The sequence below is a fragment of the Chlorocebus sabaeus genome, chromosome 26 (genome assembly GCF_047675955.1).
Source record: "Chlorocebus sabaeus isolate Y175 chromosome 26, mChlSab1.0.hap1, whole genome shotgun sequence".
Lineage (NCBI taxonomy): Eukaryota > Metazoa > Chordata > Mammalia > Primates > Cercopithecidae > Chlorocebus > Chlorocebus sabaeus.
Genome location: NC_132929.1, coordinates 58,797,491 through 58,869,579, shown reverse-complemented (window position 1 = coordinate 58,869,579; position 72,089 = coordinate 58,797,491). Strand labels below are relative to the sequence as shown.

General features: G+C 38.3%; 2 pseudogenes; one reads left to right on the top strand and one right to left on the bottom strand.

The window, feature by feature from the left end:
- The first annotated feature begins 50,446 nt into the window (after positions 1 to 50,446).
- Positions 50,447 to 65,746, top strand: LOC140710411 (uncharacterized; annotated as a pseudogene).
- Positions 65,747 to 70,890: 5,144 nt separating this feature from the next.
- On the bottom strand, positions 70,891 to 71,750 carry LOC140710410 (uncharacterized; annotated as a pseudogene).
- Between the last annotated feature and the right edge of the window lie 339 nt (positions 71,751 to 72,089).

Here is a 72,089-nt window from a genome sequence, read left to right as displayed (position 1 = left end):
GATGTAACTCTGTGAGATGAATTAACAGAACACAAAGCAGTTTCTCAGAAAGCTTCTTTCCAGTTTTGAACGGAAGATATTTCCTTTATCACCATAGCCCTCTATGGGCTTCCAAATATCTCTTTGCAAATTATAGAAAAGCAGTCTTAACGAAAGGCTTCTTGAATAGAAAGCTGTAACTCTGTGAGATGAATTAGCAGAACAAGAAGAAGTTTCTCAGAAATCTTCTTTCCAGTTTTTAACGGAAGATAATTCGTTTTTCACCATAGCCCTCTATGGGCTTCCAAATATCACTCTGCAAATTCCACAGGAACAGTTTTAGCGCAAGGCTTCTTGAAGAGAAAGCTGTAACTCTATGAGATGAACTAAGAGAACACAAAGCAGTTTCTCAGAACGCTTCTTTTCAGTTTTTAACGGAAGATATTTCCTTTTTTACCATAGCCGACTATGGGCTTCCAAATATCATTTGGCATATTCCACAAGCACAGTCTTAGAGAAAGGCTTCTTGAGGGGAAAGCTGTAACTCTGTGAGATGAATTAACAGAACACAAAACAGTTTCTCAGAACGCTTCTTTCCAGTTTTTAAGTGAAGATATTTCCTTGTTCACCATAGCCCTCTATGGGCTTCCAAATATCACATTTCAAATTCCACAAGAAGAATCTTAGCGAAAGGTTTCTTGAGGGGAAAGCTGTTACTCTGTGAGATGAATTAACAGAACGAAAATCAGTTTCTCAGAAAGCTTCTTTCCAGTTTTTAACGGAAGATATTTCCTTTTTCACCATAGCCCTCTATGGGCTTCCAAATATCATTTTGCAAATTCCACAGGAAGAGTATTAGCGAAAGGCTTCTTCAAGAGAAAGCTGTAATTCGGTGAGAGGAATTAACAGAATACAAAGTAGTTTCTTCTAAAGCTTCTTTCTATTTTGTAATGGAAGATACTTCCTTTTTCACCATAGCCCTCTAAGGGCTTCCAAACATCACTTTGCTCATTCCACAAGAACAGTGTAACGAAAGGACTCTTGAGGGGAAAGCTGTAACTCTGTGAGATGAAATAACGGAACACAAAGCAGCTTCTCAGATAGCTTTTTTCCAGTTTTTAACGGAAGAGATTTTCTTGCTCACCATAGCCCTCTATGGGCTTCCAAATATCACTTTGCAAATTCCACAAGAACAGTCTTAGCGAAATGCTTCATGAGTGAAAAGCTGTAACACTGTGACATGAATTAACAGAACAGAAAGCAGTTTCTCAGAAAGCTTCTTTCCAGTTTTTCAAGGAAGATATTTCCTTTTCCACCTTAGCCCTCTATGGACTTCCAAATATCACCTTGCAAATTCCACAAGAACAGTCTTAGGGAAAGGCTTCTTGAAGAAAAAGCTGTGACTTTCTGAGATGAATTAAGAGAACACAAAGTAGTTTCTCAGAAAGCTTCTTTCCAGTTTTTAACTGAAGATATTTTCTTTTTCACGATAGCCCTCTATGGGCTTCGAAATATCACTTTGCAAATTCCACATGAACAGTATTAACGAAAGACTTCTTGAAGAGGAAGCTGTAACTCTGTGAGATGAATTAAGAGAACACAAAGCAGTTTCTCAGAAAGCTTCTCCCAAGTTTTTAACTGAAGATATTTCCTTCTTTCCCATAGCACTCTATCTGCTTCAAAATATCACGTTGCAAATTCCACAAGAACAGTCTTAGCGAACGGCTTCTTGAGGGAAAGCTGTAACTCTGGGAGATGAATTAACAGAACACAAAGCAGTTTCTCAGAAACCTTCTATCCATTTTTTAACTGAAGATATTTCCTTGTTCACCATAGACCTCTATGGGCTTCCAAATATCACTTTGCCAATTCCACAAGAACAGCCTTAGCGAAAGACTTCTTGAAGGGAAAGATATAACTCTGTGAGATGAATTAACAGAACACAAAGCAGTTTCTCAGAAAGCTTCTTTCCAGTTTTTAACTGAAGATATTTCCTTTTTCACCATAGCCCTCTCTTTGCTTCCAAATATCACTTTGCAAATTCCAGAAGAACAGTTTTAGCGAAAGGCTTCTTAAGGGGAAAGCTGTAACTCTGTGAGATGAATTAACAGAACACAAAGCAGTTTCTCAGAAAGCTTCTTTCCAGTTTGCAACTGAAGATATTTCCTTTTTCAACATAGCCCTCTAGGGGCTTCCAAATATCACTTTGCAAATTCCACAAGAACAGTCTTAGCGAAAGGCTTCTTGAAGAGAAAGCTGTAACTCTGTTAGATGAATTAACAGAACACAAAGCAGTTTCTCGGAAAGCTTCTTTCCAGTTTTTAACGGAAGATATTTTCTTGTTCACCATAGCCGTCTATGGGCTTCCAAATATCGCTTTGCAAATTCCACTAGAACAGTCTTAGCGAAAGGCTTCTTCAGGGGAAAGCTATAACTTGTGACATGAATTAACAGAGCACAAAGCAGTTTCTCAGAAAGCTTCTTTCCAGTTTTTAACGGGAGATATTTCCTTTTTTACCACAGCCCTCTATGGGCTTACAAATATCACTTTGCATATTCCACAAAAACAGTCTTAACGAAAGGCTTCTTGAAGAGAAAGCTCTAACTCTGTGAGTTGAATTATCAGAACACAAAGCAGTTTCTCAGAAAGCTTCTTTCCACTTTTAACGGAGATATATCCTGGTTCACCATAGCCCTCTATGGGCTTCCAAATATTACTTTGCAAATTCCACAAGAACTGTCTTAGCGAAAGGCTTCTTGAAGAGAAATCTGTAACTCTGTGAGATGAATTAACAGAACACAAAGCAGTTTCTCAGAAAGCTTCTTTCCAGTTTTTAACTGAAGATATTTCCTTTTTCACCATAGCCCTCTCTTTGCTTCCAAATATCACTTTGCAAATTCCAGAAGAACAGTTTTAGCGAAAGGCTTCTTAAGGGGAAAGCTGTAACTCTGTGAGATGAATTAACAGAACACAAAGCAGTTTCTCAGAAAGCTTCTTTCCAGTTTGCAACTGAAGATATTTCCTTTTTCAACATAGCCCTCTAGGGGCTTCCAAATATCACTTTGCAAATTCCACAAGAACAGTCTTAGCGAAAGGCTTCTTGAAGAGAAAGCTGTAACTCTGTTAGATGAATTAACAGAACACAAAGCAGTTTCTCGGAAAGCTTCTTTCCAGTTTTTAACGGAAGATATTTTCTTGTTCACCATAGCCGTCTATGGGCTTCCAAATATCGCTTTGCAAATTCCACTAGAACAGTCTTAGCGAAAGGCTTCTTCAGGGGAAAGCTATAACTTGTGACATGAATTAACAGAGCACAAAGCAGTTTCTCAGAAAGCTTCTTTCCAGTTTTTAACGGGAGATATTTCCTTTTTTACCACAGCCCTCTATGGGCTTACAAATATCACTTTGCATATTCCACAAAAACAGTCTTAATGAAAGGCTTCTTGAAGAGAAAGCTCTAACTCTGTGAGTTGAATTATCAGAACACAAAGCAGTTTCTCAGAAAGCTTCTTTCCACTTTTAACGGAGATATTTCCTGGTTCACCATAGCCCTCTATGGGCTTCCAAATATTACTTTGCAAATTCCACAAGAACTGTCTTAGCGAAAGGCTTCTTGAAGAGAAATCTGTAACTCTGTGAGATGAATTAACAGAACACAAAGCAGTTTCTCAGAAAGCTTCTTTCCAGTTTTTAACTGAAGATATTTCCTTTTTCACCATAGCCCTCTCTTTGCTTCCAAATATCACTTTGCAAATTCCAGAAGAACAGTTTTAGCGAAAGGCTTCTTAAGGGGAAAGCTGTAACTCTGTGAGATGAATTAACAGAACACAAAGCAGTTTCTCAGAAAGCTTCTTTCCAGTTTGCAACTGAAGATATTTCCTTTTTCAACATAGCCCTCTAGGGGCTTCCAAATATCACTTTGCAAATTCCACAAGAACAGTCTTAGCGAAAGGCTTCTTGAAGAGAAAGCTGTAACTCTGTTAGATGAATTAACAGAACACAAAGCAGTTTCTCGGAAAGCTTCTTTCCAGTTTTTAACGGAAGATATTTTCTTGTTCACCATAGCCGTCTATGGGCTTCCAAATATCGCTTTGCAAATTCCACTAGAACAGTCTTAGCGAAAGGCTTCTTCAGGGGAAAGCTATAACTTGTGACATGAATTAACAGAGCACAAAGCAGTTTCTCAGAAAGCTTCTTTGCAGTTTTTAATGGGAGATATTTCCTTTTTTACCACAGCCCTCTATGGGCTTACAAATATCACTTTGCATATTCCACAAAAACAGTCTTAACGAAAGGCTTCTTGAAGAGAAAGCTCTAACTCTGTGAGTTGAATTATCAGAACACAAAGCAGTTTCTCAGAAAGCTTCTTTCCACTTTTAACGGAGATATTTCCTGGTTCACCATAGCCCTCTATGGGCTTCCAAATATTACTTTGCAAATTCCACAAGAACTGTCTTAGCGAAAGGCTTCTTGAAGAGAAATCTGTAACTCTGTGAGATGAATTAACAGAACACAAAGCAGTTTCTCAGAAAGCTTCTCTCCAGTTTTTAACTTAAGATATTTCGTTTTTCACCATAGCCCTCCATGGGCTTCCAAATATCACTTTGCAAATTGCACAAGAACAGTCTTAGCGAAAGACTTCTTGAAGAGAAAGCTTTAACTCTGTGAGATGAATTAACAGAACACAAAGCAGTTTCTCAAAAAGCTTCTTTCTAGTTTTTAAAGGAAGATATTTACTTTTTCACCATAGCCCTCTATGGGCTTCCAAATATCACTTTGCATAATCCACAAGAACAGTCGTAGCGAAATACTTTTGTGGACAAAGCTCTAACTCTGAGAGATGAATTAACAGAACACAAAGCAGTTTCTCAGAAAGTTCCTTTCCAGTTTTTAACGGAAGATATTTCCTTTTTCACCATAGCCCTCTATGGGCTTCCAAATATCACTTAGCATATTACACAAGAACAGTCTTAGCGAAAGACTTCTTGAGAGGAAAGCTGTAACTCTGTGAGATAAATTAAGAGAACAACAAGCAGTTTCTCAGAAAGCTTCTTTCCAGTTTTTAAGAGAAGATATTTCCTTTTTCACCGTAGCCCTCTATTGGCTTCCAAATATCACTTTGCCAATTCCACAAGAACAGTGCTAGTGAAAGCTTCGTGAAAAAGAACGCTGTAACTCTGTGAGATGAATTAACAGAACACAATACAGTTTCTCAGAATGCTTCTTTACAGTTTCTAACGGAAGATATTTCCTTTTACACCATTGCCCTCTAGGGGTTTCCAAATATCACTTTGCAAATTCCACTAGAACAGTCTTAGCGAAAGGCTTCTTGAAGAGAAAGCTGTAAGTCTGTGAGATGAATTAACAGATCACCAAGCAGTTTCTCAGAAAGCTTCTTTCCAGTTTTTAACAGAAGATATTTCCTTGTTCACCATAGCCCTCTATGGGCTTCCAAATATCACTTTGCAAATTCCACAAGAACAGTCTTAGCGAAAGGCTTGTGGAGGGGAAAGCTGTAACTCTGTGAGATGAATTAACAGAACACAAAGCAGCTTCTCAGAAAGCTTTTTTCCAGTTTTTAACGGAAGATATTTTCTTGTTCACCATAGCCCTCTATTGGCGTCCAAATATCACTTTGCAAATTCCACAAGAACAGTCTTAGCGAAAGGCTTCATGAGGGGAAAGCTGTAACTCTGTGACATGAATTAACAGAACAGAAAGCAGTTTCTCAGAAAGCTTCTTTCCAGTTTCTCAAGGAAGATATTTCCTTTTCCACCTTAGCCCTCTATGGACTTACAAATATCACTTTGCAAATTCCACAAGAACAGTCTTAGGGAAAGGCTTCTTGAAGGGAAAGATGTAACTCTGTGAGATGAATTAACAGAGCACGAAGCAGTTTCTCAGAAAGCTTCTTTGCAGTTTTTAACGGAAGATATTTCCTTTTTCACCATAGCCCCCTATGGGCTTCCAAATATCACTTTGCAAATTCCAGAAGAACAGTCCTAGTGAAAGGCTTCTTGAGGGAAAAGCAGTAACTCTGTGAGATGAATTCACAGATCACAAAAAAGATTCTCGGAAAGCTTCTTTCTCACTTTTATCGGAGGATATTTACTTTGGAACAACATTCTTCAAAGGGATCCGAAATAACAGTTCTCAGATTCTACAGAAATAAGGCTAGCAAACACCTCTACAAAATACAGCTGTCACTCAGCGAGTGGAAGTCACATATCACAAAGCAGTTTCTCAGAATGCTTCTTTTCAGTTTTTATCTGAAGATATATCCTTTTTCACCATACCCCTCTAGGGGCTACCAAATATCACTTTGCAAATTCCACAAGAACAGTCTTAGCGAACGTCTTCTTGAGGGGAAAGTTTTAAGTCTGTGAGATGAATGAACAGAACACAAAACGTTTTCTTAGAAAGTTTCTTTACTCTTTTTATCTGAAGATATTTCCTTTTTCACCATAGCCCTGTATTTTCTTCCAAATATCACTCTGCACTATTGGGCTGCCAAATATCACTTTACAGTTTCCTCAAAAACAGGCTTAGTGAACGGCTTCTTGAGGGGAAAGCTGTAACTCTGTGAAATGAATTAACAGAACAGAAAGCAGTTTTTCAGAAAGCTTCTTTACAGTTTTCATCTTAGGATATTTCTTTTTTCGCCATAGCCCTCTAAGGGCTTCCAATTATCAGTTTCCGAATTCCACAAGAACAGTCTTAGCGAAAGGCTTCTTAAGGGGATCACTGTAACTCTGTGAGATGAACTAACAGAACACAAAGCAGTTTCTCAGAAAGCTTCTTTCCAGTTTTTATCTGAAGATCTTTCCTTTTTCACCATAGCCCTGTATTTTCTTCCAAATATCACTCTGCAAATTCCACAAGAACAGTCTTAGTGAACGGCTTCTTGAGGGGAAAGCTGTAACTCTGTGAGATGAATTAACAGAACGCAAAGCAGTTTCTTAGAAAGCTTCTTTCCCGTTTTTATCTGAGGATATTTTATTTTTCTCCATAGCCCTCTAGGAGCTTCCAAATATCACTTTGCATGTTCCACAAGAACAGTCTTCTTGAACGGCTACTTGAGGGGAAAGCTGTAACTCTGTGAGATGAATTCACAAATCTCAAAGATGTTTCTCAGAAAGCTTCTTTCTCACTGTTATCGGAGGATATTTCCTTTGGCCCGATAGTCTTCAAAGGTATCCGAAATAACAGTTCTCAGATTCCACAGAAATAAGGCTATCCAACAGATCTACGAAATACAGCTGTAACTCAGTGAGTGGAAGTCACATATCACAAAAGAGTTTCTGAGAAAGCTTCTTTCCACTTTTTATCTGAAGATATTTCCTTTTTCACTATAGTCCTCTAAGGGCTACCAAATATCACTTTGCAAATTCCACAAGAACAGTGTTAGTGAGCGGCTTCTTTGGAGAAAGCTCTAACTCTGAGAGATGAATTAACACAACACAAAGCAGTTTCTCAGAAAGTTTCTTTCCATTTTTATCTGAGCATATATTCTTTTCCACCTTAGCCCTCTATGGGCTTCCAAATATCACTTTTCAAATTCCACAAGAACAGTCTTAGTGAAAGGCTTCTTGAGGGGAAAGCTGTTACTCTGTGAAATGAATTCACAGATCTCCAAGAAGTTTCTAAGAAAGCTTCTTTCTCATTTTTATTGGAGGATATTTCCTTTGTCCCTGTAGTCTTCAAAGAGATCTGAAATATCAGGTTTCAGGTTCCACAAAAATAAGGTTCTCAAACCACCCCACTAAATACAGATGTAACTAATTGAGTGGAAGCCAAACATCACAAAGCAGTTTCTCCTAAATCATCTTTCCGTGTTTTATCTTAGGAAATTTGCTTTTTCACCATTGGCCTCTATGGGCTTAAAAATACCACTTTCCAAATTCAACAAGAACAGTCTTAGCAAAGAATTCTTGAGGGGAAAGGTATAACTCTATGATATGAATTAACAAAACACAAAGCAGTTTCTCGGAAAGCTTTTTGCAGTTTTTTTCTGAGCATAGATTCTTTTTCACCTTAGCCATCATGGGCTTCCAAATATCACTTTGCGTATTTCACAGGAACAGCCTTAGCGAAAGGCATCTTGAGGGGAAAGCTGTAACTCTGTGAGATGAATTAACAGAACAGAAATCAGTATCTCAGAAATATTATTTCCAATTTTTATCTGAGGATTTTTCCTTTTTCACCATAGCCCTCTATGGTTTTCCAAATATCACTTTGCAAATTCAACAAGAACAGTCTTAGCAAAAGCCTTCTTGATGGGAAAGCTTTACCTCTATTAGATGAATTCACAGATTACAAAGAAGTTTCTCAGAAAGCTTCTTTGTAATTTTTCGGGGGATATTTCCTTTGTCCCTATAGTCTTCAAAGGGTTCTGAAATATCATTTCCCAGATTCTACTGAAATAAGGGCAGCAAGCAGCTCCACGAAATACAGATGTAACTCATTGAGTGGAAGTCACACATCACAAAGCAGTTTCTCAGAAAACTTATTTCCAAGTTTTATCGGTGGATATATCCTTTCTCACCATAGCCCTCCATGAACTTCCTGATATCACTTTCCAAATTCCACAAGAACAGTCTTACTGAACGGCTTCTCGAGGGGAAGGCTGTATCTCTGTTAAGTGAATTAACAGAACACAATACAGTGTCTCAGAAACCTTCTTTCCAGTATTTATCTGAGGATGTTTCTTTTTTCACCCTAGCCCTCCATAGGCTTCCAAATATCACTTTGTTAATTCCACAAGAACAGTCTTAGCGAAAGGCTTCTTGAGGAGAAACCTGTAACTCTCTGAGATGAATTCACAGATCTCAAAAAAGTTTCTCAGAAAGCTTCTTTTTCATTTTTATCAGAGGATATTTCTTTGGCCCTATAGCCTTCAATGGGATCCAAAGTATCAGTTCTCAGATTCCACAGAAATAAGGCTAGCAAACAGCCCCACTATATACAGATGTAACTCAGTGAGTGGAAGTTACACATCACAAAGCAGTTTCTCAGAAAACTTCTTTCCATGTTTTATCTGAGGATATTTCCTTTTTCACCATAGCCTTCTATGGGCTACCAAATATCACTTTCCAAATTCAACAAGAACAGTCTTAGTGAAAGGATTCTTGAGGTGAAAGCTGTAACTCTGAGAGATGAATTAACGGAACACAAAGCAGTTTCTCAGAAAGCTTCTTTCCTGTTTTTATCTGAGAATATTTCCTTTTTCACCATAGGCCTCTATGGGCTTCCAAATATCTCTTTGCAAATTCCACAAGAATAGTCTTACCAAAAGGCTTTCTGAGTAGAAAGCTGTAACTCTGTGAAATGAATTCACAGATCACAAAGTAGTTTCTCCAGAATCCTCTTTCTCATTTTTATAGGAGGATATTTCCTTTGGCCCTATACTCTTCAAAGGGATCCAAATTAACAGTTCTCAGATACCAAAGAAATAAGGCTAGCAATCAGATCGACGAAATACAGATGTAACTCAGTAATTGGAAGTCACACATCACGAAGCAGTTTCACAGAAATCTCCTTTTCGGTTGTTATCGGAGGATATTTCCTTTCTCACCATAGCCCTCTATGGGTTTCCAAATATAACTTTGCAAATTCCACAAGAACAGTCTTTGTGAAAGACTTCTTGAGGGGGAAGCTGCATCTCTGTGAGATGAATTAACACAACACAAAGCAGTTTCTCAGAAATCTTCTTTCCAATTTTTATCTGAAGATATTTCCTTTTTCACCATAGCCCTCTATGGGCTTCCAAATATCACTTTCCAAATTCCACAAGAACAGTCTTAGGGAACGGTTTCTTAAGGGGAAAGCTGTAACTCTGTGAGATGAATTCGCAGATCACAAAGGAGTTTCTCAGAAAGCTTCTGTCTCATTTTTATAGGAAGATATTTCCTTTGGCCTTACAGTCTTCAAAGAGATCCGATATATCAGTTCTTGGATTCCACAGAAATAAGGCTAGCAAACAGCTCCAGGAAATTACAGCTGTAAGTCAGTGAGTGGAAGTCACACAACACAAAGCAGTTTCTCAGAAAGCTTCTTTCCATATTTTATCTTAGGATATTTCCTTTTTCACCATAGCCCTCTACGGGCTTCCAAATATCCCTTTGGAAATTCCAAAACAACAGTCTTAGCGAATACGTTTTGGAGGCAAAAGCTGTAACTCTGTGAGAGGAATTAAGAGGACACAAAGCATTTTCTCAGAAAGCTTCTTTCCAGTTTTTATCTGAGGATATTTTCTTTTTCACCATAGCCCTCCATGGGCTTCCAAATATCACATTGTAAATACCACAAGAACAGTCTTAGCGAAAGGCTTCTTGAAGGGAAAGCTGTAATACAGTGAAATGAACTAACAGATCACAAAGAAGTTTCTCAGAAAGCTTCTTTCTCATTTTTATTGGAGGATATTTCCTTTGTCTCTATAGTCTTCAAAGGGATCTGAATTAACAGTTCTCAGATTCCATAGAAAAAAGGCTAGCCAACAGCTCCACGACATACAGCTGTAACTCAGTGAGTGGAAGTCAAAGAGACAAAGCAGTATTTCAGAATTCTTCTTTCCATGTTTTATCTTAGAATATTTCCTTTTTCACTGTAAACCTCTATGGGCTTCAAAATATCACTTTGCAAATTCCACAATAACAGTCTTAGTGATCGATTTCTTGAAGGTTAAGCTGTAACTCTGTGAAATGAATTAACAGACCACAGAGCAGTTTCTCAGAAGCCTTCTCTCCAGTTTTTATCTGAGTATATTTTCTTTTTCAACATAGTCCTATATGGGCTTCCAAATATCACTTTGCAAATTCCACAAGAACAAACTTAGCGAAAGACTTCTTCAGCAGAAAGCTGTAACTCTGTGAGATGAATTAACAGATCACAAAGAACTTTTTCAGAGAGCTTCTTTGTCGTTTTTTTCGGATGGTATTTCCTTTGGCCCTATTGTCTTCAAAGGGACGCGAAATATCAGATGTCAGATTGCACAGAAATAAGGCTAACCAACAGTTCCAAGAAATACAGCTGTAACTCAGTGAGGGGAATTCACACATCACAAAGCAGGTTTTCAGAAATCTTCTTTCCATGTTTTATCTTAGATTATTTCCTTTTTCAACATAGCCCTCTATCGGCTTTCAAATATCACTTTGCAAATTCCACAGGAACTGTCTTAGCAAATGGTTTCTTGAGGGGAAAGCTGTAACTCTGTGAGATGAATCTATAGAATACAAAGCAGTTTCTCAGAAAAATTCTTTCCATGTTTTCTCTGAGGATATTTGCTTTTTCACCATAGCCCTCTAAGGGTTTCCAAATATTACTTTGAAAATTCCACAATAACAGTCTTAGCGAAAGGCTTCTTCAGGGGAAAGCTCTAACTCTGTGAGATGAATTAACAGAACACAAAGCAGTTTCTCAGAAAGCTTCTTTCCAGTTTTTATCTGACGATATTTTCTTTTTCACCATAGCCCTCTTTGGGCTTCCAAATATCACCTTGCAAATTCCACAAGAACAGTCTCAGCGAAAGCGTTCTTGAGGGGAAAGCTGTAACTCTGTGAGATGAATTTACAGATCACAAAGAAGTTTCTCAGAAACCTTTTTTCTCATTTTTATCGGAGGATATTTCCTTTGGCCCTGAAGTCTTCAATGGGATCAGAAATAAGAGTTCTCAGATTCCACAGAAATAAGGCCAGGAAACAGCAACATGAAATACAGCTGTAACTCAGTGAGTGGAGGTCATACATATCAAAGCAGTTCCTCAGAATGCTTCTTTCCAATATTTATCTGACGATATTTCCTTTTTCACTATAGCCCTCTATGGGCTTCCAAATATCACTTTCTAAATTCCATAAGAACAATCTTAGCAAATGCCTTCTTGAGACGACAGCTGAAACTCTGTGGGATAAATTAACAGAACACAAGGCAGTTTCTCAGAAAGCTTCTTTCCAGTTTTTATCTGAGGATAGTTTCTTTTTCCCGATAGCCCTCCATGGGCTTCTAAATATCACTTTGCAAATTACACAAGAACACTCTTAGCGAAAGGCTTCTTCAGGGGAAAGCTGTAATTCTATGAGATGAAATAACAGAACACAAAGCAGTTTCTCAGAAAGCTTCCTTCCAGTTTTTACCTGAGAATATTTTCTTTTTCAACATAGCCTTAATAGGCTTCCAAATATCACTTTGCAAATTCCACAAGAACAGTCTTAGTGAAAGGCTTCTGAGGGTAAAGCTGTAACTCTGTGAAGTGAATGAACAGATCACAGAGAAGTTTCTTAGAAGGCTTCTTTCTAATTTTTATCGGAGAATATTTCTTTTGTCCCTATAGTCTTCAAAGGGATCCGAAATATCATTTCTCAGATTCCACAGAAATAAGGATAGCAAACAGGTCCATGAAATACAGCTGTAACTCAGTTAGTGGAAGTCACACACCACAAGGCAGTTTCTCAGAAAGCTTCTTTCCAGGTTTTATCTGAGGATAATTCCTTATTCACCATAGCCCACTATGGGCTTCCAAATATCACTTTATGAATTCCACAAGAACAGTCTTTGCCAAAGGCTTCTTGAAGGTAAAGCTGTAAATCTGTGAATTGAATTAACAGAACACAAAGCAGTTTCTCAGGAAGCTTCTCTCAACTTCTTATCTGAGGATATTTTCTTTTTCACCATAGCCCTTCATGGGCTTCCAAATTCCACTTTGCAAGTTCCACAAGAACAGTCTTAGCGAAAGGATTCTTGAGGAGAAAGCTGTAACTCTGTGAAATGAATTCACAGATCACAGAGAAGATTCTCAGAAAGTTTCTTTCTCATTTTTATCGGAGGATATTTCCTTTGGACCTATAGTCTTAAAGGGATCCGAAATAAGAGTTCTAGGATGCCACAGAAATAAGGCTAGCAGACAGATCCTCGACATACTCCTGTAATTCAGTGTGTGGAATTCACACATCACAAAGCAGTTTCTGAGAAAGCTTGTTTCCGTGTTTTATCTTAGGATATTTACTTTTTTACCATAGCGCTGTATGGGCTTTCAAATATCACTTTGCAAATTCCACAAGAACAGTCTTAGCGATCAGCTCATTGAGGGAAACGCTGTAATTCCGTTAGTTGAATTAGCAGAACACAAATCAGTTTCTCAGAAACGTTCTTTCAACTTTTTATCTGAAGATATTTCCTGTTTCACCGTAGCCCTCTCTTGTCTTCCAAATATCACTTTTCAAATTCCACAAGAACAGTCTTAGCGAGAGGCTTCTTGAAAGGAAAGTTGTAACTTCGTTTGACGAATTAGCATATTACAAAGCAGTTTCTCCGAAAGCTTCTTTCCAGTTTTTATATGAGAATATTTCCTTTTTCACCACAGGACTCTATGGGATTACAAATATCACTTTGCAAATACCACAAGAACAGTCTAAGCGAAAGGGTCCTTGAAGAAAAAGCTGTACATATGTGAGATGAATTAGGAGAACACAAACCAATTTCTCAGAAAGCTTCTTTCCAATTTTTATCTGAAGATATTTCCTTTTTCACCATATCCCTGTATGGGCTTCCAAACATCACTTTGCTAATTCCACAAGAACACTCTTAGAGAAAGGCTTCATGAAGGGAAAGCTGTAACTCTGTGAGATGAATTAACAGATCATAAAGAAGTTTCTCAGAAAGCTTCTTTCCAGTTTTTATCTGAGCATATTTTCTTTTTCACAATAGCCCTCCAAGGGCTTCCAAATATCACTTTGTGAATTCCACAATAAAATTCTTAGCGAAAGGCTTCTTGAGGGGAAAGCTGTAACTCTGTGAGATGAATTCACCGATCACAAAGAAGTTTCTCAGAAAGCTTCTTTCTCATGTTTATTGGAGGATATTTCCTTTGGCCCTATAGTCTTCAAAGGGATGCGAAATATCTCTTCTCAGATTACACAGAAATAAGGCTAGGAAACAGATCCACAAAATACAGTTGTAACTCTGTGTGGGGAAGTCACACATCACAAAGCACTTTCTCAGAAAACTTATTTCAAGTATTTATCTGTGGACATTTTCTTTTTCACCATAGCCCTCCATGGGCTTCCAAATATAACTTTGAAAATTCCACAAGAACAGTCTTACAGAAAGGCTTCTTGAGGGTAAACTTGTAACTCTGTGAGATGAACTAACAGAACTCAAAGCAGTTTCTAAGAAACCTTCTTTCCAGTTTTTATCTGAAGATATTTCATTTTTCACCATAGCCCTCTGTGGACTTCCAAATATCACTTTGCAAATTCCACAAGAACAGTCTTAGCAAAAGGCTTCTTGAGGGGAAAGCTCTAACTCTGTGAGATGAATTCACAGATCACAAAGAAGTTTCTAAGAAAGCTTCTTTCTCATTTTTAACGGAGAATATTTCCTACAGCCCTATAGTCTTCAAAGGGATCCGAAATATCATTTCTCAGATTCTGCAGAAATAAGGCTAGCAAACAGATCCAAGAAATAGAGCTGTACATCAGTGAGTGAAAGTCACACATCACAAAGCAGTTTCTCAGAAAGCTTCTTTCCAATTTTTAATTGAAGACATTTCCTTTTTCTCCATAGCCTTCTATGGGCTTCCAAATATCAGTTTGAAAATTCCACGAGAGCAGTCTTAGGAACGGCTTCTTGAGGGGAAACTCTAACTCTGTGAGGTGAATTGAGAAATCACAAAGCAGATTCTCAGAAACCTAATTTCCAACTATTATCTGAAGATATTTCATTTTTCACCATGGCCCCCTATGGGATTCCAAATATCACTTTGAAAGGTCCACAAGATCAGTCTTAGCGAAAGGCTTCTTGAGGGGAAAGCTGTAACTCTGTGAGATGAATTAACAGAACACAAAGGAGTTTCTCAGAAAGCTTCTTTCCAGTTTTTATCGGAGGATATTTTCTTTTTCCCCATAGCCCTCCATGGGCTTCCAAATATCACTTTGCAAATTCCACAAGAACAGTCTTAGTGAAAGGCTTCCTGAGGGGAAAGCTGTAACTCTGTGAGATGAATTCACAGATCACAAAGAAGTTTCTCAGAAAGTTTTTTCTCATTTTTATCGGAGGATATTTCCTTTGACCTTATAGTCTTCAAAGGAATCCAAAATATCAGTTGTCAGATTCCACAGAATAAAGGCTAGCAAACAGCTACACGAAATACAGTTGTAACTCAGTGAGTGGAAGTTACTCATTACAAAGCAGTTTGTCAGAAAAGTTCTTTCCATGTTTTATCTGAGGATATTTCCTTTTCCACCGTAGCCCTCTATGGGCTTCCAAATATCATTTTCCAAATTCCACAAGAACAGTCTTAGGGAATGGCATCTGGAAGGGAAAGCGGTAACACTGTTAGGTGAATTAACAGAACACAAAGCAGATTCTCAGAAAGCTTCTTTACAGGTTTATCTGAAGTTATTTTCTTTTTCACCATGGTCCTCCATGGGCTTCCAAATATCACTTTGCAAATTCTACAAGAACAGTTTTAGCGAAAGGCTTCTTGCGAGAAAGCTGTAACTCTGGGAGATGAATTCACAGATCACAAAGAAGTTTCTCAGGAAACTTATTTCTCATTTTTATCGGAGGATATTTACATTGGCCCTATAGACTTCAAAGGGATGCGAAATATCAGTTTTCAGATTCCACAGAAATAAGGCTAGCAAACACCTCCAGGAGATACAGCTGTAACTCAATGAGTGGAAGTCACACATCACGAAGCATTTTTCACAATGCTTCTTTCCATGTTTTATCTTAGGATATTTCCTTTTTCACTATAGCCCTCTATGGGCTTCCAAATATCACTTTGCAAATTCCACTAAAACAGCCTTAGAGAACAGCTTCTTGAGGAGAAAGCTGTAACTCTATGAGATGAATTTACAGAACACAAAGCAGTTTCTCAGAAAGTTTCTTTCCAGTTTTTATCTGAGGATATTTCCTTTTACACCATAGCCCTCTGTGGTCTTCCAAATATCACTTTGCAAATTCCACAGAAACAGTCTTAGCGGAATGATTCTTGAGGGGAAAGCTGTAACTCTGTGAGACGAATTCAGAGAACACACAGCAGTTCCTCAGAAATCTTCTTTCCAGTTTTTATCTGAAGTCATTTCTTTTTCAAAATATCCTCCTAAGGGCTTCCAAATATCACTTTGCATATTCCACAAGAACAGACTTAGCGAAAGGCTTCTTGAGGGGAAAGCTGTAACACTGTAAGGTGAATTCACAGATCACAAAGAAGTTTCTCAGAAAGTTTTTTTCTCATTTTTATCAGAGGATATTTCCTTTGCCCCACAGTCCTCAAAGCGATCCTAAATAACAGTTCTTAGATTGCACAGAAATAAGGCCAGCAAACAGCTCGATGAAATGCTGATGTAACTCAGTAAGAGGAAGTCACACATCACAAAGCAGTTTCTCAAAAAGCTTCTTTCCACTTTTGATTTTAAACATTTCCTTTTTCACCATAGCCCTCTATGACCTTCCAAATATCACCTTGCAAATTCCACAAGAAGAGTCTTATGTAACGGCTTCTTGAGGGGAAAGCTGTAACTCTGTCAGATGAATTAACAGAACACAAAGCAGTTTCTCAGAAAGCTTCCTACCAGTTTTTATCTGAGTATATATTTTTTTTCACCATAGCCCTCTATGGGCTTCCAAATATCACCTTGCAATTTCGACAAGAACAGTCTTAGTGAATGCATTCTTGAGGAAAAAGCTGTAACTTTGTGAGATAAATTAGCAGAACACAAAGCAGTTTCTCAGAAAGCTTCTTTCCAGTTTTTAACGGAAGACATTTACTTGTTCACCATAGCCCTCAAAGGACTTCCAAATATCAATTTGCAAATTCCACAGGAACATTTTTAAGCGAAAGGCTTCTTGAGGGTAAAGCTGTAACACTGTGAGATGAATTCACAGATCACAAAGAAGTTTCTCAGAAAGCTTCTTTTCTCATTTATATCAGAGGATATTTTCTTTGGCCCTATAGTCTTCAAAGGGATCCGAAATAACAGTTCTCAGATTACACAGAAATAAGGCTAGCAAATAGCTCGATGAAATACAGATGTAACTCAGTGAGTGGAAGTCACACATCACAAAGCAGTTATTTTCAAACCTATTTTCCAGTTTTTATCTGAAGATATTTCCTTTTTCACCACAGCTCTCTATGGGCTACCGAATATCACTTTCCATATACCACAGGAACAGTCTTAGAGAACGGCTTCTTCAGGGGAAAACTGTAACTCTGTGAGGTGAATTAACAGAACACAAAGCAGTTTCTCAGAAAGCTTCTCTCCAGTTTTTATGTGAGGATATTTCCTTTTTCACCATAGCCCTCCATGGGCTTCCAAATATCACTTTGAAAATTCCACAACAACAGACTTAGCAAAAAGAGAAAGCTGAAACTGTGTGAGATGAATTAACAGAACACAAAGTAGTTACTCTGAAAGCTTCTTTCCAATTTTTATTTGGGCATATTTTTTTTTTCCTGATAGCCCCCCACGGGCTTCCAAATATCACTTTTCAAATTCCACAAGAACAGTCCTAGTGAAAGGCTTCTTGAGGGGAAAGCTGTAACTCTGTGAAATGAACTCACAGATATCAAAGAACTTTCTCAGAAAGCTTCTTTCTCATTTATTTTGGAGGATATTTCTTTTGGCCCTATAGTCTTTAAAGGGATCCGAAATATCAGTTCTCAGATTCCACAGAAATAAGTCTAGCAAACACCTCCACGAAATACAGATGTAACTCAGTGAGTGGAAGTCATATCACACAGCAGATTCTCAGAAAGGTTCCTTCCAGTTTTTAACTGAAGATATTCCCTTTTTCACCATAGCCCCCTATGGGCTTCCACATATCACTTTGCAAATTCCACAAGAACAGTCTTAGCGAAAGGCTTCTTGAGGAGAAAGCTGTATCTCTATGAGATGAATAAACGGAACACAAAGCATTTCTCAGAAAGCTTCTTTCCAGTTTATATCTGAGGATATTTCCTTTTTCACCATAGCCCTCTATGGGGTTCCAAATATCACGTTCCAAATTCCAGAAAAACAGTCTTAGGGAACGGCTTCTGGAGTGGAAAGCTGTAACTCTGTGAGATGAATTAACAGAACACAAAGCAGTTTCTCTGAAAGTCTCTTTCCAGGTTTTATGTGAGGATATTTCCTTTATCACCATAGCCCTCTAATGGACTTCCAAATATCAATTTCCAAATTACACACAAACAGTCTTAGGAAACGGCTTGCAGAGGGGAAAGCTGTAACGCTCTTAGGTGAATTAACAGAACACAAAGCAGTTTCTAGAAACCTTCTTATCAGTTTTTATCTGAGGATATTTCATTTTTGACCATAGCCCACTATGGGCTTCCAAATATCACTGTGCAAATTCCACAAGAATACTCTTAGTGAACGGCTTCATGAGGGTAAAGCTGTAACTCTATAGGATGAATTAACAGAAAACAAAGCAGTTTCTCAGAAAGCTTTTTTCCACTTTTTATCTGAGGATATTTCCTTTTTCACCATAGCCCTCTATGGGCTTCAAAATATCACTTTGGAAATTCCACAAGAACATTCTTAGCGAAAGGCTTCTTGAGAGGAAAGCTGTAATTCTGTGAGATGAATTCACAGAACACAAAGCAGTTTCTCAGAAAGATTTTTTCTCATTTTTTTCGGAAGATATTTTCTTAGGCATTATAGTCTTCAAATGGATCCGAAGTAACAGTTCTCAGAATCCACAGAAATAAGGATAGCAAACAGCTCGACGAAATACAGATGTAACTCAGTGAATGGAAGTCACAAATTACAAAGAAGTTCTCAGAAAACTTCTTTCCACGTTTAATATGAAGATATGTCCTTTTTCACCATAGCTCTCTATGGTCTTCCAAATATCACTTTCCAAATTCCACAAAAACAGTCTTAGGGAACGGCTTCTGAATGAGACAGCTGTAACACTGTTAGGTGAATTAACAGAAAACATAACAGCTTCTCAGAAACCTTCTTATCAGTTTTTATCTGAGGATATTATCTTTTTCACCATAGCCCTCTATGGGCTTACGAATATCACTTTTCAAATTCCACAAGAACAACCTTAGCGAAAGGCTTCTTGAGGGAAAAGCTGTAACTCTGTAAGATGAATTAACAGAACACAAAGCAGTTTCTCAAAAACTTCTTTCCTTTTTTTATCTGAAGATATTTCCTTTTTCACCACAGCCCTCTAAGGACTTCCAAATATCACTTTTCAAATTCCACAACTACCGTCTTAGTGAACGGCTTCTTGAATTGAAAGCTGTAACTCTGTGAGATGAATTAACAAAACACAAAACAGTTTCTCAGAAACCTTCTTTCCAGTTTTTATCTGAGGATATTTCCTTTTTCACCAAGCCCTCTATGGGCTTCCAAATATCACTTTGGAAATTACACAAGAACAGTCTTAGCGAAAGGCTTCTTCTGGGGAAAGCTGTAAATCTGTGAGTCGAATTCACAGATCACAAAGAAATTTCTCAGAAAGCTTTACAGTTTTTATCTGAAGATATTTCCTTTGGCCCTAGAGCCTACAAAGGGATCCGAAATATCCGTTCTCAGATTCCACAGAAAAAAGGCTAGCAATCTACTCCACCAAATACAGATGTAACTCAGTTAATGGAAGTCACACATCACAAAACAGTTTCTCAGAAAACTTCTTTCCATGTTTTATCTCAGGATATTTCCTTTTTCAACATAGACCACTATGGGCTTCCAAATATCACTTTTCATATTCCACAAAAACAGCCTTAGGGAATGGCTTCAGAAGGGAAAATCTGTAACTCTGTGAGGTAAATTAACAGAACACAAGGCAGTTTCTCAGAAACCTTCTTTTCAGTTTTTATCTGAGCATATTTCCTTTTTCACCATAGCCATCTATAGGCGTCCAAATATCACTTTGCAAATTCCACAAGAAGAGTCTTAGCAAAAGGCTTCTTGAGGAGAAAGCTGTAACTTTGTGATATGAATTAACTGAACCCAAAGCAGTTTCTCAGGAAGCTTCTTTTCAGTTTTTATCTGAGGATATTTTATTTTTCACCATAGCCCTCCATGGGCTTCCAAATATCACACTGCAAATTCCAAAAGAGCAGTCTTAGTGAAAGGCTTCTTGAAGGGAAGTTTGTAACTCTGTGAGATGAATTAAAAGAACATAAAGCAGTTTTTCAGAGAGCTTCTTTCTAGTTTTTATCTGAGGATATTTCCTTTTTCACCATAGCATTCTGAGGGCTTCCAAATATCACTTTGGAAATTCGACAAGAACCGTCTTAGTTAACGGGTCTTTGAGGGGAAAGCTGTAACTCTGTGAGATGAATTCACCGATCACAAAGAAGTTTCTCCGAAAGCTTTTTTGTCACTTTCATCGGAGGATATTTCCTTTGGCCTTATTGTCTTCAAAGGGAACCGATATAACAGTTCTCAGATGCCACAGAAATAAGGCTAGCACACAGATACCCGAAATACTGCTGTAACTCAGTGAGTGGAAGTCACATATGACAAAGAAATATCTCAGAAATCTTCTTTTCAGTTTTTATCTGAAGATATATCCTTTTACACCATATCCTACTATGGGCTTCCAAATATCAATTTGCAAATTCCAAAAGAACAGTCTTAGTGAATGGCTTCTTGAGGGTAAAGCTGTAACTCTGTGAGATGAATTAACAGAATACAAATCAGTTTCTCAGAAAGCGTCTTTCCAGTTTTTATCTGAGCATATTTTCTTTTTTACCAAAGCCCTCCATGGGCTTCCAAATATCACTTTGCAAATTCCACAACAACAGTCGTAGCGAAAGGCTTCTTGAGGGGAAAACTGTAACGTTGTGTGATGAATTCACGGATCACAAAGAAGTTTCTCAGAAAGCTTCTTTCACATTTTTATTGGAGGATATTTCCTTGGGCCCTTTAGACTTCAAAGGGATCCGAAATATCAGTACTCAGGTTTCACAGAAATAACGCTATCAAACAGCTCTATGAAATAAAGCTGCAACTCAGTGAGTGGAAGTCACATATCACAAAGCAGTTTCTCAGAAAGTTTCTTTTCCGTTTTTATCAGAAGATATATCCTTTTTCACCATAGACCCCTATGGGCTTCCAAATATCACTTTGCAAATTACACAAGAAAAGTCTCAGTGAACGGTTTCTTGAGGGGAAATCTGTAACTCTGTGAGATGAATTAACAGAACACAAAGCAGTCAGAAAGCTTCTTTTCAGTTTTTATCTTAGGATATTTCCTTTTTCACCTTAGCCCCCTATGGTCTTTCAAATATCACTTTGCAAATTCCACAAGAACAGTCTTAGTGAAAGTCTTCTTCAGGGGAAAGCTGTACCTCTGTCAGATGAATTCACAGATCACAAACAAGATTCTCCGAAAGCTTCTTTCTCATTTTTATCGGAGGATATTTCCTTTTTCCCTATAGACTTCAAAGGGATCCGAAATATCAGCTCTCAGATTCCACAGAAATAAGGCTAGCAAACAATTCTACGAAATACAGCTGTAACTCAGTGAGTGGGGGTCACATATCACAAAGTAGTTTTTCAGAAAGCGTCTTTCTGACTTTTATCGGAGGATATTTCCTTTGGCCCTATATTCTCCAAAGGGGTCCGAAATAACAGTTCTCAGATTCCACAGAAATAAGGCTAGCAAACAGCTCAACGGAATATAGCTGTAACTCAGTGAGTGGAAGTCACATATCACAAAGCAGTTTCTCAGAAATCTTCTTGCAGTTTTTATCTGAAGATCTATCCATTTACACCATAGTCCTCTATGGGCTTCCAAATATCGGTTCGAAAATTCCACAAGAATAGTCTTAGTGAGTGGCTTCTTGAGGGAAAACCTGTAACACTGTGAGATGAATTAACAGAATACAAAGTAGTTTCTCAGAAAGCATCTTTCCAGTTTTTATCTTAGGATATTTCCTTTTTCACCATTGCCCTGTATGGGCTTCCAAATATCACATTGCAAATTCCACAAGAACAGTCTTACTGAACGGCTTCTAGAGGGGAACGCTGTAACTCTGTGAGACCAGTTAACAGAACACAAACGAGTTAGTCAGAAAGCTTCCTTTCAGTTTTTATCTGAGGACTTTTCCTTTTTCACCTTAGCCCTCTATCGGCTTCCAAATATCACTTTGCAAATTCCAAAAGAACAGTCTTACCGAAAGGCTTCTTGAGGGGAAAGCTGTAACTCTGTGAGATGAATTAGCAGAACACAAAGCAGTTTCAAAGAAAGCTTCTTTCCAATTTTTTTCTGAAGATATTTACTTTTTCACTATAGCCCTCTATGGGCTTCCAAATATCACTTTTCAAATTCCACAAGAACAGTCTTAGTGAATGGCTTCTTAAGGTGAAAGCTGTAACTCTGTGAGATGAATTAACAGATCACAAAGCAATTTCTCAGAAAGCTTCTTTCCAGTTTTTATCTTAGGATATTTCCTTTTTCACCATAGCCTTCTATGGGCGTCCAAATATCACTTTGCAAATTCCACAAGAACAGACTTAGCGAAAAGTTTCCTGAGGGGAAAGCTGTAACTCTGTGAGATGAATGAACAGAACACAAAACAGTTTCTCAGAAGGCTTCTTTTCAGCTTTTATTTGAGCATATTTTCTTTTTCACCAGACTCCTCCATGGGCTTCCAAATATCACTTTTCAAATTCCACAAGAACAGTCTTAGCGAAATGCTTATGAGGGGAAAGCTGTAACTATGTGAGATAAATTCACAGATCACAAAGAAGTTTCTCAGAAAGCTTCTTTCTCATTTTTATTAGAGGATATTCCCTTTTGCCCTATAGACTTCAAAGGATCCGAAATATCAGTTCTCAGATTCCACAGAATTAAAGCTTGCAAATAGCTCTACGAAATACAGCTGCAACTCAGTGGGTGGAAGTCACATATCACAATGCAGTTTCTCAGAAAACTTCCTTCCTGTTTTTATCTGGAGATAAATTTTTTTCACCATAGACCTCTATGGGCTTCCAAATATCACTTTGGAAATTCCACAAGAACAATCTTAGTAAACGGCTTCTTGAGGGGAAAGCTGTAACTCTGTGAGATGAATTAACAGAACACAAAAGAGTTTCTCAGAAAGCTTCTTTCCATATTTTATCTGAAGATATTTCCTTTATCTCCAGAGCCCTCTATGGGCTTCCAAATATTACTTTGTAAATTCCACAAGAGCAGTCTTAGTGAACGGCTTCTTGAGGGGAAAGCTGTAACTCTGAGAGATGAATTAGCAGAACACAAATCAGTTTTTCAGAAAGCTCCTTTTCAGTTTTTATCTGAGCATATTTTCTTTTTCACCATAGCCCTACAAGAGATTTCAAATATCACTTTGCAAATTCCACAAGAACAGTCTAAGAGAAGGCTTCTTCAGAGGAAAGCTGCAACTCTGTGAGATGAATTCACAGATCATAAAGAAGTTTCTCAGAAAGCTTCTTTCTCATTTTTATGGGAGGATATTTCCTGTGGCCCTATAGACTTCAAAGGGATCCAAAATATCAGTTCTCAGACCCAACAGAAATAAGTGTAGTGAACAGCTCTAAGAAATACCGCTGTAATTCAGTGAGTGACAGTCACATATCACAAAGCCGTTTCTCAGAAAGCTTCTTTTCATTTTTTATCTGAGGATATATCCTTTTTCACCCTAGCCCTCTATGGGCTTAAAAATATCACTTTGCAAATTACACAAGAACAGTCTCAATGAACAACTTCTTGAGGGGAAATCTGTAACTCTGTGAGATGAATTAACAGAACACAAAGCAGTTTCTCAGAAAGCTGATTTCCAGTTTTTATCTGAAGGTATTTCCTTTTTCACTATAGCCCTCTATGGACTTCAAAATATCACTTGCTAATTTCACAAGAACAGCCTTAGTGAACGGGTTCCTGACGGGAAGGCTGTAACACTTTGAGATGAATTAACAGAACACAAAGCAGTTTCTCAACAAGCTTCTTTCTCGTTTTTATAAAAGGACATTTCCTTTTTCACCATAGCCCTCTATGGGCTTCCAAATATCACTCTGTAAATTCCACAAGAACAGTGTTAGTGAGCGGGTTCTTAAGTGGAAAGCTATAACTCTGTTAGGTGAATTAACAGAACATAAAGCCGTTTGTCAGAAAGCTTCTTTCCATTTTTTATCTTAGGATATTTCCTTTTTCACCGTAACCCTCTATGGGCTTCCAAATATCACTTTGCAAATTCCATAAGTACAGACATAGCAAAAGACTTCTTGAGGGGAAAGCTGTAACTATGTGAGATGTATTCACATATCACAAAGAAGTTTATCAGAAAGCTTCTTTCTCATATTTATCAGAGGATACTTCCTTTGGTCATATAGATTTCAAAGGGATCCGAAATATCAGTTATCAGATTCCAAAGAAGTAAGACTAGCAAACATCTCTACAAAATACAGCTGCAACCCAGTGAGTGGAAGTCACATATCACAAAGCAGTTTCTCAGAAGGATTCTTTTCAGTTATTGTCTTAAGATATATCCTTTTTCACCATAGACCTCTATGGGCTTCCAAATATCACTTTGTAAATTTCACAAGAACAGTCTTTTTGAACGGCTTCTTGAGGGGAAAGCTGTAACTCTGTGAGATGAATTAACAGAACACAAAGAAGTTTCTAAGAAAGCTTCTTTACAGTTTTTATCTGAAGATATTTCCTTTTTAACCATAGCACTCTATGGGATTCCAAATATAACATTGCAAATTCCGCAAGAACAGTCTCAGCAAAAGGCTTCTTGAGGGGAAAGCTGTAGTTTTTTGACAATAATTAACAGAACACAAAACACTTTCTCAGAAAGCTTCTTTCCGGTTTTTATCTCCAGATATTTCCTTTTTCACTATAGCCCTCTATGGGCTTCCAAATATCACTCTGTAAATTCCACAAGAAAAGTCTTAGTGAACGGCTTCTTGAAAAGAAAGCTGTAACTCTGTGAGATGAATTGACGGAACAGAGAGCAGTTTCTCACAAAGCTTCTTTCCAGTTTTTATCTGAGGACTTTTCCTTTTTCCCCATAGCCTTCTATGAGTTTCCAAATATCACTGTGCAAATTCCACAAGAACAGAGTTAGTGAACGGTTCCTTGAGGGGAAAGATGAAACTCTGTGAGATGAATTCACACATCACAAAGAAGTTTCTCAGAAAGCTTCTTTCTCACTTTTATCGGAGGTTTTTTCCTTTGGCCGTTAGTCTTCATAGGGATCCGAAACAACAGTTCTCAGATTCCACAGAAATAAGGCTAGCAAACAGCTCTACGAAATACAGATGTAACTCAGTGAGTGGAAGTCACATATCAAAAAGCAGTTTCTCAGAAAGCTTCTTTTCGGTTTTTATGTGAAGATATATCCTTTTTCACCTTAGCCCTTTAAGGGCTTCTAAATATCACTTTGCAAATTCCACAACAACACACTTAATGAACGGCTTCTTGAAGGGAATGCTGTAACTCTGTGAGATGAATTAACGGAACACAAAGCAGTTTCACAGAAATTTTCCAGTTTTTATCTGAACAAACTTCCTTTTTCACCATAGCCCTCTATGGGCTTCCAAATATCACTTTGCAAATTCCACAAGAACAGTCTTAGCGAAAGTCTTCTTCAGGTGAAATCTGTAACTCTGTGAGATGTATTAACAGAACAGAAAACAGTTTCTCAGAAAGTTTCCTTTCAGTTTTTATGTGAGCATATTTTCTTTTTCACCACAGACTTACATGGGCTTCCAAATATCACTTTGCCAATTCCACAAGAACAGTCTTACGAAAGGCTTCTTAAGGGGAAAGCTGTAACTCTGTGAGATGAATTCACAGATCACAAAGAAGTTTCTCAGAAAAGTTTTTCTCATTTTTCTCGGAGGATATTTCTTTGGCCCTATAGATTTCAAAGGGATACGGAATATCAGTTCCAAATTCCACAGAAATAAGGATAGCAAACAGCTCTACGAAATACAGCTGCAACTCAGTGTGTGGAGGTCACATATCACATAGCAGTTTCTGATAAAGCTTCTTTTCACTTTTTATCTGAAGATATTTCCTTTTTCACCACAGCCCTCTCTGGGCTTCCAAATATCACTTTGAAAATTCCACAAGAACAGTTTTAGTGTACGGCTTCTTGAGGGGAAAGCGGTAATTCTGTGAGATGAATTAACAGAACAGAAAGCAGTTTCTCAGAAAGCTTCTTCTCAGTTTTTATCTGAGAACATTTCCTTTTTTCCCATAGCCCTATATGGGCTTCCAAATATCAGTTTGCAAATTCCACAAGAACAGTCTTAGCAAAAGGCTTCTTGACGAGAATGCTGTAACCCTGGGAGGTGAATTAACTGAACACAAAGCAGTTTCTCAGAAAGTTTCTTTCCAATTTTCATCTGAAGATATTTCCTTTTTCACCATAGCCCTCTAGGGGCTTTCAAATATTAATTTGGAAATTCCACAAGAATAGTCTTAGTGAACGGTTTCTTGAAGAGGAAGCTGCAACTCTCTGTGATTAATTAACAAAACACAAAGCAGTTTCTCAGAAAGCTTCTTTCCAATTTTTATCTGAGGACATTTTCTATTTCACCATAGCCCTGTACGGGCTTCCAAATATCACTTTGCAAATTCCACAAGAACAGTCTTAAGGAACGGCTTCTTGAGGGGAAAGCTGTAACTCTCTGAGATGAATTAACAGAACACAAAGCAGTTTCTCAGAAAGCTTCTTTTCAGTTTTTATCTTAGCATATTTCCTTTTTCACTGTAGCCCTCTATGGGCTTCCAAATATCACTTTGCAACTTCCACAAGAACAGTCTTAGTGAACGGCTTCTTGAGGGGAAAGCTGTAAATCCGTGAGGTGAATTCACAGATCACCAAGAAGTTTCTCAGAAAGCTTCTTTCTCATTTTTATCGGAGGATATTTTCCTTGGCCCTACAGCCTTCAAAGGGATCCAAACTATCAGTTCTCAGATTCCACAGAAATAAGACTAGCAAACAGCTCCACGAAATACAGTTGTAACTCAGTGAGTGGAAGTCAAATATCACAAAGCAGTTTCTCAGAAAGCTTCTTTTCAGTTTTTATCTGAAAATATATCCTTTTTCACCACCACCCTCTATGGGCTGCCAAATATCACTTTGCAAGTTCAACAAGAACAGTCTTAGTGAACGGCTTCTTCAGGGGAAAGCTGTAACTCTGTGAGATGAATTAACAGAACACAAAGCAGTTTTACCAAAAAGTTCTTTTCAGTTTTTATCTTAGGATATTTCCATTTTCACTATAGCCCACTATGGGCTTCCAAATATCACTTTGCAAATTTCACAAGAAAAGTCTTATTGAATGGCTTCTTGAGGGGAAAGCTGTAACTCTGTGTCATGAATTAACGGAACAGAAAGCAGTTTCTCAGAAAGCTACTATGCAGTTCTTAGGGGGAGGACATTTCCTTTTTCATCATCGCCCTCTTTGGGCTTCCAAATATCACTTTGCCAATTCCATAAGAACTGTCTTAGTGAATGGCTCCTTGAGGTTAATTCTTTAGCTCTGTGAGATGAATTCACAGATCACAAATAAGTTTCTCAGAAAGCTTCTATCTCACTTTTATCGGAGGATATTTCCTTTGGCCCTATAGTCTTTGAAAGGATCCGAAATAACAGTTCTCAGACTCCACTGAAATACGGCTAGCAAACAACTCCATGAAATACAGCTGTAACTCAGTGAGTGGACATCACACATCACAAAGCAGTTCTTCAGAAAGCTTCATTTCAGTTTTTATCCGAAGATATATCCTTTTTCACCATAGCCCTCTATGGGCTTCCAAATATAACGTTAAAATTCCACAAAAGCAGTCTTGGTGAATGGCTTCTTGAGGGCAAAGTTGTAACTCTGTGAGATGAATTAACAGAACACAAAGCAGTCAGAAAGCTTCTTTTCATGTTTTATCTTTGGATATTTCCTTTTTCCCCGAAGTGCTCTGTGGGCTTTCAAATATCACTTTGAAAATTCCACAAGAACAGTCTTAGTGAAAGGCTTCTTAAGGGGAGAGCTGTAACTCCGTGAGATGAATTCACAGATCACAAAGAAGTTTCTCAGAAAGCTTCTTTCTCATTTTTATTGAAGGATATTTCTTCTGGACCTATAGACTTCAAAGGCATCCGAAATATCAGTTCTCAGATTCCACAAAACTAAGGCTAGCAAACAGCTCTACGATTTACAGCTGTAAATCAGTGGGTAGAAGTCACATGTCACAAAGCAGTTTTTCAGAAAGCTTCTTTCTCACTTTTATCGGAGGATATTTCCTTTGGCCCTATAATCTTCAAAGGGATACAAAATAACAGTTCTCAGATTCCACAGAAATAAGGCTAGCAAACAGATCTACGAAATACAGCTGTAACTCAGTGAGTGGAAGTCATATATCACAAATCAGTTTCTAAGAAAACTTCTTTTCAGAAGTTATCTGAAGATATATCCTTTTTCACCATAACACTCTATGGGCTTCCAAATATTACATTGCAAATTTCACAAGAACGGTCTTAGTCAACGGCTTCTTGAGGGGAAAGCAGTAACTCTGTGAGATGAATTGACAGAACACAAAGCAGTTTCTGAGAAAGCTTCTTTCCAGTTTTTATCTGAGGATATTTCCTTTTTCACCATAGCCCTCTATGTCCTTCCAAATATCACTTTGCAAATTCCACAAGAACAGTCTTAGTGAACGGATTCGTGAGGGGAAAGCTGTAACTCTGTAAGATGAATTAACAGAACAGAAAACAGTTTCTCAGAAAGCTTCTTTCCATGTTTTATCTGAGGGCATTTCCTTTTTCACCATAGCCCTCTATGGGCTTCCAAATATCACTTTTCAAATTCCACAAGAACAGTCTTAGTGAGAGGGTCCTAGAGGGTAAAGTTGTAACTCTGTGAGATGAATAAAAAGAACACAAATCAGTTTCTCAGAAAGCTTCTTTTCAGATTTTATCTTAGGATATTTCCTTTTTCCCTGTAGCCATCTATGGGCATCCAAATATCATTTTGCAAATTCCACAAGAACAGTCTTAGCGGAAAGCTTTTTGAGGGGAAAGCTGTAACTCTGTGAGATGAATTAATAGAACAGAAAGCAGTTTCTCAGAAAGTTTCTTTCCAGTTTTTATCTGTGGAAATTTCCTTTTTCACCTTAGCCCTCTACGGGCTTTGAAATATCACTTTGCAAATTCCACAAGAACAGTCTTTGTGAATGGCTCCTTGAGGGGAAATCTGTAACTCTGTGAGATGAATTCCCAGATCACAAAGAAGTTTCTCAGGAAGCTTCTTTCTCACTTTTATCGGAGGATATTTCCTTTGGCGCTAGGGTCTTCAAAAGAATCCAAAATAACAGTTCTCAGATTCCACCAAAATAAGGCTAGCAAACAGCTCCACGAAATACAGCTGGAACTCAGTGAGTAGAAGTCACACATCACAAAGCATTTTCTCAGAAAGCTTCATTTCAGTTTTTATCTGAAGATATATCCTTTTTCACCATAGTCCTCTATGGGCTTCCAAATATCACTTTAAAATTCCACAAGAGCAGTCTTAGTGAACGGCTTCTTGAGGGCAAAGTTATAACTCGGTGAGATGAATTAACAGATCACAAAGCAGTCAGAAAGCTTCTTTTCATGTTTTATCTTAGGATATTTCCTTTTTCACCGTAGTCCTCTATGGGCTTCCAAATATCACTTTGCAAATTCCACAAGAACAGTCTTAGAGAAAGGCTTCTTGACAGGAGAGCTGTAACTCCATGAGATGAATTCCCAGATCACAAAGAAGTTTCTCAGAAAGCTTCTTTCTCATTTTTATTGGAGGATATTTCTTTTCGACCTATAGACTTCAAAGGGATCCGAAATATCAGTTCTCAGATTCCACAGAACTAAGGCTAGCAAACAGATATACGATTTACAGCCGTAACTCAGTGAGTGGAAGTCACATGTCACAAAGCAGTTTTTCAGAAAGCTTCTTTCTCAATTTTATCAGAGGATATTTCCTAGGGCCCTATAACCTTCAAAGGGATATAAAATAACAGTTCTCAGATTCCACAGAAATAAGGCTAGCAAACAGATCTACGAAATACAGCTGTAACTCAGTGAGCGAAAGTCATATATCACAAATCAGTTTCTCAGAAAGCTTCTTTTCAGGTGTCATCTGAAGATATATCCTTTTTCACCATGGCCCTCTATGGGCTTCCAAATATCACTTTGCAAATTCCACAAGAACGGTCTTAGTGAACGGCTTCTTGAGGGGAAAGCTGTAATTCTGTGAGATGAATTAACAGAACATAAAGTAGTTTCTCAGAAAGCTTCTTTCCAGTTTTTATCTGAGGATATTTCCTTTTTCACCATAGCCCTCTATGTCCTTCCAAATATCACTTTGCAAATTCCACAAGAACAGTCTTAGTGAACGGATTCGTGAAGGGAAAGCTCTAACTCTGTGAGATGAATTAACAGAACAGAAAACAGTTTCTCAGAAAGCTTCTTTCCAGTTTTTATCTGAGGGCATTTCCTTTTTCAAAATAGCCCTCTATGGGCTTCCAAATATCACTTTAAAATTCCACAAGAGTAGTCTTAGTGAACGGCTTCTTCAACGGAAAGCTGTAACTCTGTGAGATGAATTAACAGAACACAAAGCAGTTTCTCAGAAAGCTTCTTTCCAGTTTTTAACGGAAGATATTTCCTTTTTCACCATAGCCCTCTATGGGCTTCCAAATATCACTTTGCCAATTCCACAAGAACAGCCTTAGCGAAAAGTTTCTTGAAGGGAAAGCTGTATCTCTGTGAGATGTATTAACAGAACACAAAACTGTTTCTCACAAAGCTTCTTTCCAGTTTTTATCTGAAGATATTTCCTTTTTCACCATAACCCTCTAAGGGCTTTCTAATATCACTTTGCAAATTCCACAAGAACAGTCTTTGTGAACGGCTCCTTGAGGGGAAATCGGTAACTCTGTGAGATGAATTCCCAGTTCACAAAGAAATTTCTCAGAAAGCTTCTTTCTCACTTTTATCGGAGGATATTTCCTTTGGCGCTATGGTCTTCAAAGGGATCCAAAATAACAGTTCTTAGATTCCACCAAAATAAGGCTAGCAAACAGCTCCACGAAATACAGCTGGAAATCAGTGAGTAGAAATCTCACATCACAAAGCAGTTTCTCAGAAAGCTTCATTTCAGTTTTTATCCGAAGATATATCCTATTTCACCATAACCCTCTATGGGCTTCCAAATATCACTTTAAAATTCCACAAGAGCAGTCTTAGTGAACGGGTTCTTGAGGGCAAAGTTGTAACTCTGTGAGATGAATTAACAGAACACAAAGCAGTCAGAAAGCTTCTTTTCATGTTTTATCTTAGGATATTTCCTTTTTCACCGTAGTCCTCTATGGGCTTCCAAATATCACTTTGCAAATTCCACAAGAACAGTCTTAGAGAAAGGCTTCTTGACGGGAGAGCTGTAACTCCGTAAGATGAATTCCCAGATCACAAAGAAGTTTCTCAGAAAGCTTCTTTCTCATTTTTATCGGAGGATATTTCTTTTTGACCTGTAGACTTCAAAGGGATCCGAAATATCAGTTCTCAGTTTCCACAGAACTAAGGCTAGCAAACAGCTCTACGATTTAGAGCTGTAACTCAGTCATTGGAAGTCACATGTCACAAAGCAGTTTTTCAGAAAGCTTCTTTCCGAATATTATCAGAGGATATTTCCTATGGCCCTATAACCTTCAAAAGGATACAAAATAACAGTTCTCACATTCCACAGAAATAAGGCTAGCAAACAGATCTACAAAACACAGCTGTAAATCAGTGAGTGGAAGTCATATATCACAAATCAGCTTCTCAGAAAGCTTCTTTTCAGGTGTTATCTGAAGATATATCCTTTTTCACAATAGCCCCTATGGGCTTCCAAATATCACTTTGCAAATTCCACAAGAACGGTCTTAGTGAACGGCTTCTTGAGGGGAAAGCAGTAACTCTGTGAGATGAATTAAGAGAACACAAAGCAGTTTCTGAGAAAGCTTCTTTACAGTTTTTATCTGAGGGCATTTTCTTTTTCACCATAGCCCATCATGGGCTTCCAAATATCACTTTTCAAATTCCACAAGAACAGTCTTAGTGAGAGGGTCCTAGAGGGTAATGTTGTAACTCTGTGAGATGAATTAAAAGAACACAAATCAGTTACTCAGAAAGCTTCTTTTCAGTTTTTATCTTAGGATAATTCCTTTTTCACCGTAGCCCTCTATGGGCTTCCAAATATCACTTTGCATATTCCACAAGAACAGTCTTAGCGAAAAGCTTCTTGACGGGAGAGCTGTAACTCCGTGAGATTAATTCCCAGATCACAAAGAAGTTTCTCAGAAAGCTTCTTTCTCATTTTTATCAGAGGATATGTCTTTTGGACCTATAGACTTCAAAGGGATCCGAAATATCAGTTCTCAGATTCCACAGAACTAAGGCTAGCAAACAGCTCTACAATTTACAGCTGTAACTCAGTGAGTGGAAGTCACATGTCACAAAGCAGTTTTTCAGAAAGCTTCTTTCTCACTTTTATCAGAAGATATTTCCTATGGCCCTATAATCTTCAAAGGGATACAAAATAACAGTTCTCAGATTCCACAGATATAAGGTTAGGAAACAGATTTAGGAAATACAGCTGTAACTCAGTGAGTGGAAGGCATACATCACAAATCAGTTTCTCAGAAAGCTTTTTTTTCAGGTGTTATCTGAATATATATCCTTTTTCACCACAGACTTCTATGGACTTCCAAATATCACTTTGCAAATTCCACAAGAACGGTCTTAGTGAACGGCTTCTTGAGGGGAAGGCAGTAACTCTGTGAGATGAATTAACAGAACACAAAGCAGTTTCTCAGACAGCTTCTTTCCAGTTTTTATCAGAGGATATTTTCTTTTTTACCAATCCCTCCAATGGATTCCAAATATCACTTTGCAAATTCCACAAGAACAGTCTTAGTGAACGGCTTCTTGAGGGGAGAGCTGTAATTCTGTGAGATGAATTAACAGAACACAAAACAATTTCTGAGAAAGCGTCTTTCCAGTTTTTATCTGAGGACATTTCCTTTTTCACCATAGCTCTCTATGGGCTTCCTAATATCACTTTGCAAATTCCACAAGAACAGTCTTAGCGAAAAGCTTCTTGAGGGGAAAGCTGTAACACTGTGAGATGAATTCACAGATCACAAAGAAGTTTCTCGGAAAGCTTCTTTCCAGTTTTTATCTGAGGTTATTTCCTTTTTCACCATTGCCCTCTATGGGCTTCCAAATATCACTTGGCAAATTCCGCAAGAACAGTCTTAGTGAACGACTTTTTGAGCGGAAAGTTGTAACTCTGTGAGATGAATTATCAGAACACAAAGCAGTTTCTAAGAAAGCTTCTTTCCAGTTTTTATCTGAGGACATTTCCTTTTTCAACATAGCCCCCTTGAACTTCAAAATATCACTTTGCAAATTCCACAGAACAGTCTTAGTGAACGGCTTCTTGAGGAGAAAGCTGTAACTCTGTGAGATGAATTCACAGATCGCAAAGAAGTTTCTCAGAAAGATTCTTTCTCATTTTTTTTTAAATTTATTTATTATTATTATACTTTAAGTTGTAGGGTACATGTGCATAACGTGCAAGTTTGTTACATATGTATACTTGTGCCATGTTGGTGTGCTGCACCCATCAACTCGTCATTTACATCAGGTATAACTCCCAATGCAATCCCTCCCCCCTCCCCCCTCCCCATGATAGGCCCCGGTGTGTGATGTTCCCCTTCCCGAGTCCAAGTGATCTCATTGTTCAGTTCCCACCTATGAGTGAGAACATGCAGTGTTTGGTTTTCTGTTCTTGTGATAGTTTGCTAAGAATGATTGTTTCCAGCTGCATCCATGTCCCTACAAAGGACACGAACTCATCCTTTTTTATGGCTGCATAGTATTCCATGGTGTATATGTGCCACATTTTCTTAATCCAATCTGTCACTGATGGACATTTGGGTTGATTCCAAGTCTTTGCTACTGTGAATAGTGCTGCGATAAACATACGTGTGCATGTGTCTTTATAGCAGCATAATTTATAATCCTTTGGGTATATACCTAGTAATGGGATGGCTGGGTCATATGGTACATCTAGTTCTATGTCCTTGAGGAATCGCCATACTGTTTTCCATAATGGTTGAACTAGTTTACAATCCCACCAACAGTGTAAAAGTGTTCCTATTTCTCCACATCCTCTCCAGCACCTGTTGTTTCCTGACTTTTTAATGATCACCATTCTAACTGGTGTGAGATGGTATCTCATTGTGGTTTTGATTTGCATTTCTCTGATGGCCAGTGATGATGAGCATTTTTTCATGTGTCTGTTGGCTGTATGAATGTCTTCTTTTGAGAAATGTCTGTTCATATCCTTTGCCCACTTTTTGATGGGGTTGTTTGTTTTTTTCTTGTAAATTTGTTTGAGTTCTTTGTAGGTTCTGGATATTAGCCCTTTGTCAGATGAGTAGATTGCAAAAATTTTCTCCCATTCTGTAGGTTGCCTGTTCACTCTGATGGTAGTTTCTTTTGCTGTGCAGAAGCTCTTTAGTTTAATGAGATCCCATTTGTCAATTTTGGCTTTTGCTGCCGTTGCTTTTGGTGTTTTAGACATGAAGTCTTTGCCCATGCCTAGGTCCTGAATGGTACTACCTAGGTTTTCCTCTAGGATTTTTATGGTATTAGGTCTAACATTTAAGTCTCTAATCCACCTTGAATTAATTTTCGTATAAGGAGTAAGGAAAGGATCCAGTTTCAGCTTTCTACTTATGGCTAGCCAATTATCTCAGCACCATTTATTAAATAGGGAATCCTTTCCCCATTTCTTGTTTTTCTGAGGTTTGTCAAAGATCAGATGGCTGTAGATGTGTGGTATTATTTATTTCTGAGGAGTCTGTTCTGTTCCACTGGTCTATATCTCTGTTTTGGTATCAGTACCATGCTGTTTTGGTTACTGTAGCCTTGTAGTATAGTTTGAAGTCAGGGAGCGTGATGCCTCCAGCTTTGTTCTTTTGACTTAGGATTGTCTAGGGGATGCGGGCTCTTTTTTGGTTCCATATGAACTTTAAGCAGGTTTTTCCAATTCTGTGAAGAAACTCATTGGTAGCTTGATGGGGATGGCATTGAATCTATAAATAACCTTGGGCAGTATGGCCATTTTCACGATATTGATTCTTCCTATCCATGAGCATGGTATGTTCTTCCATTTGTTTGTGTCCTCTTTGATTTCACTGAGCAGTGGTTTGTAGTTCTCCTTGAAGAGGTCCTTTACATTTCTTGTAAGTTGGATTCCTAGGTATTTTATTCTCTTTGAAGCAATTGTGAATGGAAGTTCATTCCTGATTTGGCTCTCTGTTTGTCTGTTACTGGTGTATAAGAATGCTTGTGATTTTTGCACATTAATTTTGTATCCTGAGACTTTGCTGAAGTTGCTTATCAGCTTAAGGAGATTTTCGGCTGAGACATTGGGGTTTTCTAAATAAACAATCATGTCATCTGCAAACAGGGACAATTTGACTTCTTCTTTTCCTAACTGAATACCCTTGATTTCTTTCTCTTGCCTGATTGCCCTAGCCAGAACTTCCAACACTATGTTGAATAGGAGTGGTGAGAGAGGGCATCCCTGTCTTCTGCCAGTTTTCAAAGGGAATTTTTCCAGTTTTTGCCCATTCAGTATGATATTGGCTGTGAGTTTGTCATAACTAGCTCTTATTATTTTGAGGTACGTTCCATCAATACCGAATTTATTGAGCGTTTTTAGCATGAAGGGCTGTTGAATTTTGTCAAAAGCCTTTTCTGCATCTATTGAGATAATCATGTGGTTCTTGTCTTTGGTCCTGTTTATATGCTGGATTATGTTTATTGATTTGTGAATGTTGAACCAGCCTTGCATCCCAGGGATGAAGCCCACTTGATCATGGTGGATAAGCTTTTTGATGTGTTGCTGAATCCGGTTTGCCAGTATTTTATTGAGGATTTTTGCATCGATGTTCATCAGGGATATTGGTCTAAAATTCTCTTTTTTTGTTGTGTCTCTGCCAGGCTTTGGTATCATGATGATATTGGCCTCATAAAATGAGTTAGGGAGGATTCCCTCTTTTTCTATTGATTGGAATAGTTTCAGAAGGAATGGTACCAACTCCTCCTTGTACCTCTGGTAGAATTCAGCTGTGATTCCATCTGGTCCTGGACTTTTTTTGATTGGTAGGCTATTAATTATTGCCTCAATTTCAGAGCCTGCTTTTGGTCTATTCAGGGATTCAACTTATTCCTGGTTTAGTCTTGGAAGAGTTTAAGTGTCCAGGAAATTATCCATTTCTTCTAGATTTTCCAGTTTATTTGCGTAGAGGTGTTTATAGTATTCTCTGATGGTAGTTTGTATTTCTGTGGGGTCGGTGGTGATATCCCCTTTATCATTTTTAATTGCGTCGATTTGATTCTTCTCTCTTTTCTTCTTTATTAGTCTTGCTAGAGGTCTGTCAATTTTGTTGATCTTTTCAAAAAACCAACTCCTGGATTCATTGATTTTTTGGAGGGTTTTTTGTGTCTCTATCTCCTTCAGTTCTGCTCTGATCTTAGTTATTTCTTGCCTTCTGCTAGCTTTCGAATGTGTTTGCTCTTGCTTCTCTAGTTCTTTTAAGTGTGATGTTAGAGTGTCAATTTTAGATCTTTCCTGCTTTCTCTTGTGGGCATTTAGTGCTATAAATTTCCCTCTACACACTGCTTTAAATGTGTCCCAGAGATTCTCGTATATTGTATCTTTGTTCTCATTGGTTTCAAAGAACGTCTTTACTTCTGCCTTGATTTCGTTATGTACCCAGTAGTCATTCAGGAGCAGGTTGTTCAGTTTCCATGTAGTTGAACGGTTTTGATTGAGTTTCTTAGTCCTGAGTTCTAGTTTTATTGCACTGTGGTCTGAGAGACAGTTTGTTATAATTTCTGTTCTTGTACATTTGCTGAGGAGTGCTTTACTTCCAATTACGTGGTCAATTTTGGAGTAAGTACGATGTGGTGCTGAGAAGAATGTATATTCTGTTGATTTGGGGTGGAGAGTTCTATAGATGTCTATTAGGTCTGCTTGCTGCAGAGATGAGTTCAATTCCTAGATATCCTTGTTAACTTTCTGTCTCGTTGATCTGTTTAATGTTGACAGTGGGGTGTTGAAGTCTCCCATTATTATTGTATGGGAATCTAAGTCTCTTTGTAAGTCTCTAAGGACTTGCTTTGTGAATCTGGGTGCTCCTGTATTGGGTGCATATATATTTAGGATAGTTAGCTCTTCCTGTTGAATTGATCCCTTTACCATTATGTAATGGCCTTCTTTGTCTCTTTTGATCTTTGATTGTTTAAAGTCTGTTTTATCAGAGACTAGTATTGCAACCCCCGCTCTTTTTGTTCTCCATTTACTTGGTAAATCTTCCTCCATCCCTTTATTTTGAGCCTATGTATGTCTCTGCGTGTGAGATGGGTCTCCTGAATACAGCAAACTGATGGGTCTTGACTCTTTATCCAGTTTGCCAGTCTGTGTCTTTTAATTGGAGCATTTAGTCCCTTTACATTTAAGGTTAAGATTGTTATGTGTGAACTTGATCCTGCCATTATGATATTAGCTGGTTATTTTGCTCGTTAGTTGATGCAGTTTCTTCCTAGCCTTGATGGTCTTTACATTTTGGCATGTTTTTGCAATGGCTGGTACCGGTTGTTCCTTTCCATGTTTCGTGCTTCCTTCAGGGTCTCTTGTAAGGCAGGCCTGGTGGTGACAAAATCTCTAAGCATTTGCTTATCTGTAAAGGATTTTATTTCTCCTTCACTTATGAAACTTAGTTTGGCTGGATATAAAATTCTGGGTTTAAAATTCTTTTCTTTAAGAATGTTGAATATCGGCCCCCATTCTCTTCTGGCTTGAAGAGTTTCTGCCGAGAGATCTGCTGTTAGTCTGATGGGCTTCCCTTTGTGGGTAACCCGACCTTTCTCTCTGGCTGCCCTTAAGAGTTTTTCCTTCATTTCAACTTTGGTGAATCTGGCAATTATGTGTCTTGGAGTTGCTCTTCTCGAGGAGTATCTTTGTGGCGTTCTCTGTATTTCCTGGATTTGAATGTTGGCCTGCCCTACTAGGTTGGGGAAGTTCTCGTGGATGATATCCTGAAGAGTGTTTTCCAACTTGGTTCCATTTTCCCCCTCACTTTCAGGCACCCCAATCAGACGTAGATTTGGTCTTTTTACATAATCCCATACTTCTTGCAGGCTTTGTTCATTTCTTTTTCTTCTTTTTTCTTTTGGTTTCTCTTCTCACTTCATTTCATTCATTTGATCCTCAATCGCTGACATTCTTTCTTCCAGTTGATCGAGTCGCTTACTGAAGCTTGTGCATTTGTCACGTATTTCTCGTGTCATGGTTTTCATCTCTTTCATTTCGTTTATGACCTTCTCTGCATTAATTACTCTAGCCATCAATTCTTCCACTTTTTTTTCAAGATTTTTAGTTTCTTTGCGCTGGGTACGTAATTCCTCCTTTAGCTCTGAGAAATTTGATGGACTGAAGCCTTCTTCTCTCATCTCGTCAAAGTCATTCTCCGTCCACCTTTGATCTGTTGCTGGCGATGAGCTGCGCTCCTTTGCCAGGGGAGATGCGCTCTTATTTTTTGAATTTCCAGCTTTTCTGCCCTGCTTTTCCCCCATCTTTGTGGTTTTATCTGCCTCTGGTCTTTGATGATGGTGATGTACTGATGGGGTTTTGGTGTAGGTGTCCTTCCTGTTTGATAGTTTTCCTTCTAACAGTCAGGACCCTCAGCTGTAGGTCTGTTGGAGATTGCTTGAGGTCCACTCCAGACCCTGTTTGCCTGGGTATCAGCAGCAGAGGCTGCAGAAGATAGAATATTTCTGAACAGTGAGTGTACCTGTCTGATTCTTGCTTTGGAAGCTTCCTCTCAGGGGTGTACTCCACCCTGTGAGGTGTGGGGTGTCAGAGTGCCCCTAGTGGGGGATGTCTCCCAGTTAGGCTACTCCAGGGTCAGGGACCCACTTGAGCAGGGAGTCTGTACCTTCTCAGATCTCAACCTCCGTGTTGGGAGATCCACTGCTCTCTTCAAAGCTGTCAGACAGAGTCGTTTGCGTCTGCAGAGCTGTATGCTCCGTTTGTTATTGTTTACTGTGCCCTGTCCCCAGTTGTGGAGTCTACAGAGACAGGCAGGTTTCCTTGAGATGCTGTGAGCTCCACCCAGTTCGAGCTTCCCAGCAGCTTTGTTTACCTACTTAAGCCTCAGCATGGCGGGCGACTCTACCCCCGCTTCGCTGCTGCCTTGCCGGTAGATCACAGACTGCTGTGCTAGCAATGAGGGAGGCTCCGTGGGTGTGGGACCCTCCCGGCCAGGTGTGGGATATGATCTCCTGTTGTGCGTGTTTGCTTAAAGCGCAGTATTGGGATGGGAGTTACCCGATTTTCCAGGTGTTGTGTGACTCAGTTCCCCTGGCTAGGAAAAGGGATTCCCTTCCCCCTTGCACTTCCCAGGTGAGGCAATGCCTCGCCCTGCTTCAGCTCTCGCTGGTCGGGCTGCAGCAGCTGACCAGCACCGATCGTCCGGCACTCCCCAGTGAGATGACCCCAGTACCTCAGTTGAAAATGCAGAAATCACCCGTCTTCTGTGTCGCTCGCGCTGGGAGTTGGAGACTGGAGCTGTTCCTATTCGGCCATCTTGCTCCGCCCCCGATTCTTTCTCATTTTTATCGGAGGATATTTCCTATGGCCCTATGGACTTCAAAGGGATCCGAAATGTCAGTTCTCAGATTCCACAGAAATATCGCTAGCAAACAGCTCTACGAAATAAAGCTGCAACTCAGTGCGTGGAAGTCACATATCGCAAAGCAGTTTCTCAGAAAGATTCTTTTCATTTTTTATCTTAAGATATATCCTGTTTCACCATAATCCTCTATGGGCTTCCAAATACCACTTTGCAAATTCCACAAGAATAGTCTTAGTGAACGGCTTCTTGAAGGGAAAGCTGTAATTCTGTGAGATGAATTAACATAACCCAAAGCAGTTTCTCAGAAAGCTTCTTTCCAGTTTTTATATGAGGACATTTCCTTTTTCGCCACAGCCCTCTATGGGCTTCCAAATATCCCTTTGCCAATTCCACAAGAACAGCCTTAGCGAAAGGCTTCTTGAAGGGAAAGATGTAACTCTGTGAGATGAATTAACAGAACACAGAGCAGTTTCTCAGAAAGCTTCTTTCCAGTTTTGAACGGAAGATATTTCCTTTTTCACCATAGCCCTCTATGGGCTTCCAAATATCCCTTTGCCAATTCCACAAGAACAGCCTTAGCGAAAGGCTTCTTGAAGGGAAAGATGTAACTCTGTGAGATGAATTAACAGAACACAGAGCAGTTTCTCAGAAAGCTTCTTTCCAGTTTTGAACGGAAGATATTTCCTTTTTCACCATAGCCCTCTATGGGCTTCCAAATATCCCTTTGCCAATTCCACAAGAACAGCCTTAGCGAAAGGCTTCTTGAAGGGAAAGCTGTAATTCTGTGAGATGAATTAACATAACCCAAAGCAGTTTCTCAGAAAGCTTCTTTCCAGTTTTTATATGAGGACATTTCCTTTTTCGCCACAGCCCTCTATGGGCTTCCAAATATCACTTTGCAAAATCCACCAGAAGAGTGTTAGCGAAAGGCTTCTGTAACTCTGTGAGATGAATACACAGAATATAAAGTAGTTTCTCAGAAAGCTTCTTTCCAGGTTGTATCTGAGGACACTTCCTTTTTCACCATAGGCCTCTATGGGCTTCCTAATATCACTTTGCAAATTCCACAAGAACAGTCATAGTGAACGGCTCTTAAGGGGAAATCTTTAACTCTGTGAGATGAATTCACAGATCACAAAGAAGTTTCTCAGAGAGCTTCTTTCTCACTTTTATCGGAGGATATTTTCTTTGGCCTTATACTCTTCAAAAGTTCACAAATATCAGTTGTCAGATTCCACAGAAATAAGGCTAGCAAACAGCTCTGAGAAATACCACTGTAACTCAGTGAGTGGAAGTCACATATCACAAAGCCTGTTCTCAGAAAGCTTCTTTTCAGTTTTTAACTGAGATATATCCCTTTTCACCATACTCCTCTGAGGGATTCCAGATATCACTTTGCAAATTCCACAAGAACGGTCTTAGCAAAAGGCTTCTTGAAGGGAAAGCTGTAACACTGTGAGATGAATTAACAGAAAGCAAACGGTTTCTAAGAAAGGTTCCTTCCAGTTTTTATCTGAGCATATCTTCTTCTTCACCATAGCCCTCTATGGGCTTCCAAATATCACTTTGCAAATTCCACAAGAACAGTCTTAGCGAAAGGCTTCTAGAGGGGAAAGTTTAACTCTGTGAGTTGAATTAACAGAACACAAAGCAATTTCTGAGTAAGTTTCTTTCCCGTTTTTATCTGAAGATATTTCCTTTTTCACCATAGCTCTCTATGTTCCTCCAAATATCACTTAGCAAATTCCACAAGAACAGTCTTAGTGAATGGCTTCTTCAGGGGAAAGCTGTAACTCTGTGAGATGAATTGCCAGAACAGAAAGCAGTTTCTCAGCAAGCTTCTTTCCAGTTTTTATCTGAGGATATTTTCTTTTTCACCACAGCCCTCCATGGGCTTCCAAATATCACTTTGCAAATTCCACATAAACAGTCTTAGAGAACGGCTTCTAGAGGGGAAAGCTGTAACTCTGTGAGTTGAATTCACAGAACACAAGCAGTTTATCAGAAAGCCTCTTTCCATTTTTTATGTGATGATATTTTCTTTTTCACCGCAGCCTTCCATGGGCTTCCAAATATCACATTGCAAATTCCACAAGAGCAGTCTTAGCATAAGGCTTCTTGGGTGGAAAGCTCTAACTCTGTGAGATGAATTCACAGATCCAAAGAAGATGCTCAGAAAGCTTCTTTCTATTTTTCATCGGAGTATATTTACTTTGGCCATATAATCTTCAAAGCGATCCGAAGTATCAGTTCTCAGATTCCACAGAAATAAGGCTATCAAACAGCTCCACGTAATAGGATATTTTCCTTTTCAACATAGCCTTCTATGGGTTTCCAAATATCACTGTGCAAATTACAGAAGAACAGGCTTAGTGAATGGAGTATTGAGGGCAGAACTGTAACTCTGTGAGATGAACTAACAGAACACCAAGCAGTTTCTCAGAGAGCTTCTTTCCAGTTTTTATCTCAGGATATTTTCTTTTTCACCATAGTCCTCTATGGTCTTCCAAATATCACTGTCAAATTCCACAAGAAGAGTTTTAGCAAACGGCTTCTTGAGGGAAAAGATGTAACTCAGTGAGATGAATTCACAGATCACAAAGAAGTTTCTCAAAAAGCTTCTTTCTCATTTTTATCGGAGGATATTTCCTTTGGCCCTATAGTCTTCAAAGAGATCTGTAATATCAGGTCTCAGGTTCCACAGAAATTAGTCTAGCAAACAGTGCACGAAATACAGCTGTATCTCAATGAGTGGAAGTCACACATCATAAAGCAGTATCTCAGAAAGCTTCTTTCCAGTTTTTACCTGAGGATTTTTTTTTTTTCACCATAGTCCTCTAAGGGCTTGCAAATATCCCCTTCCAAATTCCACAAATACAGGCTTAGTGAGTGGCTTCTTGAGGGGAAAGAAGTAACTCTGTGAGTTGAATTAACAGAACACAAAGCAGTTTCTCAGAATGATTCTTTCAAGTTTTTGTGTCGATATTTTCTTTTTCATCATAGCCCTCCATAGGCTTTCAAATATCACTTTGCAAATTCCACAAGAAAAGGCAGAGCGAACGGCTTATTGAGGGGAGAGCTGTAACTCTGTGAGATGAATTAACAGAACACAAAGCACTTTCTCAGAAAGCCTCTTTCCCGTTTTTATCTGAGGATATTTTCTTTTTCAGCGTAGCCTTCCATGGGCTTCCAAATATTACTTTGCAAATTCCACAAGAACACTCTTAGAGAAAGGCTTCAGGAGGGGAAAGCTGTATCTCTGTGAGGTGAGTACACAGGTCACAAAGAAGTTTCTCAGAAAGGTTCTTTCGCATTTTTATCGAAGGATATTTGATTTGGCCCTATAGACTTTAAAGGAATCTGAAATATCAGTTCTCAGATTCCACAGAAATAAGTCTAACAAACAGCTGCACATAATACCCCTGTAACTCAGTGAGTGGAAGTCAGACATCATAAAGCAGTTTCTCAGAAAGCATCTTTCTAGTTTTTATCTTAGGATATTTTCTTTTCCAACGTAGCCCTCTATGGGCTTCCAAAAGTCACTTTGCAAATTCCTCAAGAACACTCTTAGACAAAGGCTTCTTGATTTGAAAGCTGTAACTCTGTGAGGTGAATTCACAGATCACAAAGCAGTTTCTAAGAAAGCTTCTTTCTAATTTTTATCGGAGGATATTACATTTTTCCATATAGTCTTCAAAGGGATCCGAAATATCAGTTCTCAGATTCCACAGAAATAAGTCTAGTAAACAGCTGCATGTAATAGAGCTGTATCTCAGTGAGTGGAAGTCACACATCACAAAGCATTTTCTCAGAAAGCTTATTTCCAGTTTTTATCTGAGGATATTTTCTTTTTCAATGTAGCCCTCTATGGGCTTCCAAATAACACATTGCAAATTCCCGAAGAACAGGCTTTGCGAACGGATTATTGGGGGAAAAGCTGTAACTCAGTGATGAATTAACAGAACACAAAGCAGTTTCTCAGAAAGCTTCTTCCCAGTTTCTATCTGAAGATTTTTATTTTTCTCCATAGCCCTCCATGAGATTTCAAATCTCACCTTCCAAGTTCTACAAGAACAGGCTTAGCGAAAGGCTTCTTGAGGTGAAAGCCCTAACTCTGTGAGGTGAATTCACAGATCACAAAGAAGTTTCTCAGAAAGCTTCTTTCTCATTTTTCTCCGAGAATATTTCCTTTGGCCCTATAGTCTTCAAAGGGATCCGAAATATCAGTTCTCAGATTCCACAGAAATAAAGCAAGCAAACAGCTCCATGAACTACAGCAATAACTAGTGAGTGGAATTCACACATCACAAAGCAGTTTCTCAGAAAGCTTCTTTCCAGTTTTTATCTGAGGATACTTTCTTATTCAACATAGACCTCAATAGGCTTCAAAATATCACTTTGCAAATTCCAGAAGACAAGGCTTAGCGTACGGCTTAATGAGAGGAACGCTGTACCACTTTGAGATTAATTAACAGAACACAACGCAGTTTCTCAGAAAGCTTCTTTCCTGTTTTTTACCTGAGGATATTTTCTTTTTCACCATAGCCCTCTATGGACTTCCAAATTTCCTTTTCCAAATTCCACAAGAACAGGTTTAGCGAATGGCTTCTTGAAGGGAAAGCTGTAAATCTGTGAGACGAATTCAAAAAACAAAAAGCTGTTTCTCAGAAAATTTCTTTCCAGTTTTTATTTGAGGATATTTTCTTTTTCAACATAGCCCTCCACGGGCTTCCAAATATCATTTTGAAAATTCCTCAAGAAGAGTCTTAGCGAAAGTCTTCTTGAGGGGAAAACTGTAACTTTATGAGATGAAATCACAGATCACAAAGAAGTTTCTCAGAAAGCTTCTTTCTCGTTTTTATCAGCGGATATTTCCTTTGGCCCTATAGTCTTCAAAGGGATACAAAATATCAGTTCTCATAATCCACAGAAGTAAGTCTAGCAAACACCTACATGAAATAAAGCTCTAACATAGTGAGTGGAAGTCTACATCACAAACCAGTTTCTCAGAAAGCTTCTTTCCTGTTTTTATCTGAAGATATTTTCTTTTTCTCCATAACCCTCTATGGGCTTCCAAATATTATCTTCCATATTCCACAAGACCAGGCTTAGCGAACGGCTTCTTGAGGGGAAACGTGTAACTCTGTGAGATGAATTAACAGAACACAAAGCAGTTTCTCATGAATCTTCATTCCAGTATTTATCTGAGGATAGTTCCTTTTTCACCATAGCCAACTATGGGCTTCCAAATATCACTTTGCAAATTCCAAAAGAACAGTCTTAGCGAAAGTCTTCTTGAGGGGAAAGTTGTAACTCTGTGAGATGAATTAACAGAACTCAAAGCACTTTCTAGGAAAGCTACTTTTCAGTTTTTATCTGAGGATATTTCCTTTATCACCATAGCACTCTATGGGCTTCCAAATATCACCTTGCAAATACCACAAGAACAGTATTAGCGAACGGCTATTTGAGGGGAAAGATGTAACTCTGTGAGATGAATTAACAGAACACAAAGCAGCTTCTCATAAAGTTTCTTTCTCATTTTTAACGAAGGATATTTCCTTTGGCCCTATAGTCTTCAAAGGGATCCGAAATACCACTTATCAGATTCCACAGAAATAAGGCTAGCAAACAGCTCCACGAAATACAGCAGTAAATCAGTGAGTGGAAGACACACATCACAAAGTAGTTCTCAGTTTTTCTCTGAGGATATTTTCTTATCCACCATAGACCTCCATGGGCTTCCAAATATCACTCTGCAAATTCCAAAAGAACAGTTTTAGCGAAAGGCTTCTTTAGGGAAAGCTGTAACTCTGTGAGATGAACTCACAGATCACAAAGAAGTTGCTCAGAAAGATTCTTTCTCATTTTTATCGAAGAATATTTCTTTAGGCCTTTTGGTCTTCCAAGGGATCCGAAATATCAGTTCTCAGATTCCACAGAAATAAGGCTAGCAAAGACCTCCACAAAATACAGCTGTAACTCAATGAGTGGAAGTCTCAATGAACAAAGAAGCTTCTCAGAAAACTTCTTTCCAGGTTTTACCTGAGGATATTTGCTTTTTCACCATTGGCCTCCTTGGGATTCCAAATATCACTTTTAAATTCCACAAGAAGAGTCTTAGCAAAAGGTTTCTTGAGGGGAAGGCTGTAACTCTGTGAGATGAATTAACAAAACACAAAGCAGTTTCTCAGAAACCTTCTTTCCAGTTTTAATCTGAGGATATTTCCTTCTTCACCATAGCCCTCTATGGGCTTACAAATATCACTTTGCAAATTCCACAAGAACAGTCTTAGCGAAAGGCTTCTAGAATGGAAAGCTGTAACTCTGTGAGATGAATTAACAGAACACAAAGCAGTTTCTCAGAAAGATTCTTTCAAGTTTTTATCTGAGGATATTTTCTTGTTCACCATAGCCCTCCATGGGCTTCCAAATATCACTTTGCAAATTCCACAAGAAATGTCTTAGCAAAAGGCTTCTTGAGGGGAACGTTGTTACTCTGTGAGATGAATTCAGAGATCACAAAGAAGTTTCTCAGAAACATTCTTTCTCATTTTTATCAGATGATATTTCCCTTCACCCTATAGCCTTCAAAGGGATCAGGTATATCAGTCCTCAGATTCCACAGAAATAAGGCTAGGAAACAGCTCCACGGAATACAGTTGTAACTCATTGAATGGAGGTCACACATCACAAAACAGTTTCTCAGAAAGCTTCTTTCCAGTTTTTATCTGAGTATATTTTCTTTTTCACCACAGCCCTCCATGGGCTTCCAAACATAACTTTGTAAATTCCACAAGAACAATCTTAGCGAAAGCCTTCTTGAGGGGAAAGCTGTAACTCTCGAAAATGAATTCACAGCAATAAGACTAGCAAAAAGCTCCAAGAAATACAGCTGTAACCCAGTGAAAGGAAGTGACACATCACAAAGCAATTTCTCATAAAGCTTCTTTCCAGTTTTTATCTGAGGATATTTTCTTTTTCACCACAACCCTCTATGGACTTCCAAATATCACTTTGCAACATCCACAAGAACTGTCTTACCAAAAGGCTTCTTGAGGGGAAAGTTGTAACTCTGTGAGTTGAATTCACAGAACACAAAGCAGTTTCTCAGAAAGCTTCTTTCCAGGTTTTATCTGAGTATATTGCCTTTTTCACCATAGCCGTCCAAGGGCTTCCAAATATCACGTTGCATATTCCACAAGAACAGTCTTAACGAAAGGCTTCTTGAGGGGAAAGCTGTAACACTGTTAAATGAATTCACAGATCACAAAGAAGTTTCTCAGAAAGCTTCTTTCTCATTTTTATAGGAGGATATTTCCTTTGGCCTTATAGTCTTCAAAGGGATCCAAAATAACAGTTTTCAGATTTCACAGAAATAAAGCTTGCAAACAGCTCCATGAAATACAACTGAAACTCATCGAGTGAGAGTTACACATGACAAAGCAGTTTCACAGAAAGTTTCTTTCCAGGTTTTATCTTGGTATGTTTCCTTTTTCACCATGGATCTCTATGGGCTTCCAAATATCACTTTGCAAATTCCTCAAGAACAGTCTTAGAGAAAGACTTCTTGAGGGAAAACTGTAACTCTGTGAGATGAATTAACAGAGCACAAAGCAGTTTCTCAGAAAGCTTCATTCCAGTTTTTATCTGAGGATATTTTCCTTTTCACAATGGCGCACCATGGGCTTCATATATCACTTTGCAAATTCCACAAGAACAGTTTTAGCGAAAGGCTTATTGAGGGGAAAGGTGTCACTCTGTAGGATGAATTCACAGATCACAAAGAAGTTTCTCAGAAAGCCTCTTCCTCATTTTTATCGAAAGATATTTCCTTTTGCCCTATAGCCTTCAAAGAGATCTGAAATATCAGTTCTCAGATTCCACAGAAATAAGGCTAGCAAACAGCTCCACCAAATACACATGTTACTCAGTGAGTGGAAGTCACACATCAAAAAGAAGTTTCTAGAAAGTTTCTTTCCAGGTTTTATCTAAGGATATTTCCTTTTTAACCATAGCCCTCTATGGGCTTCCCAATATCGCTTTGCAAATTCCACAAGAACAGTCTTAGCGAAAGGTTTTTTGAGGCAAAATCTGTAACTCTGAGAGGTGAATTAACAGAACAGAAAGCAGTTTCTCAGAAACATTCTTTCCACTTTTATCTGAGGATACTACCTTTTTCACCATAGCCCTCTATGGGATTCCAAACATCGCTTTGCAAATTCCACAAGAACAGTCTTAGTGAAAGGCTTCTTGAAGGGAAAGCTTAACTCTGTGAGATGAATTAACAGAACACAAAGTAGTTTCTCACAAAGTTTCTTTCCAGTTTTTATCTGGCCATATTTTCTTTTTCATCATAGTCCTCCATGGGCTTCCAAATATCACTTTGCAAATACCACAAGAACAGTCTTAGTGAACAGCTTCTTCAGGGGAAAGCTGTAACGGTGTGAGATGAATTAGAAGAACACAAAGCAGTTTCTCAGAAAGCTTCTTTCCAGTTTCTATCTGAGGATATGTTGCTTTTCATGATCCCCTCCATGGACTTCGAAATATCACGTTGCAAATATTACAGGAACTATTTTAGCAAAAAGCTTCTTGAGGGAAAGCTGTAACTGTTGTAGATGAATTCAGAGATCACAAAGAAGTTTCTCAGAAAACCTCTTTCTCAGTTTTATCGGAGGATATTTCCCTTGGCCCAATAGTCCTCAAAGGGATCCAAAATATCAGTTTTCAGATTCCACAGAAATAAGGCTAGAAAACAGCTCCATGAAATACAGCTGTAACCCAGCGAGTGGAAGTCACACATCACAAATCAGTTTCTCAGAAGACTTCTTTCCAATTTTTATATGAAGATATTTCCCTTTTCACCATACGCCTCTATGGGCTTCCAAATATAAATTTGCAAATTCCACAACAACAGTCTGAGTGAATGGCTTCTTTAAGAGAAAGCTGTAACTTTGTGACATGAATTCACAGATCACAAAGAAGTTTCTCAGAAATCATCTTTCTCATTTTAATCGCAGGATAATTGCTCTGTCCCTATAGTCTTCAAAGTGATCCGAAATATCAGTTCTCAGATTCCACAGAAATAAGGCTAGCAAACAGCTCCACGAAATACAAATGTAACTCAGTTACTGGAAGTCACACATCACAAAGCAGTTTCTCAGAAAGCTTCTTTCCAGTTTTTATCTGAAAATATTTCCATTTTCACCACAGCCCTCTATGGGCTTCCAAATATACCTTTCCAAATTCCACAAGAACAGTTTTAGGGAACGGCTTCTTGAGGGAAAGATGGAACTCTGTGAGATGAATTAACAGAACACGAAGAAGTTTCTCAGAAAGCTTCTTTCAAGTTTTTATCTGAGGAAATTTCCTTTCTCACCTTATCCCTCTATGGACTTCCAAATATCACTTTGCAAATCCCAGAAGAACAGTTTTAGCGAACGGCTTCTTGAGGGAAAAATTGTAACTCTGTGAGATGAATTAACACAACACAAACCAGTTTCTCAGAAAGCTTCTTTCCAGTTTTTATATGAGGATATTTCCTTTTTCACCATAGCCTTCCATGGGCTTCCAAACATCACTTTGCAAATTCTACAAGAACAATCTTATCGAAAGGTTTCTAGACGGAAAAGCTGTAAATCTGTGAGATGAATTAACAGAACACAAAGTGGTTTCTCAGAAAGTTTCTTTGCAGTTTTTATCTGAGGATATTTACTTTTTCATCATAGCCCACTATGGGCTTCCAAATATCACTTTGAAAATTCCAAAAGAACAGTCTTAGCGAAAGGCTTATTTAGGGGAAAGCTGTAACACTGTGAGAATAATTAACAGAACACATACCAGTTTCTCAGAAAGCTTCTTTCCAGTTTTTATCTGAGCATATTTTCCTTTTCACCATAGCCTTACATGGGCTTCCAAAAGTCACTTTGCAAATTCCACAAGAACAGTCTTAGCGAACTCCTTCTTTAGGGGAAATCTGTAATTCTGTGAGATGAACTAACAGAACACAATGCAATTTCTCAGAAAGCTTCTTTCCAGTTTTTAACTGAGGATATTTTCTTTTTCACCATGGCCCTCCACGGGCTTCCAAATATCACTTTGCAAATTCCACAAGAACAGTTTTAGCGAAAGGCTTCTTGAGGGGAATGTTGTAACACTGTGAGATGAATTTACAGATCACAAAGGAATTTCTCAGAAAGGTTCTTTCTCATTTTTACCGGGGGATATTTTGATTGGCCCTATAGTCTTCAAAAGAATCCGAAATAACACTTCTCAGATTCCACGGAAATAAGGGTAGAAAACAGCTCTAAGAAATACAGCTGTAACTCAGTGAGTGGAAGTCACAGATCACAAAGCAGTTTCTCAGAAAGCTTCTTTCCATGTTTTGTCTTAGGAAATTTTCTTTTTCACTATAGCCCTCTATGGGCTTCCAAATATCGCTTTTCAAATTCCACAAGAACAGTCGTAGCAAAAGGCTTCTTGAGGGGAAAGGTGTAACTCTGTGAGGTGAATTAACAGAACACAAGGCAGTTTCTTAGGAAGATTCTTTCCAGGTTTTACCTGAAGATATTTCCTTTTTCACCATAGCCCTCTATGGGCTTCCAAATATCACTTTGCAAATTCCACAAGAACAGTCTTAGGGAACGTCTTCTTGAGGGGAAAGTTGTAACTCTGTGAGATGAATTCACAGATCACAAAGAAGTTTCTCAGAAAGCTTCTTTTCCATTTTTATCTGGGGATATGTCCTTCGGCCGTATAGTCTTCAAAGTGATCTGAAATATCAGTTCTCAGATTCAACAGAAATAAAGCTAGCGAACAGCTCCACGAAATACAGATGTAACTCAGTGATTGGAAGTCACATATCACAAAGCAGTTTCTCAGAAAGCTTCTTTCCAGTTTTTATCTGAGAATATTTGCTTTTTCACCATAGCCCTCCAAGGGCTTACAAATATCACTTTCCAAATTCTACAAGAACAGTCTTAGCGAACGGCACCTGGAGGGGAAAGCTGTAATTCTGAGAGATGAATTAACAGAACACAAAGCAGTTTCTCACAAAGCTACTTTCTAGTTTTTTTCTGAGGATACGTTCTTTTTCACCATAAGCCTCCATGGGCTTCCAAATATCACTTTGCAAATTACACAATAACAGTCTTAGCAAAAGGCTTCTTGAGGAGAAAGCTGTAACTCTGTGAGACGAATTCACAGATCACAAAGAAGGTTCTGAGAAAGCTTCTTTCTCATTTTCATGGGAGGATATTTTCTTTGGCCTTATAGTCTTCAAAGGAATCCGAAATATCAGTTCTCAGATTCCACAGAAAGCAAGCAAGCAAAGAACTCCACTAAATACAGCTGTAACTCAGTGAGTGGAAGTCACACATCACAAAGCAGTTTTTCAGAAAGCTTTTTCCAGTTTTTATCTGAGGATATTTCCTTTTTCACCACAGCCCTCTATGAACATCCAAATATCACTTTGGAAATTCCACAAGAACAGTTTAAGTGAATGGCCTCTTGAGGGGAAAGCTGTAACTCTGTGAGATGAATTAACAGAACACAAAGCAGTTTCTCACAAAGCTTCTTATCAGTATTTATCTGAGGATATTTTATTTTTAACCATAGCCCTCCATGGGCTTAAAATATCACCCTGCAAATTCCACCAAAACAGTTTTAGGGAAAGGTTTCTTGAGGGGAAATCTGTAACTTTCAGATGAATTAACAGAACACAAAGCAGTTTCTCACAAAGCTTCTTTCCATTTCTTATATGAAGATATTTTCTTTTTCACCATAGCCCTGCTTGGGATTCCAAATATCACTTTGGGAATTCCACAAGAAGAGTCTTAGCGAAAGCCTTCTAGAGGGGAAAGCTGTAACTCTGTGAGATGAATTCACAGATGACAAAGAAGTTTCTCAGAAGGCTTCATTCTCATTTTTGTCACGGGATATTGCCTTTGGCACTATAGTCTTCAAAGAGATCCGAAATATCAGTTCTAAGATATCAGAGAAAGAAAGTTAGCAAAGAGGACCACGAAATATAGGAGTAAGTCAGTGAGTGGAAGTCACACTTCACAAAGCAGTTTCTCAGAAAGCTTCTTTCCAATTTTTATCTCAGGATATTTCCTTTTTCACCATAGCCCTCTATGGGCTTCCAAATATCACTATCCAAATTCCACAAGAACAGTCTTAGCGAATGACTTCTTGAGGGCAAAGCTGTAACTTTGTGAGATGAATTAACAGAACACAAAGCAATTTCTCACAAAGATTCTTTCCAGTTTTTATCTGAGGATATTTCCTTTTTCACCATAGCCCTCTATGGGCTTCTAAATATCCCTTTGCAAATTTCACAAGAACTGTCTTAGCATACGGATTCTTCAGGGGAAAGCTGTAACTTTGTGAAACGTATTAATAGAACACAAAGCAGTTTCATAGAAAGCTTCTTTGCAGTTTTTATCTGAGCATATTTCCCTTTTCACCATAACCCTCTATAGACATCCAAATATCACTTTTCAATTTCCACAAGAACAGTATTAAGGAACGGCTTCTTGAGGGGAAAACTGTAACTCTGTGAGTTGAATTCAATGATCATGAAGAAGTTTCTCAGAAAGCTTCTTTTTCATTTTTAGCGGAGGATATTTCCTTTGGCCCAGTAATCCTCAAAGGGATCCGAAATATCAGTTCTCAGATTTGACAGAAATAAGGATAGCGAACAGCTCCACGAAATACAGATGTAACTCAGTGAGTGGAAGTCACCCATCACAAAGCAGTTTCTCAGAAAACTTCTTTCCAGGTTTTATCTGAGGATTTTTCCTTTTTTACCATAGCCCTAAAAGGGCTTCCAAATATCACTTTGCAAATTCCAAAAGAACAGTCTTAGTGAACGGTTTCTTGAGGGGAAAGCTGCTCTGTGAGATGAATTAACAGAAAACAAAACAGTTTCTCAGAAAGCATCTTTCCAGTTTTTATCTGATGATATTTCCTTTTTCACCATTGATATCTATGGGCTTCCAAATATCACTTTGAAAAGTGATATTTGGCGTATATGTGCCACATTTTCTTAATCCAATCTGTCACTGATGGACATTTGGGTTGATTCCAAGTCTTTGCTATTGTGAATAGTGCTGCAATAAACATAATGCAGCCATAAAAATGGACGAGTTTGTGTCCTTTGTAGGAACATGGATGCAGCTGGAAACCATCATTCTTAGCAAACTATCACAAGAACAGAAAACCAAACACCGCATGTTCTCACTCATAGGTGGGAACTGAACAATGAGATCACTTGGACTCGGGAAGGGGAACATCACACACGAGGGCCTATCATGGGGGGGGGAGGGGGGAGGGATTGCATTGGGAGTTATACCTGATGTAAATGACGAGTTGATGGGTGCAGCACACCAACATGGTACAAGTATACATATGTAACAAACCTGCACGTTATACACATGTACCCTACAACTTAAAGTATAATAATAATAAATAAATTGAAAAGAAAAGAAAAGAAAAGTGATATTTAGAAGCCCATAGAGATAAAAAATGGAAAGAAGCTTTCTGAGAAACTGCTTTGTGTTCTGTTAATTCATCTCACAGATTTACAGATTTTCCCTCAAGAAACCTTTCGCTAAGTCTGTTCTTGTGGAATTTGCCAAGTGGTATTTCGAAGAACATGTATGGCTATGGTGTTAAAGAAAATATGTTCAGATAAAAACTCAAAAGAATCTTTCTGAGAAACTGCTTTGTGTTCTGTTAATCCATCTAACAGAGTTACAGCTTTCCCCACAATAAACCTTTGCTAAGACAGTTCTAGTGTTATTTGCAAAGTGATATGTGGAAGCCCAAGGAGGGCTATCGTGAAAAAGGAAATGTCTTCAAAAAAAAAAAAAAAAAAAAACGGAAAAAAGCATTCTGAGAAACTGCTTTGTGATGTGTGACTTCGACTCACTGAGTTACAGTTCTATTTCGTGGATCTGTTTGCTAGCCTTCTTTCTGTGGAATCTCAGAATTGATAAATTGGATCCCTTTGAATACTATAGGGCCACAGGAAATATCCTAAGATCAAAATGAGAAAGAAGCCCTCTGAGGAACTTCTTTCGGATCTGTGAATTTATCTCACAGAGTTACAGCTTTCCCCTCAAGAAGTCATTCGCTAAGAGTGTTCTTGAGGAATTTGCAAAGTGATATTTGGAACCCCTTAGAGGGCTATGGAGAAAATGGAAATATTTTCAGATAAAAACTGGAAAGATGCTTTCTGAGAAACTGCTTTGTGTTCTATTAATTCATCTAATAGAGTTACAGCTTTCCCCTCAAGAAGCCGTTCACTAAGACTGTTCTTGTGGAAACTGGAAAGTGATATTAGGAAGCCCATAGACGGCTAAGGTGAAAAAGGAAATATCCTCAGAAAAAACATGGAAAGAAACGTTCTAAGACACTGCTTTGTGATGTGTGAATTCCATTCACTTAGTTACATCTGTATTTCGTGGAGCTGATTGCTCACATTATTTCTGTGGAATCTGAGAACTGATATTTCGCATCCCTTTGAAGACCATGGAACCAAAGGAAATATCCTCCGATTAAAAAGAGAAAGAAGCTTTCTGAGAAACTTCTTTGTGATCTGTGAATTCATCTCACAGAGTACAGCTTTCCCCTCAAGAAGTCTTTTGCTAAGATGTTCTTGTGGAATTTACAAAGTGATAATTGGAAGCCCATGGAGGGCTATGGTGAAAAAGAAAATATCCTCAGAAAAAAACTGGAAAGAAGATTTCTGAGAAACTGCTTTGTGTTCTCTTAATTCATCTCACAGAGTAACAGCTTTGCCCTCAAGAAGCCTTTCTCTAAGACTGTTCTTTGGGAATTTTCAAAGTGATATTTGGAATCCCAAAGAGGGCTATATAAAAGGAAATATATTCAGAAAAAACTGAAAAGAAGCTTTCTGAGAAACTTCTTTGTTATCTGTGTATTCATCTGACAGAGTTACAGCTTTCCCCTCAAGAAGCCTTTCGTAAGAATGTTCTTGTGGAAATTGGAAAGCGATATTTGGAAGACCATTGAGGGCTATGGTGAAAAAGGAAATATATTCAGATAAAAACTGGAAAGAAGCTTGAAACTGCTTTGTGATGTGTGACTTACAATAACTGAGGTACAGCTGTATTTCGTGGAGCTGTTTCCTAGCCTTATTTCTGTGGAATCTGAGAAATGTTATTTCGGAACCCGTTGAAGACTATAGGGCCAAAGGAAATATCCTCTGATAAAAATGAGAAAGAAGCATTCTAAGAAACTTCTTTGTGATCTGTGAATTCATCTCACAGAGTTACAGCTTTCCACTCAGGAAGTCTTTCGCTAAGACTGTTTTTGTGGAATTTGCAAAGAGATATTTGGAAGCTCCTGGAGAGCTATGGTAAAAAAGACAATATGATCAGATAGAAACTGGAAAGAAGCTTTCTGAGAAAGTGCTTTGTGTTCTGTAAATTCATTTCACAGAGTTACAGCTTTCCCCTCAAGAAGCCTTTCGCTAAGACTGTTCTTTTGGAATTTGCAAAGTGATATTTGGAAACCCAAGGAAGACTTTGGTGAAAAAGGAAATATCCTCAGATATAAACTGGAAAGAAGCTTTCAGAGAAACTACTTTGTGTCCTGTTAATTCATCCCACAGAGTTACAGCTTTCCCCTCAAGAAGCCATTCAGTAAGACTGTTCTTTTGGAATTTGCAAAGTAATACTTGGAAGCCCATAGAAGGATATTATTAAAAAGGAAATATCTTCAGATAAAAACAAGAAAGATTTCTGAGAAACTGCTTTGTGTTCTGTTAATTCATCTCACAGAGTTACAGCTTTCCCCTCAAGAATCCTTTTGCTAAGACTGTTCTTGTGAAATTTGCAAAGTGATATTTGGAAGACCATGGATTGCTATGGTGAAAAAGGAAATATCCTCAGATAAAAACTGGAAAGAAGCGTTCTAATAAACTGCTTTGTGTTCTGTTAATTCATCTCACCGAGTTACAGCTTTCCCCTCAAGTAGCCATTCTTTAAGACTGTTCTTGTGGAATTTGCAAAGTGACATTTGGAAGCCCAAAGAGAGATATGGTGAAAAGAAAATATCTCCTGATAAAAACTGCAAAGAAGGTTTCTGAGAAACTGCTTTGTGTTATGTTAATTCACCTCACAGATTTACAGCTTTCCCCTTAAGATTCCATTTCCTAAGACTGTTCTTGTGGAATTTGTAAAGTGATATTTGGAAGCCCAAAGAGGACTATGGTGAAAAGGGAAATATCCTCAGTTAAAACATGGAAAGAAGTTTTCTCAGAAACTGCTTTGTGATGTGTGACTTTCACTCACTGAGTTACATCTGTATTTCGTGGAGCTGTTTGCTAGCCTTATTTCTGTGGCATATGAGAACTGATATATCAGATCCCTTTGAACACTATAGGGACAAAGTAAATATCCTCCGATAACAATGAGAAAGAGGCTTTCTGAGAAACTTCTTTGAGATCTGTGAATTCATCTCACAGAGTTACAGCTTTCCCCTCAAGAAGCCTTTCGCTAAGTCTATTCTGGCGAATTTGCAAAGTGATATTTGGAAGCCAATGGAGGGCTATGGTGAAAAAGAAAATATGCTCAGATAAAATCTGGAAACAAGCTTTCTGCGAAACTACATTGTATTCTGTTAATTCATCTCACAGATATACAGCTTTCCCCTCAAGAAGCCTTTCTCTAAATCTATTCTCCGGGAATTTGCAAAGTGATATTTGGAAGCCCGTAGAGGGCCATGGTGAAAAAGAAAAATTCCTCAGATAAAAACTGGAAAGAAGTTTTCTGAGACACTGCTTTGTGTTCTGTTAATTCAACTAACAGAGTTACAGCTTTAACCTCCAGAAGGCATTCCCTAAGACTGTTCTTGTGGAATTTGAAGGTGATATTTGGAAGCCCATAGAGGGATAAGGTGAAAAAGGAAATATCATCAGATAAGAACCGGAAAGAAGGTTTCTGAGAAACTGCATTGTGTTCTGTTAATTCATCTCATAGAGTTACATCTTTCCCTTCAAGAAGCCTTTCGCTAAGACTGTTCTTGTGGAATGTGGAAAGTGATATTTGGAAGCAATTGGAGGGCTACTGTGAAAAAGAAATTATGCTCAGATAAAAACTGGAAAGAAGCTTTCTGAGAAACTGCTTTGTGTTCTGTCAATGCATCTCACAGGGTTACAGTTTTCCCCTCAAGAAACCTTTCTCGAAGTCTATTCTTAGGGAATTTGCAAAGTGATATTTGGAAGTCCATAGAGGGCTATGGTGAAAAAGTATATATTCTCAGATAAAAACTGGAAAGAAGCTCTCTGCGAAACTACTTTGTGTTCTGTTACTTCATCTCACAGAGTTACAGCTTTCACCTCAAGAGGCCTTTCTCTAAGTCTGTTCTTGGGGAATTTGCAAAGTGGTATTTGAAAGCCCACAGAGGGCTATGGTGAAAAAGGAAATATCCTAAGATAAAAAGTGAAAAGAAGCTTTCTGAGAAGCTGCTTTGGGTTCTGTTAATTCATGTCACACTGCTGCAGCTTGCCCCTCAAGAAGCCGTTCACTAGAGTGTTCTTGTGTAATTTGCAAAGTGATATTTGGAAGCCCATAGAGGGATATGGTGAAAAAGGAAATATCTTCATATAAAAAATGGAAATAAATTTTCTGAGAAACTGCTTTGTGATGTGTGACTTCCACTCCCTGAGTTACATCTGTATTTCATCGAGCTGTTTGCTAGCCACTTTCTGTGGAATTAAGAACGGTTATTTTGGATCCCCTTAAAGACTATACGCCCCAAGGAAATATCCTCCAATAAAAACGAGAAAAAAGGTTTCTGAGAATCTTCTTTGTGATCTGCGAATTCATCTCACACAGTTCCAGCTTTCCCCTCAGGAAGCCTTTCACTAAGACTGTTCATGTGGAATTTCCAAAGTGATATTTGGAAGCCCATGGAGGGCTAGGAAGAAAAAGAAAATATGCTCAGATAAAAACTGGAAGAAAGCTTTCTGAGAAACTGCTTTGTGTTCTGTTAATTCATCTCACACAGTTACAGCTTTCCCTACAAGAAGTCGTTCGCTAAGAGTGTTCCTGTAAAATTTGCAAAGTGATATTTGGAAGCCCAGAGAGGACTATGGTGAAAAAGGAAATTTCCTCAGATAAAAACGGTAAAGAAGCTTTCTGAGCAACTGCTTTGTGTTCTGTTAATTCACCTAACAGAGTTACAGCTTTCCCTTGCAGAATCCGTTCACTAAGACTGTTCCTGTGGAATTTGTAAAGTGATATTTGGAAGCCCTTAGAGGGCTACGGTGAGAAAGGAAATATCCTCAGATAAAACATGTAAAGAAGTTTTGTCAGAAACTGGTTTGTGATGTGTGACTTCCACTCAGTGAACTACATCTGTATTTCATGGAATGGTTTGGTAGACTTATTTCTGTGGAATCTGAGAACTGATATTTCGGATCCCTTTGAAAACTATAGGGCCAAAGAAAATATACTCTGATAAAAATGAGAAAGAATCTTTCTGAGAAACTTCTTTGTGATCTGTGAATTCATATCTCAGAGTTACAGCTTTACCCTCAAGAAACCTTTCGCTAAGACTGTTCTTGTGGAATATCCAAAGTGATATTTGGAAGCCCATGGGTGGCTATGGTGAAAAAGATAATATGCTCAAATAAAAACTGGAAAGAAGCTTTCTGAGAAACCGTTTTATGTTCTGTTAATTCAGCTCACAGAGTTACAGATTTCTCCTCAAGAAGCCTTATGCTAAGTCTGTTCTTGTGGAATTTGCAAAGTGATATTTGGAAGCCACTACAGGGCTATGGTGAAAAAGGAAATATACTCAGATAAAACATGGAAAGAAGTTTTCTGAGAAACTGCTTTCTGATGCGTGACTTCCACTCACTGAGTTACATCTGTATTTCGTGGAGCTGTTTGCTAGCCTTATTTCTGTGGAATCTGAGAACTGATATTTCGGATCTCTTTGAAGACTATAGGGCCAAAGGAATATCCTCTGATAAAAATGAGAAAGAATCTTTCAGAGAAACTTCTTTGTGATCTGTGAATTCATATCTCAGAGATACAGCTTTCTCCTCAAGAAACGTTTCACTAAGACTGTTCTTGTGGAATATCCAAAGTGATATTTGGAAGCCCATGGGGGGCTATGGTGAAAAAGATAATATGCTCAAATAAAAACTGGAAAGAAGCTTTCTGAGAAACCGATTTATGTTCTGTTAATTCAGCTCACAGAGTTACAGATTTCTCCTCAAGAAGCCTTTCGCTAAGAGTGTTCTTGTGGAATTTGCAAAGTGATATTTGGAAGCCACTAGAGGGCTATGGTGAAAAAGGAAATATACTCAGATAAAACATGGAAAGAAGTTTTCTGAGAAACTACTTTATGATGCGTGACTTCCACTCACTGAGTTACATCTGTATTTCTTGGAGATGTTTGCTAGCCTTATTTCTGTGGAATCTGAAAACTGATATTTCGGATCCCTTTGAAGACTATAGGGCCAAAGGAAATACCCTCTGATAAAAACGAGAAAGAAACTTTCTGAGAAACTTCTTTGTGTTCTATGAATTCATCTCACATAGTTACAGCTTTCCCCTCAAGAAGCCGTTCCCGAAGACTGTTCTTGAGGAATTTGGAAAGTGATATTTGGTAGCCCATTGAGGGCTATGGTGAAAAAGCAACTATCCTCAGATAAAACATGGAAAGAAGTTTTCTGAGAAACTGCTTTGTGATGTGTGACTTTCACTCACTGAGTTACATCTGTATTTCATGGAGCTGTTCGCTGGCCTTATTTCTGTGGAATCTGAGAACCAATATTTCTGATCCCTTTGAGGACTAGAGGCCCAAAGGAAATATCCTCTGACCAAAATTAGAAAGAAGCTTTCTGAGAAACTTGTTTGTTATCTGTGAATACATCTCACAGAGTGACAACTTTACCCTCAAGAAGCCATTCACTAAGTCTGTTCTTTTGGAATTTGCAAAGTGATACTTGGAAGCCCATAGAGGGCTATGGTGAAAAAGGAAACATCTTCAGATAAAAACTGGAAAGAAGCTTTCTAAGAAACTGGTTTGTGTTCTGTTAATTCATCTCACAGAATGACAGGTTTCCCCTCCAAAATCCTTTCACAAAGAGTGTTCTTGTGAAATTTGCAACGTGATATTTGGAAGCCCATGGAGGGCTGTGGTGAAAAAGGAAATATCCTGACGTAAAAACTGTAAAGAAAGTTTCTGAGAAACTGCTTTTTGTTATGTTAATTCACCTAACAGAGTTACCGCTTTCTTTTCAAGAAGCCGTTTCCTAAGACTGTTCTTCTGGAATTTTCAAAGTGATATTTGGAATCCCGAAGAGGGCTATGGTGTAAAAGGAAATGTGTTCAAATAAAAACTGGAAAGAAGCTTTCTGAGAAACTGTTTTGTGAAGTGTGACTACCACTCACTGAGTTACATCTGTATTTTGAGGAGTTGTTTGCTAGCCTTATTTTTGTGGAATGAGAACTGTTATTTCGGATTCCTTTGAAGACTATAGGGCCAAAGGAAATATCCTCCGATAAAATTGAGATAAAATCTTTCTGTGAAACTTCTTTGTGATCTGTGAATTGATCTCACAGAGTTACAGCTTTCTCCTCAAAAAGTCATTCGCTAAGACTTTTCTTGTGGAATTTGCAAAGTGATATTTGGAAGCCCATGGAGGGCTATGGTGAAAAAGAACATATGGCCAGATAAAAACTGGAAAGAAGCTTTGTGAGAAACTACTTTGTGTCCTGCTAATTAATCTCACAGAGTTAAGCTTTCCCCTCAAGAAGTCTTTTGCTAAGACAGTTTTTCTGGAATTTTCAAAGTGATATTTGGAAGTTCATAAAGGGCTATGGTGAAAAAGAAAATATCCTCAGATAAAAATTGGAAAGAAGTTTTCTGAGAAACTGCTTTGTGTTCTGTTAATTCATGTCACAGAGTTTCAGCATTCCCCTCAAGAAGCCGTTCACTAAGACTGTTCTTGTGGAATTTGCAAGGTGATATTTGGAAGCCCATTGAGGGCTATGGTGAAAAAGGAAATATCTTCAAATAAAAACTTAAAAGAAGCTTTCTGAGAAACTGCTTTGTGTTCTGTTAATTCACCTCACAGAATTACAGCTTTCCCCTTAAGAAGACGTTCCCTAAGACTGTTCTTGTGGAATTTGGAAAATGATATTTGGAAGCCCATAGAGGGCCTGGTGAAAAAGGAAATAACTTCAGATAAAACATGGAAAGAAGTTTTCTGAGAAACTGCTTTGTGATGTGTGACTTCCACTCACTGAGTTACATCTGTATTTCGTGTAGCTGATTGCGAGCCTTATTTCTGTGGAATCTGAGAACGGATATTTCGAATCCCTTTGAAGACTATGAGGCAAAAGGAAATACCCTCCAAAAAAAATGAGAAAGAAGCTTTCTGAGAAACTTTTTTGTGATCTGTGAATTCATCTCACAGAGTTACAGCTTTCCCCTCAACAATCCTTTCGCTAAGCCTGTTCTTGTGGAATTTGCAAAGTGTTATTTGGAAGCCCGGGGAGGGCAATGGTGTAAAAGGAAATATACTCAGAAAAAAACTGGAAAGAAGGTTTCTGAGAAACTGATTTGTGTTCTGTTAATTCACATCACAGGGGTACAGCTTTCTCCTCTAGTATCCGTTCCCTAAGATTGTTCTTGTGGAATTTGGAAAGTGATATTTGGAAGCCCATTGAGGGCCATGGTGAATAAGAAAATATCTTCAGATAAAAACTGGAAAGATGTTTTCTGAGAAACTGCTTTGTGATGTGTGACATACACTCAGTGAGGTACAGCTGTATTTCTTGGAGATGTTTCCTAAACTTATTTCTTTGGAATGTGAGAACTGTTACTTCAGATCCTTTTGAAGACTGCAGGGCCATAGGAAATATCCTCCAATAAAAATGAGAAAGAAGCTTTCTGAGAAATTTCTTTGTGATCTGTGAATTCATCTCACAGAGTTACAGCTTTCCATCAACAAGCCTCTCACTAAGACTGTTCTTGTGGAATTTGCAAAGTGATATTTGGAAGCCCATGGAGGGCTATAATGAAAAGGGAAATATCCTCAGATGAAAAGTGGAAAGAAGCTTTCTGAGAAACTGCTTTGTGTTCTGTTAATTCATCTCTCATAATTACTGCTTTCCCCTCAAGAAGCCACTCACTAAGACTGTTCTTGTGAAATTTGCAATGTTATATTTGGAAGCCCATAGATGGCTATGGAGAAAAACGAAATAACCTCAGATAAAACATGGAAAGAAGTTTTCTGAGAAACTGTTTTGTGATGTGTGACTTCTACACACTGAGTTACATCTGTACTTCGTGGAACTGTTTGCTAGCCTTATTTCTGCGGAATCTGAGAACTGTTATTTCGGATCCCTTTGAAGACTATAGGGCCAAAGGAAATATCCTCCCGTAAAAATGAGAAAGAAGCTTTCTGAGAAACTTCCTTGTAATCTGTGAATTCATCTCACTGAGTTACAGCTTTCCCCTCAAGAAGCCTTTCGCTAAGACTGGTCTTGTGAAATCTGCAAAGTGATATTTGGAACCACATGGAGAGCTATGTTGAAAAAGAAAATATGCTCAGATAAAAACTTAAAAGAAGCTTTGTGAGAAACTGCTTTGTGTTCTTTTAATTCATCTCACAGACTTACAGCTTTCCCCTCAAGAAACCTTTCGCTAAGAATGTTCTTGTGGAATTTGCAAAGTGATATTTGGAAGCCCTTAGAGGGCTATGGTGAAAAAGGAAATATCTTCAGATAAAAACTGGAAAGAAGTTTTCTGAGAAACTGCTATGTGTTCTGTTAATTCATCTCACAGAGTTACAACTTTTGCCTCAAGAATCCTTTTGCTAAGACTGTTCTTGTGGAATTTGCAAAGTGATATTTGGAAGCCCGTGGAGGGCTATGGTGAAAAAGGAAATATCCTCAGATAAAAACCGGAAATTAGATTTCTGAGAAACAGATTTGTGTTCTGTTAATTCACCTCACAGAGTTACAGCTTTCCCCTCAAGAAGCCATTCCCTAAGACTGTTCTTGTGGAATTTGGAAAGTGATATTTGAAAGCCCATTGAGGGCTATGGTGAATAAGAAAATATCTTCAGATAAAAACAGGAAAGAAGCTTTCCAAGAAACTGCTTTGTGATGTGTGATTTACACTCACTGAGGTACAGCTGTATTTCTTGGAGTTGTTTGCTAGTCTTATTTCTGTGAAATGTTAGAACTGTTATTTCAGATCCCTTTGAAGACTGCAGGGCCAAAGGAAATATCCTCCGAAAAAATGATAAAGAAGCTTTCTGAGAAACTTCTTTGTGATCTGTGAATTCATCTCAGAGGGTTATAGCATTCCCCTCAAGAAGCATTTCGCTAAGACTGTACTTGTGGAGTTTGCACAGTTATATTTGTAAGCCCAAGGTGGGCTATGGTGAAATAGAAAATATGCACAGATAAAAACTGGAAAGAAGCTTTCTGAGAAACTGCTTTGTGTTCTGTTAATTCATCTCTCAGAGTTACTGCTTTCCCTTCAAGAAGCCATTCGCTAAGACTGTTCTTGTGGAATTTGCAGTGTTATATTTGGAAGCTCATAGAGGGCTATGGTGAAAAAAGAAATATCCTCAGATAAAAACTGGAAAGAAGGCTTCTGAGAAACTGCTTTGTGTTCTGTTAATTCATCTCACAGAGTTACAGCTTTCCCCTCAATAAGTCGTTCTCTAAGACTGTTCTTGTGGAATTTACAAAGTTATATTTGGAAGGCCATAGAGGGTTATGGTAAAAAAGGAAATATCTTCAGATAAAAACGTGGAAAGAAGTTTTCTGTGAAACTGCTTTGTCATGTGTGACTTCCACTCACTGAGTTACATCTGTATTTCATGGAGCTGTTTGCTAGTCTTATTTCTGTGAAATCTGAAAACTGATAATTCGGATCTCTTTGAAAACATTAGGACCAAAGGAAATATCCTCTGAATAAAATGAGAAAGAAGCTTTCTGAGAAACTGCTATGCGTTCTGTTAATTCATCTCACAGAGTTCCAGCTTTCAACTCAAGAATCCTTTCGCTAAGACTGTTCTTGTGGAATTTAAAAAGTGATATTTGGAAACCCATGGAGGGCTATGGTGAAAAAGGAAATATCCTCAGATAAAAACTGGAAAGAAAGTTTCTGAGAAACTGATTTGTGTTCTGTTAATTCACCTCACAGAGTTACAGCTTTCCCCTCTAGAAGCCGTTCCCTAAGACTGCGTTTGTGGAATTTGGGAAGTGATATTTGGAAGCCCATTGAGGGCTATGTTGAATAAGAAAATATCTTCAGATAAAAACTAGAAAGAAGCTTTCTGAGAAACTGCTTTGTGATGTGTGACTTACACTCACTGCGGTACAGCTGTATTTTTTGGAGCTGTTTGCTAGCCTTGTTTCTGTGGAATCTGAGAACTGTTATTTCGGATCCCTTGAAGACTACAGGGCCAAAGGAAACATCCTCCGATAAAAATGAGAAAAAAGTTTCTGAGAAACTTCTTTGTGATCTGTGAATTCAATTCACAGAGTTACAGCTTTCCCCTCAAGAAGCCTTTTGCTAAGGCTGTTCTTGTGGAATTTGCAAAGTGATATTTGGAAGCCCATATATGGCTATGGTGGAAAAGAAAATATTCTGAGATAAAAACTGGAAAGAAGCTTTCTTAGAAACTGCTTTGTGTTCTGCTAGTTCATCTCACAGAGACACAGCTTTCCCCTCAAATAGCCTTTCGCTAACACTGTTCTTACGGAATTTATTAAGTGATATTTGTAAGCCCATAGAGGGCTATGGAGAAAAAGGGGATATCCTCAGATAAAAACTGGAAAGAAGCTTTCTGAGAAACTGCTTTGTGATGTGCGACTTCCACTCACTGCGTTACATCTGTATTTCATGGAGTTGTTTGCTAGCCCTATTTTTATGGAATCTGAGAATTGATATTTCAGATCCCTTTGAAGACTGTAGGTTCAAAGGATTATCCTCCAATCAAAATGAGAAAGAAGCTTTCTGAGAAACTTCTTTCTGATCTGTGAATACATCTCACAGAGTTACAGCTATCCCCTCAAGAAGTCTTTCGCTAAGACTGTTCTTGTGGAATTTGCAAAGTGAAATTTGGAAGCCCATGGAGGGCTATGGTGAATAAGAAAATATCATGAGATAAAAACTGGAAAGATGCTTTCTGAGAGACTGCTTTGAGTTCTGTTAATTCATCTAACAGAGTTACAGCTTTCCCCTCTAAAAGCCTTTCGCTAAGACTGTTATTGTGGAGTTTGCAAAGTGATATTTAGAAGCCCATAGAGGGCTAGGTTGAAAAGGTAATATCCTCAGATAAAAACTGGAAAGAAGCTCTCTCAGAATCTTCTATGTGTTCTGTTAATTCATCTCAGAGAGTAGAGTTTTCCCCTAAAGAAGCCGTTCTCTACGACTGCTCTTGAGGAATTTGCGAAGTGATATTTGGAAGCCCATAGACGTCTATTGTGGAAAAGGAAATATCTTCTGATTAAAACTGGAAAGAAGCTTTCTGAGAAACTGCTTTGTGATGTGTGACTTCCACTCACTGAGTTACAGCTCTCTTTCGTGGATCTGTTTGCCAGCCTTATTTCTATGGAATTGGAGAATTGATATTTTGGATCCCTTTGAAGACTATAGGGCCCAAGGAAATATCCTCCGATAAAAATGAGAAGGAAGCATTCTGAGAAACTTCTTTGTGATCTGTGAATTCATCTCACAGAGTTACAGCTTTACCCTCAAGAAGTCTTTCACTAAGACTGTTCTTGTGGAATTTGCAAAGTGATATTTGGTAGCCCATGGAGGACTATGGTAAATAAGAAAATATCATCAGATAAAAATTGGAAAGAAGCTTTCTGAGAAACTGCTTTGTGTTTTGTTAATTCATCTCACAGAGTTACAGAATACCCCTCAAGAAGCCTTTCGCTTAGAGTGTTCTTGTGGAATTTGCAAAGTGATATTTGGAAGCCCATAGAGGGCTATGGTGAAAAAGGAAATATCCTCAGATAAAACATGGAAAGAAGTTTTCTGACAAACTGCTTTGTGATATATATCTTCCTCTCACTGACTTTCATCTGTATTTCGTGGAGCTGTTTGCTCACCTTATTTCTGTGGAATCTGAGAACTGTTATTTCGGATCCCTTTGAAGTGTATAGGGCCAAAGGAAATATCCTCAGAAAAAAATGAGAAAGCAGCTTTCTGAGAAACTTCTCTGTGATCTCTGAATTCATCTCACAGATTTACAGCTTTACCCAAAAGAAACCTTTTGCTAAGACTGTTCTTGTGGAATTTTCAAAGTGATATTTGGAAGCCCATGGAGGGCTATGGTGAAAAAGAAAATATGATCAGATAAAAACTAAAAGAAGCTTTCTGAGAAACTGCTTTGTGTTCTGTTAATTCATCTCCTGGGGTTACAGCTTTCCCCTTAAGAAGCCATTCACTAAATTGTTCTTATGGAATTTGCAAATTGATATTTGGAAGACCATAGAGGGCTATGGTGAAAAAGGAAATATCTTAAGAATAAAACTGATAAGAGCTTTCTGAGAAACTGCTTTGTTTTGTGTGACTTACACTCAGTGAGTTACATCTGCAATTCGTGGAGCTGTTTGCTAGCCTTATTTCTGGGGTATCTGAGAGCTGTTATTTCGGATCCCTTTGAAGTCTGCAGGGCCAAAGGAAATATCCTCCGATAAAAATGAGAAATATATGAAGATATTTCCTTTTTCACCATAGTCCTCTAAGGGCTTCCAAATATCACTTTGAAAATTCCACAAGAACAGTCTTAGCGAAAGGCTTCTTCAGTGGACAGCTGTAACTCTGTGAGATGAATTAAAAGAACACAAAGCAGTTTCTCAGAAGGCTTCTTTCCAGTTTTTATCTGATCATATTTTCTTTTTCAACATAGCTCTCCATGTGGTTCCAAATATCACTTTGCAGATTACACAAGACCAGTCTTAGCGAAAGACTTCTTGAGGGGAAAGCTGTAACTCAGTGAGTTGAATTCACAGATCAAGAAGAAGTTTCTCAGAAAGCTTCTTTCTCAGTTTTGTGGGAGGATATTTCCTTTGGCCCTAGATTCTTCAAAAGGATCCGAAATAACAGTTCTCAGATTCCAAAGAAATAAGGCTAGCAAACAGCTCCACGAAGTACATATGTAACTCAGTGAGTGGAAGTCACACATCACAAAGCAGTTTCACAGAAAACTACTTTCCATGTGTTAACTGAGGTTATTTATTTTTTCACCATAGCCCTCTAAGGGCTTCCAAATATCACTTTCCAAATTCCACAACAACAGACTTAGGGAACGGCTTCTGAAGGGGAAAGCTGTAGTTCTGTTAGGTGAATTTACAGAACAGAAAGCAGTTACTCTGAAAGCTTCTTTCCATTTTTTATCTGAGGATATTCCCTTTTTCACCACTGCCCTCTATGGGCTTCCAAATATCACTTTGGAAGTTCCATAAGAACAGTCTTAGCGAAAGGTTTCATGAGGGGAAAGCTGTGTCTCTGTGAGATGAATTAACAGAACACAAAGCAGTTTCTCAGAAAACTTCTTTGCTATTTTTATCCGAGGATATTTTCTTTCTCACCACAGCCATACATGGGCTTCCAAATATCACTTGGGAAATTCCACAAGAACAGTCTTAGCGAAAGGCTTATTAAGGGGAAAGCTGTAACTCAGTGAGATGAATTCACAGATCACAAAAAAGTTTCTCAGAAGGCTTCTTTCTCATTTTTATTGGAGGATATTTCTTTTGGCCCTGCAGTCTTCAAAGGGATCCGAAATAACAGTTCTAGGATTCCACAGGAATAAGGCTAGCAAACACCTCCACAAGGTACAGATGTATCTCAGTGAGTGGAAGTCACACATCACAAAGCAGTTTCTCAGAAAACTTCCTTCCATGTTTTATCTGAGCATATTTCGTTTTTCACCATAGCCCTCTAAGGACTTCCAAATATCACTTTCCAAATTCCACAACAACAGTCTTAGGGAACGACTTCTGGAGGAGAAAGCTGTAACTCTGTTTGGTGAATTAACAGAACACAAAGCAGTTTCTCAGAAAGCTTCTTTCCATTTTTTATCTGAGAATATTCCCTTTTTCACCATATCCCTCTATGGGATTCCAAATATCACTTTGGAAGTTCCACAAGAACAGTGTTAGTGAAAGGCTTCTTGAGGGGAAAGCTGTGTTTCTGTGAGATGAATTCACAGATCACAAAGTAGTTTTTCAGAAAGACTTTTTCTCATTTTTATCGGAGGATATTTGCTTTGGCCCTATAGTCTTGAGGGATCCGACATAACAGTTCTCAGATTCCACAAAAAAAATGCTAGCAAACAGCTCGTGGAAATATAGATGTAACTCAGTGAGTGGAAGTCACACATCACAAAGTAGTTTCTCAGAAAGCTTCTTTCCAGTTTTTATCTGGGGATATTTCCTTTTTCACCATAGACCTCTATGGGCTTCCAAATATGACTTTCCAAATTCCACAAGAGCAGTCTTACTAAAAGGCTTCCTGAGGGGGAAGCTGTAACTTTGTGAGATGAATTAACAGAACTCAAAGTAGTTTCTCAGAAAGCTTCTTTCCAGTTTTTATCGGAGCATATTTTCTTTTTCACCGTAGCCCTCCATTGGCTTCCAAATATCACTTTGCAAATTCCACAAGAACAGTCTTACCGAAAGACTTCTTGAGGGGAAAGCTTTAACTCTGGGAGATGAATTCACAGACCTCAAAGAAATTTCTCAGAAAGCATTATTCCCATTTTTTTCGGAGGATACTTCTTTTGACCCTATAGTCTTCAAAGAGATACGAAATATCCATTCTCACATACCACAAATATAAGGCTAGCAAACAGATTACGATTAGAGATGTAATTCAATGAGTGTAACGCACACATCACAAAGAATTTTCTCAGAAAGCTTCTTTCCAGTTTTCATTTGAATACATTTCCTTTATCACCCTAGCCCTCTATGGGCTTCCGAATATCACTTTGCAAATTCCATAAGAACAGTCTTAGGGGCCGGCTTCTTGAGGTGAAAGCTGTAACTCTGTGAGATGAATTAACAGAACACAAAGCAGTTTCTCAGAAAGCTTCCTTACAGTTTTTATCTGAGCATATTTTCTTCTTCAACATACCCCTCCATGAGCTTCCAAATATCACTTTGCAAATTCCACAACAACAGTCTTCGCGAAAGGCTTCTTGAGGGGAAAGCTGTAACTCTGGGAGATGAATTCACAGATCACAAAGAAGTTTCTCAGAAAGCTTTTCTCTCATTTTTATCGGAGGATATTTCCCTTGACCCTAAAGTTTTCAAAGGGTTCAAAAATAACAGTTTACAGTTTCCACAGAAATAAGGCTAGCAAGAGCTCTACAGAATACAGATGTAATTCATTCAGTGGAAGTCACACATCACAAAACAGTTTCTCAGTAAAGTTCTTTCCATGTTTTATCTGAGGATATTTCCTTTTTCACCATAGCACTCTATGGGCTTCCAAATATCACTTTCCAAATTCCACAAGAACAGTCTTAGTGAAAGGCTTCATGAGGGGAAGGCTGTAACTCTGTGAGATGAATTAACAGAACATAAAGCAGTTTGTCAGAAAGCTTCTTTCCAGTTTTTATCTGAGCATATTTTGTTTTTCACGATAGCCCTCCATGGGCTTCCAAATATCACTTTGCATATTCCACAAGAACAGTCTTAGCGAAAGGCTTCTCGAGGGGAAAACTGTAACTCAGTGAGATGACTTCACAGATCAGAAAAAAGTTTTTCAGCAAGCTTCTTTCTCATTTTGATCGGAGGATACTACCTTTGGCCTTATAGTCTTCAAAGGGATCCGAAATATCAATTCTCAGATTCCACAGAAATAAGGCTAGCAAACAAATCCATGAAATAGAGCTGTAACGCAGGGAGTCGAAGTCACACATCACAAAGCAGTTTCGCAGAAAGCTTCTTTCAAGTTTTCATCTGAAGATGTTTCCTTTACCACCATAGCCCTCTATGGGGTTCCAAATATCACCTTGCAAATTCCACAAGAACAGTCTTATAGAACGGCTTCTTGGGGGGAAAGGTGTAAATCTGTGAGATGAATTAACAGAACACAAATCAGTTTCTCAGAAAGCTTCTTTCCAGTTTTTATCTGAGGATATTTCATTTTTCACGGTAGCCCTCTATGGGCTTCCAAATATCACTTTGCAAATTCCACAAGAACAGTCTTAGCGAAAGGCTTCTTGTGGGGAAAGGTGTAACTCTGTGAGATGAATAAACAGATCACAAGAAGTTTCTCAGAAAGCTTCTTTCTCATTTTTATTGGAGGACATTTCCTTTGGCCCTATAGTCTTCAAAGGGATCCGAAATATCAGTTCTCAGATTCCAAAGTAATAAGGCTACCAAACAGCTCCATGAAATACAGATGTAAATCAGTGAGTGGAAGTCACACATCACAAAGCAGTTTCTCAGAAAATTTCTTCCCATATTTTATCTGAGGATATTTCCTTTTTCACCATAGCCCTTATGAGCTTCCAAATATCACTTTCCAAATTCCACAAGAACAGTCTTAGAGAACGAATTATTAAGGGAAAAGCTTTAACTCGGTTATTTGAATTAACAGAGCAGAAAGCAGTTTCTCAGAAAGCTTCTTTCCAGTCTTTTCTGAGGATAATTCCTTTTTCACCATACCCCTCTGTGGGCTTCCAAATATCAATTTCCAAATTCCACAAGAATAGTTTTAGCAAAACATTTCTTGAGGGAAAACCTGTAACACTGTGAGATGAATTAACAGAACACAAAGCAGTTTCTCAGAAAGCTCTTTCCAGTTTTTATCTGACCATACTTTCTTTTTCACCATAGCCCTCCATGGGCTTCCAAATATCACTTTGCCAATTCCACAAGAACAGTTTTAGCTGAAGGCTTCTTGAGGGGAAAGTTGTAACTGTGGGATGTATTCACACATCACGAAGAAGTTTCTCAGAGAGCTTTCTTCTCCTTTTTATCGGAGGATACTTCCTTTGACCCTATAGTCTTCAGGGGATCCGAAATAACAGTTCTCATATTCCACAGAAATAAGGATAGCAAAGAGCCTCACTAAATACAGAAGTAACTCAGTTAGTGGAAGGAACACTTCACAAAGCAGTGTCTCAGAAAACTTCTTTCCATGTTTTATCTGTGGATATTTCCTTTTTCACTATAGCCCTCTATGGGTTTCCAAATATCACTTTGGATATTCCATAAGAGCAGTCTTATTGAAAGGCTTCTTGAGGGGAAAGCTGTATCTCTGTGAGATGAATTAACAGAACACAAAGCCGTTTCTCAGAAACCTTCTTTCCAGTTTTAAACTGGGCATAGTTTCTTTTTCAGCATAGCCGTCCACGGACTTCCAAATATCACTTTGAAAATTCCATAAGAACAGTCTTAGTGAAATGCTTCTTGAAGGGAAAGCTGTAACACTGTGAGATGAATTCACAGATCACAAAGAAGTTTTTTAGAAAGTTTCTTTCCAGTTTTTCTCTGACGATATTTCCTTTATCACCATAGCCCTCTATGGGCTTCCAATTATCACTTTGCAAATTCCAAAAGAACAGTCATAGTGAACGGCTTCTTGAGGGGAAAACTGTAACTCTGTGAGATGAATTAACAGAACACAAAGCAATTTCTCAGAATGCTTCTTTCCAGTTTTTATCTGAAGATATTTCCTTTTTCACCATAGCCCACTATGGGCTTCCAAATATCACTTTGCAAATAACACAAGAAAGGTCTTAGTGAAAGGCTTCTTGAGGGGAAATTCTGACAAACTTCTTTGTGATCTATGAATTCATCTCACAGAGTTACAGATACCCTTCAAGAAACCTTTTGCTATGATGCTCTTGTGGAATTTGCAAAGTGATATTTGTAAGCCAATGGAGGCCTATGGTGTAAAAGAAAATATGCTCAGATAAAAAATGGAAAGAAATTTTCTGGAAAACTGCTTTTTTTCCTCTTAATTCATCTCACAGAGTTACAGTTTTCTCCTCTAGACGCATTTCGGTAAGACAGTTTTTGTGGAATTTATAAAGTGATATTTGGAAGCCCATAGAGGGCTGTGGTGAAAAAGGAAATATTCTCACATGAAAACTGGAAAAAAGCTATCTGAGAAACTGCTTTGTGTTCTGTTAATTCATCTCACAGAGTTACAGCTTTCCCCTCAATAAGCCGTTCACTAAGACTGTTCTTGTGGAATTTGCAAGGTGATATTTAGAAGCCCATAGAGGGCTATGGTGAAAAAGGAAATATCTTCACATTAAAACTGGAAAGTAGATTTCTGAGAAACTACTTTTAGATATGTGAATTACATTCACTGAGGAAAATCTATTTTTCATGGA